Source organism: Mus musculus, chromosome 1 (genome assembly GCF_000001635.26).
Source record: "Mus musculus strain C57BL/6J chromosome 1, GRCm38.p6 C57BL/6J".
Taxonomy (NCBI): Eukaryota; Metazoa; Chordata; class Mammalia; order Rodentia; family Muridae; genus Mus; species Mus musculus.
This window is the reverse complement of record NC_000067.6, coordinates 171,909,078-171,980,515: the sequence shown is the minus strand read 5'-3', so window position 1 is coordinate 171,980,515 and position 71,438 is coordinate 171,909,078. Positions and strand designations below refer to the sequence as shown.

General features: G+C 43.2%; 1 protein-coding gene and 1 long non-coding RNA gene across 10 annotated transcripts; one reads left to right on the top strand and one right to left on the bottom strand.

The window, feature by feature from the left end:
• Positions 1-31,557: 31,557 nt before the first annotated feature.
• On the bottom strand, positions 31,558-63,058 carry Slamf6 (SLAM family member 6). 8 transcript variants are annotated; one of them, NM_001347186.1, is made up of 9 exons: positions 62,724-63,054; positions 46,076-46,417; positions 43,784-44,047; positions 42,401-42,514; positions 42,035-42,064; positions 41,047-41,120; positions 38,820-38,891; positions 32,441-32,517; positions 31,558-31,823 (listed from the first exon to the last, which is right to left on the bottom strand). In NM_001347186.1, the coding sequence occupies exons 1-8, from the start codon at positions 62,806-62,808 to the stop codon at positions 32,443-32,445; spliced, it is 1,056 nt and encodes a 351-aa protein (NP_001334115.1). In that variant the 5' UTR covers positions 62,809-63,054; the 3' UTR covers positions 31,558-31,823; positions 32,441-32,442. The 8 variants fall into 8 exon arrangements, 7 of the variants coding, with proteins under 7 accessions (NP_001334115.1, NP_001334116.1, XP_011237126.1 ...); XR_373611.4 differs by lacking the exon at positions 31,558-31,823 and adding an exon at positions 37,253-37,952 and having other exon boundaries at positions 32,440-32,517; positions 62,724-63,058; XM_011238824.1 differs by lacking the exons at positions 31,558-31,823; positions 32,441-32,517 and adding exons at positions 36,606-37,952; positions 59,365-59,570 and having other exon boundaries at positions 62,724-62,805.
• Gm37065 (predicted gene, 37065) lies at positions 61,160-66,984 on the top strand. Of its 2 annotated transcripts, none has more exons than NR_151536.1 (3): positions 61,160-61,264; positions 65,474-65,716; positions 66,893-66,984. It is a non-coding gene; the product is annotated as a predicted gene, 37065 (long non-coding RNA). The 2 variants fall into 2 exon arrangements; NR_151535.1 differs by having other exon boundaries at positions 65,474-65,806.
• Positions 66,985-71,438: the final 4,454 nt, after the last annotated feature.

Here is a 71,438-nt window from a genome sequence, read left to right as displayed (position 1 = left end):
TGGAACGTGGAACTAAGACCCTGCCTAAATGAATAGAATAAGCAAGACACAGATGACTGACATCAGACCCCCGTGGGATAGGTTACAAACCTATGATTTCAGACCTAACAATTTTGTTTCCAGATGACAGTCTCCCGACATCCAGTGTGTCCGCTCTCCTCGAAGCCTTTGGTGGCTTATAGAATTAATGAACTTACCCTGGCCTTTTCACGCATCTAAGGCAGCACACAAGAGCCAGCCATGCAAGTTATTAGCCACTCAGTACAAAGGGTGGCATCCATCCAATGGGATTATGTAAGCAATCCCAGTTTTAGATTCCTTTTTAATTACACAGCAGTAGCTTTGGTTTGTTGAGGTTTGGTCTGTTGCTATGTATTGTAATGCTAAAGCTATGCAACCTTGCTTCTTAATTTAAAACTATTGGTTGAATGAAGATGCCTACAGCCTATAGCTGGGCAGAAGAGAGGTAGGCGGGGCTTCAGTTCCCAGGGCTTGGGGTCTGGGGGCAGGGACCACAAGGAGGAGGACAGGGAGAGAAGAGAGAGGAAGGTGCATGGGATAAGAGAACTGGCCATGAGGGCCAGCCAGTCAGAGTAAGAGTGGCCCAGGCAGAACATGGCAAGTGATATTGTGGGGTTAGTGACAGGGAAGTAGATGAAATAGCACAATGTGTTGATATCTGCCCAGCTCTAGTGCTAGTAAGGCTTATTATAAATATAAAAGTTTTGTGTCTTTTATCTGGGAACTGAATGATCAAAGTGGGGTAGAAAGCCCCCAATCAATATTAAGCATTTACTCCAACATTGGTTTGCTTTACTGAGCTGATACAAAAAGTTCTGCCTCAAGTGGCTCTAAGCAGTCTCCTGGACATTTCCATCAATGTCATCTAACTTCTTATTCTGTTGTCCTTTGTTTTCTACCCAGACATGTTCTTGGCTGTACTCCAGCTGCTCAACCCCCTCTCCCTCCCCCTATGTCTTGAAGGTGAGTCTCCGTTCCTTGGCCTCTCTGCTCTCTCTGCTACTTTACAGCTTGTAGCTTTCTCAAACATTCTGTTTTCTTTGCTTGCAAATGTAATCTTCAGTCATAGAAATTGTCATCTGCACCCCGACTTCCCCCAGAACAAAGCCACTTTTGAGTTTTACAAAATCTTAACAATGCTGGAGTTGGGAGTTTTTGCAGTTTGCGCATAGGGAGGGCCCATGAAACCGTCAGTGTTTCCAGGTGAAGAATAATTAATTGTGTGATGTGTAGACCTGGACAAGGATGAAATGAGCTGTTAAGTAAGATAGTCGTTCACTTCTCACTGACTATAGATTAGCCACGTTTGGTAATGACTCATCAGATATGGTGCAGGAGCATGAATCTGGCTGTCTAGGGTCTTCTGGGCCTAGAACTTCTCTGATAGTAAGCTGGCCATTGGGTTACCTGCTTGCCTTTCCCCCACTTTTTTGAAAATCTCTTAAAATGGGCATGAGGATCTTATGGGGTGATGAAGGGATCAAAGATTTAACTGAAATGACGATAACACAACTCTAACTTTTCTAATAAACCATCCAATTCTGTCTGATGAATGACATGGTATGTGAATTATATCTCAATAGGTGTTTTTAATAATAATTTTAAAGGCATTTATTTTTATTTCCTGTGTACACATGCTTGCCTTATGTGTATGTCTGTGTACTTCATGTGTGCATAGAGGCTACAGAGACCAGAAGAGGGCATTGAATCCCCTGGAAGTGGATTGACAGGTGGTTGTAAGCTCTCATGTAGGTGCTGGGAAGCAAACCTGGGTCCTCTGGAAGAGCATTGAGTGCTAACCAATGCCAACCCATCTCTCCAGCCCCAGAATGCTTCTTAAAACCATCACAATCATATTTTTAAAAAAGTAGTCTGTTTATTTTACAGTATACATTTTTATGTTTAAAGTAATGAGATTCTCTTAAGAGACTAAATGTTCAGAGCAGGACTTAAACTTACTTGTGGAAACTTACCTGGAAAGTGATCTAGGGTGTATTAAAATGATGTAAACCTAACAACAACAACAACAACATGAAATACCACTGACACCTTTGCTCTATTCATTTAGAAATAATTTTGGTTTTACATTTCAACACATTAAGATCCATGCTTAAATTTGTAGTTTTATAGGTTTTCAGAAAGGAATACAGACATAAAACCACTCTTTTTTTTTAATTAGGTATTTTCCTCGTTTACATTTTCAATGCTATCCCAAAGGTCCCCCATACCCACCCCCCCAATCCCCTACCCACCCACTCCCCCTTTTTGGCCCTGGCGTTCCCCTGTACTGGGGCATATAAAGATAAAACCACTCTTACAGTCAAGATACAGAACAACCCTGCCACACTAAAAAGTTCCCATGTGGTCCTGGTGTGATGGTGCACACCTGGAAACCCAGCCCTCAGGGCGGAGGTAGGAGGCCAGTGAGTGTGAGGTCAGCACAGGCTACACAGTGAGTGAGAAATTGTCTTTAGAAAAATAAAGGTCTCTCCATGCCACCAATTTGTAGTTAACACTTTTCCTCATCTCTAAACCCTAACCAATTCTCAGAGTATGATTTTGAATGTTCTAGGATAATGTATCATATGTACATTCTCCCCTCCCCTCCCCTCCCCTCCCCTCCCCTCCCCTCCCCTCCCCTCCCCTCCCCTCCCCTCCCCTCCCCTCCCCTCTCCTCCTCTCCTCTCCTCTTCTCTTCTCTTCTCTTCTCTTCTCTTCTCTTCTCTTCTCTTCTCTTCTCTTCTCTTCTCTTCTCTTCTTTTCTCTTTTTTCTTTTTGTGAGACAGGGTAGTCCTGGCTGTCCTGGAACTCACTCTGTAGACCAGGCTGGCCTTGAACTCAGAAATCCGCCTGCCTCTGCCTCTGCCTCCCGAGTGCTGGGATTAAAGGCGTGCGCCACCACGCCCGGCTATGATTCACTTTTCTACTGTGCGTTCCAGACATCAAACTCAGGTTGTCAGATTTGTATGACAAGTGCCTTGACCCACTGAGCCACTTTGCTGGCTACTGCCTCCTGGGTGGCTTAGGCCCCTGGCTAGTGATGGTGAGGGAATGAATACAGGACAGACACATACAGAAAAGCTGGGGTCAGGTGGGACAGGCACACGCGGATGGAGTGGCACCAATCATCAACCTGTAACCGGCTTCAGCACTTTTATCATGTACAGCAGCACAGAGGGAGGAGTTAGCTAGCCTGGGGAGGAGGTTTCTGTAAGGCAGCAGTTTCAGGTTATAATATAAACAACTGGCGTGAGGAACCTGCTAGCTGCTACTTGTGTACACACTGGTCAATCATCTGTAAATACTCATACTCGCACACACTGTCAACACTCACACTTGGACCAGAGTGTGGCTCTGCCATACCTCAGAGACTGGAGACTCACACTTGCGGGCAAGGCTTTGCTATTCCCTTGAGTCTGAGGCTTCAAGTCCTTCACATGACTGTGCTCCTGTCAACAACACACACTCACTCAAGGCTTCCTTGGTTTCACATTTCTGGAAAAGACTTTCTTTCCTTCTGTCGGAAGAAATATTTTAAAATAGGACCAGCAGGCTTCCCATACTACTGCTGGCAACGAGCGGACCACAGGCCTCCAGCCAGGGGAATCTCAACTTGGCCGTCTTTCTGTGCTGGAGCTCCCGGCTGACGGTAAGCCCGCGCAATGACCATCCACCCCATGGTCATCCATCACATCACCCAATTACCCAGAAGAATCAAAACACTTAAAGCTTATAATTAACCAATCAGATTTATGCATCAATAAAATTTCAATTTACAAGTTGCCAATACAATAATTTCAGAACCAATTGATAACGATAAAAACTTTATCTCAATTATTCTAACCTTATGATATCATAACTAACTGTGGCTGGTTCATGTCTGCCTCCATCTTGGCCTTCCCCTTTTCTACTTGAGCCACTCTCTGACTCTCCAACTCTTAACTCCGCCTCTCTTTTCCCTGTCCAATCACAGGCCTCCTGCTGCTCTAATGTAATTGGACAGGGAAAATCCTTCGACACTCTTTTCTTCTCCTTTTCCTCCTCTTCTTCCTCTTCCTCCTCCTCTTCCTCCTCTTCCTTCTCTTCTTCTTTCTTCTTTTTAGACAGGGTCTCTCCGTTTAGTCCTAGTTGTTATATAGACCACGTTGGCCTCCAACTCATAAAGATTTTCCTGCCTCTGCCTCCCAAATGCTGTGATTAAAGGCACGCACCACTATGCCTGGTCTTGAAAAGGTTTTCAAATGCAAGATACGAATTTTAATTTTTGAATTACACAAATGGGCTATTTGGGGGATTTTTGTTGTTGTTGTTGTTACCTAGTCAGACTGAGAAGGGTATGGAAGACAGCATTAGTTTAACTTCATCAGGTTCATAGAATCACAGGCTCTCAGAGTCAGCCATCACCCTAGCTATACATAATAAAGAAACTGAGATTCAGAAGAGAAGAATGAGCCCCAAATTTACATAACTGGCAACGAAGGGGAATAACCTCATACTCTTTCCAAAAGGCCCGCTTCATTGTGTTTTTGACTACTAATGCTGAGATTTTTATCATCTTTTTTCTTCACCCGAGTTCTAGCAAAGAACTGAGAACTGCCAGCTTCTGCTTCCGTCATCAGATCCCTGAATTGCTAATGATTTTAACAATACTTGGCATACACCATGAGTACTAGAAAAAAGATAGTTTTGCATTATTATCTCACTAAGTTATTGTTACCATTTGCATCATAAAACCATAACTAATTATTGCTCTAGCTACTTTTCGATTGCTGTGATATGAAGCCACGGCCAGAGGCATAGGAATCTGTCACGGAGGGGAGGCATGGCAGCTGTAGCAGGAAGCTGAGCACTCACAACTTGAATTGCGCTAAAACGGTATGAGTCTTGACATTCTCAAAGTTCATCTCTAGTGACACACTTCCGCCAACAAGCCTGCAGCTCCTAAACATCCCCAAACAGCGCCACCATCTGGGGACCAAGTATTCAAATACATTATTAGCCTATGGGGACATCTCATTTAAACCCCCAGGGACTACCTGAGGCACTTCAGGAGAAAGGCAGAAGGCTGAGAGCTGTCCGCACCACCCCTTGATTACTGTTTTTATTCCGAAGTTTGCAGTAACGTTCCTTGTAGTGCGGATATGCTAATGATGAGTTCTTTCTGGTTTTGTGTGTATGAAAAAGTTATATTTGAAAGGTATTTTCAGAGTCTAGACTTCTAGGTCAATAGCTGTTGCAGATTGCTGTTGCTTCACCTACTTCCACTGGGGAGTCAACTGTCATGCTTGTCTTTGTCACGCTTCCTTTGAACATCCTATGTTTTTTCCCCACTCTGGTCACTAGACATTTTTCTTTTTAGAACAGGTTTATTTTACTTTTAATTATATGTATATGTGTGTGTGGTGGGTTGAGTTGGGGGTGCATGAGTATATTCACAAGTGGGTGCCGTGCCTGTGGAATCCAGAAGAGGGCTCTAGATCCCCTAGATCTGCCTAATGTGGGTGTTGGGAAATGAACTAGAGACCACTGGGAGAGCAGTATGTGCTCCTAACCACTGAGCCACCTCTCTAGCCCCTCATACTTGATAATTCTTTATTGGGTGTCAGATATTATGACAATATCAAATTTCAGACTTGAATTTTTTGCGGTCCTTTAAATAATTTTGTGTGCTGTGTGTTCATCGAATTTACATGGAAATTGTTTACCACTTTGAGATTTGCTTTTAAGCCGTGTAGGGTGGGATTAGGCTCAGAGCTCTTTTTTTTTTTCTTAGATATTATCTTCATTTTCATTTTAAATGTTTTCCCGAAAGTCCCCTATACCCTTTTCCCCGACCTACTCCCCAACCCACCAAATCCCACTTTCTGGCCCTGGCATTCCTCTGTACTGGGGCATATAATCTTCACAAGACCCAGGGCCTCTCCTCCCATTGATGCCTGACTAGGCCACCCTCTGCTACATATGCAACTAGAGACACAAGCTTTGGGGTGTGTGTGGGGGGGGGAATGGTTAGTTCATATTGTTGTTTCTTCTATAGGGTTGCAGACCCCTTTAGCTCCTTGGGTACTTTCTCTAGCTTCTTCATTGGGGGCCCTGTGTTCCATCCAATAATAACTGTGAGCATCCACTTCTGTATTTGACAGGCACTGGCATAGCCTCACAAGAGATAGCTATATCAGGCTCCTGTCAGCAAAATCTTGCTGGCGTATGCAATAGTGTCTGGGTTTGGTGGTTGTTTATGGGATGGAACCCCGGGTGAGGCAGCCACTGGATGGTACATCCTTCAGTCTTAGCTCCAAACTTTGTCTCTGTAACTCCTTCTATGGGTATTTTGTTCCCCATTCTAAGAAGGAATGAAGTATCCACACTTTGGTCTTCCTTCTTTTGAGTTTCATGTGTTTTGCAAATTGTGTCTGTTAAATCCATTTGTTTCATAACTTCTGTTATGTTTCACTAGGTCTCTGTTTAGTTTCTGTTTCCAGGATCTGTCCATTGATGAGAGTGGTGTGTTGAAGTCTCCCACTATTATTGTGTGTGGTGCAATGTGTGCTTTGAGCTTTACTACAGTTTCTTTAATAAATGTGGATGCCCTTGCATTTGGAGCATAGATATTCAGAATTGAGAGTTCATCTTGGAAGATTTTACCTTTGATGAGTATGAAGTGGCTCTCCTTGTCTTTTTTTGATAACTTTGGGTTAGAAGTTGATTTTATTCGATATTAGAATGGCTACTCCAGCTTGTTTCTTGGGACCATTTGCTTGGACAATTGTTTTCCAACCTTTTACTCTGAGGCAGTTTCTGTCTTTTTCCCTGAGGTGGGTTTCCTGTAAGCAACAAAATGTTGGGTCCTGATTATGTAGCCAGTCTGTTAGTTTATGTCTTTTTATTTGGGAATTGAGTCTATTGATATTAAGAGATATTAAGGAAAAGTAATTGTTGCCCCCTGTTATTTTTGTTGTTAGAGTTGGGATTCTGCTCTTGTGGCTATCTTTGTTGAAAGATTACTTTCTTGCTTTTTCTAGGGTGTAATTTCCCTCCTTGTGTTGGAGTTTTTCCTTTATTATTCTTTGAAGGGCTGGATTCGTGGAAAGATATTGTGTGAATTTGGTTTTGTCATGGAATACTTTGGTTTCTCCATCTATGGTAATTGAGAGTTTTGCTGGGTATAGTAGCCTGGGCTGGCATTTGTGTTCTCTTAGGTAGACTCAGAGCTCTTAATTCTTTTGTATATGTCTGAAGTTATGCCCAGAATCCTTTAATTTTGGCCTTAAGAACTTCCTTTAACATTTCATGTACTGCATGTCGTCTTCTAGCCATGAGTTCTTTTGATTTCTATGCAAAAGTTTTACTGGCTTTCCTGAGATATTTTCTTCGCACAGAACTTTAGACTTAGTGTTTTTACTTTTCCCTTCTTTTCAAAACTTTAAAGATGACACTTTCTATATGGCCATGATGTTTTACTAGAATTTTGCAGCAATGCCCTGTGCCCCACTTCCTTGGGTTTTCCCTCTTTTCTTTCTCCTTGGGTCACTTTTTTTTTCTTTTTTCTTTTTCTTTTTTATTGGATATTTTCTTTATTTACATTTCAAATGTTTCCCCTTTCCAGGTCTCTCCTTCTGGAAACCCCCTATCCCATCTCCCCTCCCCCTGCCTCTATGAGGGTGCTCCCCGACCCACCCACTCCTGTCTTCTTGCCCTGGCATTCCCCTACACTGGGGCATTGAACCCCTTCAGGCCCAAGGGGAGCTCCTCCCACTGATGTCCAACATTGCCATCCTCTGCCACATATGAGTCTCCCAGCACCATGGGTCCCTCCATGTGTACTCTTTGGTTGGTAGTCCAGTCCCTGGGAGCTCTGGGGGGTCTGACCTGTTGACACTGTTGCTCCCTCCATGGGGCTGCAAACCCCCTCAGCTCCTTCAGTTCCTTCTCCAACTCCTCCATCTGGGACCCCCAAGCTCAGTTCAATGGTTGGCTGCGAGCATCTGCCTCTGTATTTGTCAGATTCTGGCAGAGCCTCTCAGGAGACAGTCACATCAGGCTTCTATCAGTAAGCACTTCCCTGCATCCACAATAGCTCCTGGGTTTGGTGGCTGTATATGGGCTGGATCCCCAAGTGGGGCAGTGTCTGGATGGCCTTTCCTTCAATCTCTGCTCCACACTTTGTCTCTGCTCCATATTTCCTCCTGTGAGTATTTAGTTCACCCTTCTAAGAAACACTGAAACGTCCACATTTTGGTTTTCCTTCTACTTAGGTTTCATATGGTCTGTGAATTGAATCTTTCATTGGGTCACTTTTAAGACTTTCTTTTTAAAGCCATTCTTTTTGATGTGATCTCATTACTTGGTGCAGTTTGCCTTACGTATCTCTTGTCTGAGGTTCATTGGGCACCCTAGATCTCTGTGTTTGGCATTTTATCAAATTTGAAATTAAATATTTTAATATTTAATACTTACAATTTTTTTGTACCCCCTCTTTTTGAGGGGGTTGATTTCATTTATAGTATATTGCTTAATAGTGCTTCATTTCACTGGTGGGCTTTTTATTTTCCTCTTTATTTTATTTGCAATTTAGAAGGTTTGGATTGAATGCCGTTGAGTTTATTGTCATCTTCAAAATCAGTTAACCCTAGTTGGTGAATCTTATTTTGGATATTGTATTTTTCAGCTTTACAGCTTAGTTTGAACACAGTGAGGAGAGATGTAGGCAATGTGTGTGTGTGTGTGTGTGTGTGTGTATATATATATATATATATGTATATATATATATATATATGTATGTGTGTGAGAGAGAGAGAGAGAGAGAGAGAGAGAGAGAGAGAGAGAGAGAGAGGTGGCTTGGCTCATTCCATGACAGGGTTCAAATTGGTAGTTAAGGAGACTAGGTATAAGAACTGGGCAATTCCAGGCAAGTCCATGCCTCAGAAGCTGCCGGGCCACCTGGCCTAAGGCAAGGACAATGGGTCAGCAGCAGTTTCCTGACTTCCTCAGCAACAGTTTCTAGCCCTACGCCCTGGTTATGGAATGTCCCTGGCAATGGAGTAAGATGAGGGTCACCTATCCCATAATGCCCTAATGTGTTTCAAATCAGGCCTTTGAGCTCACTTGGATGTCTCTCTATCTTAGTAATGGGAGACCATGCTGGACTTCTGCAGAATCAAACACTCTTTGCATTTACATGCTACTTGAGTCTGGGGTATCCTTCTTCTGTGAGTCACGGACCCTTATAGTATATCTCCAAAAGTGACTTCTGCTTTTAAAAATCTTTTTATTGAGGCGGCCAGAACGACACTACTCAAATTCTCCTTTGTTTTGAGAAAGTCTAAGTGATGGATGACTGAACAGCTGCTCTCTGGATTCTCCATTGTATTAGCATTTTTAATGGGCTTTCCTAGCCGGTGATTGAGTGTGGCATGAATATTAACGCAGGCCTTTGCCTGCAAGATGCAGGCCCCTTTGATGGGTGACTTTGCCTCAATGACTCCCCGGTGGCCTGGCAAAAACTTTCATAGAATGGCAGGCAGTATGGGGCCCAGCTAATCTAATCCTTCTCTCTCGGACTCCCAGGAGTCAGCTCGACCCTATGGCCTCCCTGCTTTCTCCAGTCTTTGCTCTTTTTATCTCTCTCTCTCTCACAGGCAGCTTCATGATACTGTCTTTGGTGTCTTGATGCTTCCTGGAGGACTTGAGTTAGCCTACTTATTATTGTTATTATTTTAGTTACAGTCAGAGGAAGGGTTTCCAGGTTGGTGTTTGCGGACTGGCGGCTTATTTTTGCCATTGCTTTAAGGTTGAGGGACTAAAGAGCAGAGGTCCTTTTACATTAATATTTATGCTTTGACAATCTCACTCATATTGTAATACATTCTGGTCACACTCATCTCGGCCCTCTCTTACCATGCTTTCTCACCATTTCCCAGCATGTACTAAGTTCCCACCTCATTTCATGTCTTTTTGTTTTGCCTTTTCCCATGGTCTGTGGAAAGTGGCATCATCACCAAGCATGCCATCTCTACTCCGAGTCTTTTTTAAGAGTTACGTTTTACTACTAGCTTATAAAGCAGTCCATTCCCGTGAGACTCCTTCTGACACTCTGAGTCTTGGTTAACCTTCTTCCTGCACCCGATTTTCTCTCCCATTTCCTCTACTTGTATCCCTGTTTAAACTTTCATGTTGCTACTATCTCCTGACTATATTTTCATAGTAATTCTTCTACCATCTCCATCTCCCCTCAGGCCAGGGGTCCCATTTGAACTAAATTTTCAAACCTAAAACAACCTATATTTTGTCAAGAGACAAGTCATAAAGGCTTGTTTGTTTGTTTCAGGGAAACCTAAGGGTCTCCATAAAAATTCAGAATCCTAATTTATATCATTACCAACTTCTTTCTAAAGTTAGGCAACCACTTGGCTTCTCTAAGCTAAGAGGCCAGGCTAGCTTCTACAGAACTCTATGGATGAAGAAATTTAATTTACCTGACCAATTATCCAGAAATATATTATGGGAAAGCCCACTGGTTTAAATTATTTCTTGAAGTAGCAACAAATGTCTCAAATCCCCCAAATCCCTCTTTACAGCATTGATACCTGAACCTAAAATATGCTGGATAAGGTCTCTACCACTCAGCTATATTCTAGCCTTCCCCCTCTTCTTCTTCTTCTTCTTCTTTTTTTTTTTTTTTCCAAACAGGGTTTCTATGTGAGGCCCTGGCTGTCCTGGAACTCGTTGGGTAGACCAGGCTGGCCTTGGACTCAGAGATGCCCCTGCCTCAGTCTCTTGAGTACTAGGAGTGGGCCATCACTGCTCTGCCGTCCGCCTTTGTGGTACAGCGTTCTGCCTTTCCTCTGGTGCCCTGAGTAGACTGTACACTGGCTCAGAGAAGGCTGAGAAAAGTCCAGAACACCGAGTCCGAAGCTTGTGTTTCCTCTGGGGTGTCAAAAGTCAAGGTACACCAAACTGAGGAGGATAAAGCCTCTGGGACGGTGGTTCCACAGGTCTCTGGTCCAGCTAGGAATGCTGGGAGTGTTACAGCTCTTAAAGGGGAAATAAAGAAACTTGGGCAGCCTTTGAAGGGCAGGAAGCTGGGGTCAGGGTCCTACAGTGTTGTAATGGTGTCAGCAGCTATATCAACAGCCTGCACTCCGAGGAGAGCCTGGCCGGGCAGGTAGGTCCAAGATCCAACGACAAGTGCTTCAGAGTACAGGGCCTTCCCCCAAGAGTTACAGCTCACTAATGACAGGCACTCTCAGATGATCCTTGGTGAAATAACTTGTATGCTTTATTACATGTGGATAGCAATTATATGAACCTTGGGGAGTGGGATGGGATTGGGGGGGGGGTAAATGTTTTCTCTTGGTTGAGGTGAAAATGTTGGTGATGATCTGTTTGCATGGGGAAGGGCTCCAGGCGTTGCATTAAGTGACTTTCTGTGGTCCTCTCAGTTGGAGGTAGTGGTTCCATGATCCAGCGCAGGCGCAGAGACAGGTAGAGAGTGGCTCCACTCTTGCGGTTCTCAAATCTCTGAGATTCCTGGGGTTTGAGCATCCTCCACTTCAACAGTTCTTATGCCTGTCTGGTGGCACAGTACACTTACCTACACTCCTTCTATTAATAAGAGCTCACATAGCCCAGACTGTCCTCTGACTTGCTATGTTAGCCTCTCTCTCTATGTACAGGCTGCTGACCCTGAACCCCTAATCCTGTTTTTTTCTACTTCCCAAATGCTATGACTGTAGGTGTGTACAACCACACAATGTGAGACATTTTTCTGGTATTGAACTATTGATCTGTCTTCAAGAAAATATTTCAGTAAAACACTCACAATGAAAGACGTAACCTGAAGACAAAGATTTTTAGGAACCACATAGTCAGAGGAAAATTTTCTTGAAAAAAGTTTTATTTTGTTTGCATGGGTGTTTTGTCTGTATATATGTCTGTGCACCATGTGTGTGCAGTGCCTGTAGAGACCAGGAGAGGGCATCTGATCCCCTGCAACTGGATTTACATAGTTGTGTGAGTGGTGGGAATCAAACTCCAGTCTTCTGGAAGAGTAGCCAGTGCCCTGCTGAGTCACCTCTCTAGCCCCTCCCCTGGTTTCTCCTCCTCCAACTAAGTTACTCCAAACCCTCCAGTAATTGACTGTAGCCAATTTTATTTAACCAATAGTTTTAAATCAAGGAACAAGGTTTGTACAACAAAAACTTGTAAACATGAAAAGTCTCACATAGGCCTAGACCTTCGGGGATAGAATTTAGCATTATAATACATAGCAACAGACCAAACCTCAGCAAGAGAGGTCAAGTGGTTGGTTTGAGATCACACAGAGAGATGGCTCAGTGGTTAAGAACGCTGACTGCTCTTCCAGGGGTCCTGAGTTCAATTCCCAGCAACCACATGGTGGCTCACAACCATCTGTAATGGGGTCTGATTCCCTCTTCTGGTGTGTCTGAAGAGAGCAATGGTGTACTCACATACATAAAATAAATAAATAAATCTCTGAGAGGGAGAGAGAGAGGGAGAGGGAGAGGGAGAGGGAGAGGGAGAGGGAGAGGGAGAGGGAGAGGGAGGAGAGGGAGAGGGAGAGAGAGGGAGGCGAGGGAGAGGGAGGAGAGGGAGAGGGAGAGCACATGGATAGTAACTGGCAGGAACAGAGCCTGAATCCAGGTCCCCCTGATTTCAAAGTTTGATCTCTTTTTCTCTTGATAACCATAGATAAATTCTTATGGAGTCCTGGATCTGGGGTTTTGGATTCATATCCTGCATTGGCATGAACAATCTTATACTGGAGCTCCCGACTCAGTGTTATGTCTTACCCATTCACCACTGTGTTTAAGTTTTCCATTTTGTAAGCTGTGGAACATTAGACCAATACTTAAAAAAAAAATCCACTCTACAGAGAATTGCATTGGTGAGGAGGTTCGTGAATGGGTGGGTAGGAAAAAAAAACATTAGAAGAAGAACTAACCTTTATTGAGCATCTTGCATTATGTGTCAGGTAAGCTCTGTGATAGGTTATTTACATATAATACTTAATTTATTCAGAGTTAATCATTTATGCAGCTCATAGAGCATAGTAATGGGCCAATTAGGATGACACTAGCCACTAAGTGTCCTAACAGTAGAGCTATGCTGATCAGGATTGCTGGGATAGGCCAAGTGCCTTACCCAAGGCTGGTCAGTGGGGAAGGCCAGCATTTACTCTTAGAACCATCACACAACTGACTCTGCCCTCTTCTGATTACTTGACCACGTTAGACAGGGTAGCCACACAAAGGCCAGCTGCCATTGCCAGAGGCAAATGTGCTGATATCACCTGGATAAGGAGAAACAAGGCTAAGAAGTTTCATCTCTATGGTTACTCTCCCTCCCTCCCATTCCCTCTCTCTCCCCTCCTTCCCTCCATCATTCCCTCCCTCCCTCCCTTCCTTCCTCCCTTTCTTTTTATTTTAAGGTCTAAGTGTTTTGTCTGAATGTATGTCTGTGTACCATGTGTGCCTGGTGCCCTTGAAAGTCAGAAGAAGACATTGGATCCGCTAGAACTGGAACTAGAGGTGCTTATGAGCCAACATGTGGACGCTGGGAATTGAACCCAGGTCCCCTGGAAGAGGAGCCAGCGTTCTTCACCACTGAGCTGGTTGCTCCATTTCTCCACAGTTACCCTTTCAAAAGACTTCTGGTTTTTCTCTTTGGAAAAAAAAAATCTTTATTTCTCATGCTTCTAGTAAACCAACTTGGAGTCCAATTAGAAGCCTCAACATCTTTTGTTCAAAGCTCTAATTCCTGCCAGAGGTGTTGACAAACACCTTTAATCTCAGCATTTGAGAGGCAGAGGCAGAGGTAGTTCTAGGAAGGCCAGGACTTAGAAAGAGACCCTGTCTCAAAGCAAAACAAACGGAAAAACCCTTTGCTTCCTGTTTTTGAGATAGCGTCCCTCATCCTTGTCTTAGCGCCTTTAAATCTACAAAACAACACACAAGTAAGAAAGAGGGGTAAAAGAAAGAAGGCCAAGAAGAGGGTAGGAGAGATGGAAAGAAGGAATCAGAGAAAGGAATGGGGAGAGAGTTGCGGTGGGGAGGAGAGCATGCACACATGAGCTGGGGTGGGTCTGGAGCTTGTATCTACCTGTTTAATCTAGACAGTGACTGGAAAGTTTGCAAATTCAGAAGTCATTTCTGGCTTCCTAACAGTTTTCAACATCAAAGGTTTTAGGAGGCCTGGACAGATTCACTCAACACTTGAGCTGTGAAAATCATGAGGGGACGGACGGAGGTGAGGGTGAGAGGTAGGTGTGATAATTGCTTCAGGAACAACCAAGGGCACACAGGAAGGAAGCTGTCACAAAGGAGGGAAAGGGATGGCTCACTCACTTTCCTTAACCCCCTCACCTAGAAGATTGTTTCCATTAGCTTCCCTTTCATAAGTCCCTCTGTGATGGAGCATCCTCACCTTTTCCAAGGACACCATCCACTTCCTGACTTCCGTTTCATTTTGACTCCTCGTGAGCCATCTTCCTTCTGGGTGCTATGTTTGGTACTTATTGTTATTGATGAAAACTGTGGGCGAGCCGATGATTTGTTCGCAGGTCATTTAGAAACTGATCCTACTTGCTGAACTCTGAGAACAAAAAGGCTCTTGGTCTTAGGAAAGTCTCAGTGCGGCTGCTTTTGTTCTGAAATGGAAACAGTTGTTTAGTAAAGCGTTGAAAATCCTTGTGAATTACAGAGTAATGAGTATGTTTTAGTTTTCCAAGGTGGGTAAGGTGCTAGTTTAAAAGAGAAAAAAAGGATAAAGACTTTGGTTCATAGCAGTGGCCAATTTCTGTGGAAGCGTTTGTACCATGTCCACCAGATATAGTATTTCATTGTAAGGCAAGCAGATATAAAGAACTTCAAGACCAACAGTAGGCTTCAAGGAAGAATGATTTTAGGGGCCTGGGAGGGTGATACTTGGTAAGAATAACCCTGTGTAGGAATGACTAAGGAACTCTGAATATAGTGACTCAAAGCATGTAATATTAATGTTTTCTATTATTTTGAAAATATATTAATTTTTATATGTGTATGAAGGCCCATACATTGATGGTGAGGGTCTTCCTTTCTCAGTTATCTCTCTCTTTTTTGTTTTATGTTTTTGTTTATTTTTGAGATGGGGTTTCTCCCTGGGTCTGGGGCTCATTAATTGACTAGACAGACTAGCCAGCAAGCACTGGGTATTTGTCACTCCTCCGATCACAGCACTAGAGTCACAGATGCAGGTGTGTTCTATCATGCCTGGATGCCGGGGCTGTGAGCTCACGTCCTCATGCTTGTCGACAAGCATTCTCCACACCCTGGTGCATCCTATTCTGTATGGTGCCTTAGAGTCCTGCCTTGTCCTGAAGTCTTCAAGAGAAAGTGAGACAGACTCGCAGACTTGTATTGGTGGTCCTGGGGGGGGGGGACAGAGCCCATGTTTGAGATGGAGCAGCATGGTGAGAACACCCGGAGGAGGTGAGATGACCACAGGGATGGGAAAGTCTGTAGGCACTGAAACATGGAGAGCACACAAGGTGAACGTAAGCTCTGTCTCCTCTGCAAAGCTTCAGAAATGCAGAGTCTCAGTGGAGTACTCAAGGCCTGAGGATATTTTATTTAGATGTTACATGAAATGGATGACCTTAAAAGGAAAAGGACATGGAAGCATTTGGTTGATATATTTAAGAAATATTTTTATCAATGTGGCTTATCCAGACAAGTGTAACACAAGAGAGATCTGGGTCATTATTGTCCTTGGGTACTAGGGGTTGGTCCTCTCCTTCCACCACATGGGTTCTAGGGATGGAACTCAGGCCATCTAGCTTGATGGAAGGTGGCTTTATCTTTTGAGCCACCTTACCTGTCCTGTCATTATTAGATAAATGAAACCTTATGCTAATTTGGAAGTGTATATATATATATATATACACTTGCCACCTTCCCATTCTGATTCCCTTCTGGACTGTAAGGATGGCATGGGGTGCGTATGGAAAGTATGACCCAAAAGCTATGGCAAGACAGTTATTGCATAGACATCTTCAGACTTCGAGAAATGGTAAGAAGAGTTTAGCTACTGAAAAGGCTACCATTATCTGGAAGCTCTGTAGGAGAGGTTCTTGGACTCTCTCGGCTTCCTGTTCACAGAGAATCAGTGGTAATAGTGTTCTTAGAACATAGCAAAAATAAAATGGCTGGTTAGAAGGCACTGGGTTATGAGAGGTTCTTATAAAGTAAGTAATTAGTATTCTCTTGATAGGGGAGGATCTTCTAGAGAAACCCGATAAAGTAGTGTAATTAATAGCCTTGGTGACAAACATGATTCACCAGGACATGGTGAAATGGTGGTCCATTGAAGGTTTTTATGAAATGTTTACTACAGAAAGAAATTGCTTGAAGAGGTTCTGAGTAACAATGGATGAATCAGTCATGTTGTTCCTTAAGGGCACTGTCTAAAAGCACTTTTCTATTTGAGTCCTAAAACATCCCTGTAACCACTCTCCTAATTTCCCATGTTTGTATATGTGATTATATTTGGTATAAACTAAAAATGTCTCTGTGTTACATCTCTAGCTATAGTTTCCGTTTCATGCTCTGTTCTCACCTCAGTCTCAATTTATTTACAACCAAAACACCGTTTCTCTGAAGTCTGCTTCCTGTTCATAATTCTGAGCCTCCGTTGTTTTAATCACAGCTCTCAAGCGAGATGCCATATATTAATCTTCAAAAGCTTTCCTCTTCTCATGCAGGCTTTAAAGTCACGCTGACAGTTCGTTGGTTGCTCTGCCTTTGTGTTTTCTTCTCTTGTTCCACTCCCAAACCTTGGTGACTGCCTAATCTTACTTTTTGGGTTTTGAGTCCTATAGACATCTAATTTAAACATGATCTCTCTCTCTCTCTCTCTCTCTCTCTCTCTCTCTTTCTCTCTCTCTCCACACACATACACACACATATATGTATGTACACACACACACACACACACACACACACACACACATATATGTATGTATACACACACACACACACACATTAAAACAATGTACCAGTATGTAGCCTCAGATGGCATGGAAGTCATGGAGCCCAGTTTCATGATTCACATGACTTTAAATTCACAACCCTTTTGCCTCAGTGTAAGTGAGGCAATCGCAGGTGTACATGAACACAGCTAGCTATTTGTATTTTTGTGCCTGTGATAGCCCACTCGACTCAAAATATCATCTGTACTGTGGCATGTGAACAAAATCCCTTTTATTAGGGCTGAGTATACACCGACTTTCTAATTTCAGTGACCACATGTTCATTGATGGATATACATTTGTAAAGTGTTGCTTTTTGTTTTATTTTTATTTAAAAATTTTATTACTTGTGTGTGTGTGTGTGTGTGTGTGTGTGTATGTGTGTGTGTGTATGTGTGTGTAGGTCAGAGGACAACTTGCAGGAGTCTTTCCTACTGTGTAGGTTCTGGGAATTGAGCCCAGGTTATTATATGGTAGCGAGCACCTTAATCTATTGTGCCATCTTGCTGTGCTGTGGAGTCTGAGACCCCCTAGGAAAGACCACAGACTCAATTTGAATTATAATTAGTTAAATTTGTTAAAGCTGCCAGCAGGACAACAACCTCTGAGCCACACTTGAGATTACAGCATGAAGGGGAGCATAGGAAAGATTCTTAAAGACAAAAAAAGCAAATGGATCTTGAGTGTCTGCACAAGCAAGCCAAGAGCTGCTCTACACTGCCAAGATTAGGTAGTCAGAGCAGCTTCAAAATAGTCTTTGAATGTCTGCATAAGCAGGTCACAGAAACAAAACAAAACAAAACAAAACAAAACTCCAAAAAAACAAAAACCAAAAAACCAAGAACAAAACAAAAACCAATTAGTCATATCCTAACAAAACAGATGGTCACCACTGTCATTTTTGGGTGGGGGTCACCGAGTTAGGACTACTGGGAACTTAGTACTGGGAACTCCAGGAACTGGAGTCAGAGACAAATGGCTAGTGGGGACCAAGATGGATGCCTGGCATTAGTTGGGACTTCTTTAACCATTAGAGCTACTCTCTGTCTCTGTCTCTCTGTCTGCCCCTCCCTCCTTTCCCCCCTCCCTCCCTCTGTCTCTCTCTTTTACATAGAGCCTTCCTATGTACCCTAGATTGGCTTTGAACTTATGATCCTCTCTTGTCAGCCTTCTAAGTGCTGGGATTATAGATGTGTACCACCATACCCAGCATATTTAAAACGATTTTAACATAACTATTTTATATGTAAGTCAAATATAAAATTTTCACTTCTTAAATATTTCAACAATATTTTCTATTCCAGTGCCATATAAATACATGAAATAAAACTAGTTGGTTGCCTCTTACCCGAGCTGGGGGGCTTAGTCTTCATTTTGTTGGTATGCTTTTGCACATGAACTCTTTATTTGTGTGCTTTGGGTCTTGCTCTGGTTTGTTTTCTTGTGAGACTCTTAGGGGTCTCAGTTTGGAGACTCTCTTTTCTAAGCGCGTGGAACATATGTGAGCGAGTGATACAGGGTGGATATAGCAAAACAAGGCCAACTTTGATGTCGGTCCCTTGAACTGAGGGGGGCCCCAGGGTTGAGTGCTACGAATTTGAACCCTAAACCTAACAGAAGATAGAGACATCTGGTTTTTGACTTCTCAGGTTCTCAGACAAGAGTTTGTTTCCTCTACCCAGAGTGCAGACCTCAGAGCCATTCAGGTGGATGGCTTTCCCTTTAATCTACCAAACCATGCAGGGGACGATGCTAACTTTATTGGGTGGTTTTCTGTTTCATCTCTGGACTTTGAAAGGTTTCGACACTTCATTTCCTTTTTGTAAATGTACATTAAGTCTCAAAACCTGGGTGTGGGCTCCTGACCCAGACTGGCCAAGCAATCATTATTGAGGTTAGATGTTTACACTGTGAGAGAAAACTTCTAAGTCAGCCCAAGGGTCATGAGCTCTAAGGAACATGCAAGAATAGAATTGCTGGAGGTGCCTTGACAGAATCAGAGAGGTTTGGAGCCTGGAGTCAAGCAGAGACAAGTAGAACCTGAGAGATGAAGTGAGACAAGATTCTTATTATATCATTTCAACTGTGGATCCTGCTGGGCTGGAAGCCACTTCTATCTTAGATTTTTCTAGCTATATAAGCCAATAAATCCTCCACACACACACCCTTTTCATTATACTGTTGTACTGGCTGGTTTTGTGTGTCAACTTGATACAAGCTGGAGTTATCACAGAGAAAAGAGCCTCCCTTGAGGAAATGTCTCCATGAGATCCAGCTGTAAGGCATTTTCTCAATTAGTGATCAAGGGTGGGAGGGCCCATGATGGGTGACGGTGCCATCCCTGGGCTGGTGGTCCTGAGTTCTATAAGAGAGCAAGCTGAGAAAGTCAGGGGAAGCAAGCCATTAAGCAGCACCCCTCTGTTGCTTTTGCATCAGCTCCTGCTTCAAGGTTCCTGCCCAGTGTGAGGTTCTGTCCTGACTTCCTTTGGTGCTGAACAGCAATGTGGAAGTGTAAGCTGAATAAACCCCTCCCCCACTCAACCTCCCAATCTGCTTCTTGGTCTTGATGTTTTGTTCAGGAATAGAAACCCTAAGACAACTGTTGTTATGTATATAAACCCAATGTTTTCTGGACTCAGAGTCGCTTACCAGCATTCACGCAGTGAGTGCTAGGTGGGTGAACCCGAGTTCAAGCTTGAAAATAAAAGACTCTTGTGAGTTGCAGCGGACTTCGAAATTCTTGGGCTTGTCTGGGTTTCCCGTGAACTCAGGGTACAACACAGGTAGTTGTGTGTTACTATTTTGAAGGAGATTTCAAAGAACTATAGAACAGCACTTGTTGCCAAAGGACAGGGGAATAGCAGGTAAGGTGCTATGGAAAGATACCATGACAGAAAATGTTCTGTTCCATCTCTTATGCAAATGTGGGGATGAATGTATATTCCCTGAAGGTGTAAGATTGCCACTTTGGATACCTTCAAAATTGATGATGATCTATTGATTCAGTAAAGAGCTTGATTTCAGGTGTGAAGGACTCTGGCTGAGCCCAGAGTCTACAGGGAGACTGAAATGGTGGCCCTTGAAGCTGATCAAGAGGTCTCAGGTTGATACCTTTTGTACAAACTACACTGAAAATGCCACCAGCAACACGGGGTCAGATAATAAGGCTGATATAAATGATGGAAGAGAGAGTTGAGGCCTGGGTTTGGGAAATAACCGGGAAGTTGTATTTTAAATATGTCTGATAATTATATTAATGCAGATACATCTAGTCAGGGGAGAAATTACTGGATCTATATTTCTCATTCAGTGGCTTGGTTACATCTTTCTAGACTTGTTTATACAAATGACTACCTCCATTTTAGGGGCCATTTCTTTGACTACCTGATGCTTTGGTGGGCTCCCTTCATATCTGGGGCTAGCAAGCTTATAACAAATTAATGACAAGGACAGAATTGCCATCCAAAGGGGAATAAAAACCTTGTCACTAACTGAGATCTGCCAAGGCGTAGAAGAATTGTACCAGACTTGGTGGCCCAGGTCTTACAAACAGCCCAAAAGAGTCTTGTTGCAGGGGAAGGACCTTACCAGTTTTTAAGTTTTTCTAGCTTTTTGTTTTTAGCAGGATGAGCTAAATAACCCAGGCCTGAGGCCACATCTCTTCTCAGTTGGGACCATGTAGATTTTTGCAGGACTAGAAGTCAAGATGCATCAGGAACACTGACGAAATAAACAGGAGATGTGTGAAATGGGTGGAATCCTGAGTGAATGTGTATTGTTGACTAGGCTCAGCCAAGCCAAGAACCCCAGTGCCTCAGACCCATGGAAATGGCAAGGCCTTCTCCTTGTCTGGGTTTGCATGTTGAAGTAGCCTGCAGAAAGCATTCACCACAGCTCCCTCTTCCCAGATAACTACAGCCCATGACAGCTCATCCCTCTACAGAGATGGGCTAACCCACCTCCTCATCAACCATATATAATAAACCCACCTCCTTGTTTCAGCCATACATAAAGAATGTGCTGAGTTCCAGGTTGCTGCTGGTCGGTCTCCAGCAGAGAGTGCCTGGCTCATGCAATCCTAGCATCCCTATATGTGTCTGTCTGTTCTTCCTCATGCCCTTAGCATGCCAGTCAGGCCAAATCCAAAGCTATGCAGGTCACAGCGAGTTTCAGACCTATGGTATGTCTTATTGGCCAGAAGCACATCATGTGGCTTCTTCCAGCTGCAGAGAAGCTGGGGGTGGAATATTTCAATTTGTACAGTCCCCTTGTTAGATAGAGGTTGGCAAAGGGGAAAAGAGGGAGAAATGTTAGAACCCAAGTAAGCAACTTGGATTATATCTCTTCCCTTCACTTACAAGCCATCAGGTACTAGGACTTGTACAGATCGTTCCATATTGTAATGAAGAGCATTAGCTAAAGGACACAAACTTGGGGACAATGGAGCTTCTACAAATTAGTGGCAGTTAATATCATTCAGGCACATAGGACTATTCTTGGTTTTATTGTTTCCCTCTCTTACTTACTGTAAATCTTTTAAAATCATTTTAAATTTTGTTTATTATGTATGTATGTGTATATGTATGTATATATGTATGTATTTATTTATTTGTGTGTGATGCCCATATCATACATATGTTCATAACACACATATGGAGGTCAGAAGACAACTTTCAAGAGTCAGTTCTCTCCTACCATGTGTGTTCTGGGGATGGATGGAGCTCAGGATATTGGGCTTTGCAGCAAGTGTCTTTGCTAAGAGCCATCTGGACAGTCCTATTGTGAATATTTAACTTCAACTATTTTCTGTAAGTCTGTTCCTTAGAGCCTCTCCACTCTCAGCTGACTGCAGTCTGCTGAGAAAATTGAGGCCATCATATATGAAATTCCTCAACTTCCCATCTTATTCCCAAGACCCATAGTTGTAGTATTTACCTCATCCACATCCATTATGCCACACACTACTTTATGTTGATTTTACTTTTTGTACCCTAACATTTGATATCATGTGGTAGCAAGCATACCATTAGTATTAGCTGGACATTTATTGAAACCTCTTTGCAGGACTTAGCCACATCAATTATTCCTTCTTCTAAATATGTTTTTTCCTGTACCTTCAACTCTTAGTTTATACTTACTCAAATATGTATTTAAAATGTTTATTTGTTTACTTATTTGTATGTATGTATTTATCTACTACGTATGTATGTGCATGTATGCAAGCCATAGCATGCTTGTAGAGTTCAGAGGACAACTTGCAGAAGTTGGTACTCTCTTTCCACTGTGAGAGGTCCTGGGGATCAAACATAGGTGTTCAGGCTTGGCAACAAACGACTTTATCTGTTGAGCTATCTTGCCCACCTTCTAAATTTGTATTTTAAGATTTATTTTTATTTGCGTATGTGTGGGTGAGAGAGAGAGAAGAGGGAAGGGAGGGAGGGAGAGAAAAAGAGAGAGACAGAGACAGACAGACAGACACAGAGAGAGAGAGAGAGAGAGAGAGAGAGAGAGAGAGAGAGAGAGAGAGAATGCTATGTGTGCGGTACCTGCAGAATCCAGAAGATGGTGTTGGATTCCCCTGGATCTGAAGTTGCAGGTGGATTTGAACTGCCCAACGTGCTAGAATCGTACTTGGGTCCACCAAACTGTTTATCAAGACCCTCAAATTTGTATTTTGAGTCTGATATCACAAAAGATAGCAATCCCCCAACAACCCCCTTCTTCACGTGTGTTTGCAGCCCCTCATTGCTAACATGTGCTCTCTCCTAGAGAAAGACAGGTGTGTGTTCTCTGCTGAGCTCAGCTTCTGAGAAAATGGTCTCCAGTTTCAGTTTCCACTTCACTTCCACCTCTTCCTGTCATTTCTCAAGTCCTTGCTTTCCAGCTACAGTGAGAGTAGATGCTCCCTGCCGACTTCCTCCTTTCTCTCCAGACTCATATATTACTTTTCTGGAGAATTTGCTGACACATCTTTTATTTCTTGCAACTCTCCCCTTCCTTGAATTCTGTGAGGCTAGGTTCTTCCAGTTCTCCTAACTTCTATCAATTCCTGTTTCTCTTCCTGTTGGGTTCCCTGCCACTAATGCTCTTACCTAGGGCTCTTGTTATGTGATCAGCTTTCCCCACACCACACGGTATTTGCACAGTCTCAGCAGTACCCTGGCTCCAGCTTCCACTCAAATGAAAATGCTTCCCAAATGTGTAAGTCTCCAACCATATGATTTTGTTCATCTCTAAAAGATGTGAGGGGAAAAGCAGATGATGTGTATATCTGGAAGACCATCTAGGGAGGGGAACTGGAGACTTCAGAGATAAGAGTGTACTTATCGTATATGAAGAATGACAAGGGAGTCGGTGAGGATGAAGCTGAAGTCTAGGAGGAAAGTAGCAGGTGAGGACAGACAAGCAATCAGGAGGGGTCAAGTCTTAGGCTTACGGACCATTACAGACCATGAAGTGTTAGGCTTAGGGACCGTTTTAATGACTCTAGCTTTTATTGAGCTAAGAAGCACCAGGAGGGATGGAGTAGAGAGTTAGGTTCTATTGAGGGGAACTTGTGAAGAATAACACAAGAACCAGAGTGACCCAGCAGGACGCTAGCACAGTCTGTTGATGTTGGTTCTGGTGTTGGGTTCTGGACCAGGGAACCAGCAGGGGAGAGGCAGGGGAGCAGCTGATTGCAGGTCTACTTTGAAGGGAGAAGCAATAGTGTGTGAGCACAGATTGGGTGGGAAGAGCAAGAGGTAAAGGAGGATTCCAGTGTTTTTGTCGAAGCAGCTGGAAAGACAGGTTGCAATTTGATGGGTTATTTCGCTGCCAGTGAAATGAGCCAATTCAATTCAGGTTAGATTATATTAAAGGCAGGTTTATTGGGAAACTTCTCGTGGGCCAGTTCAGTAGCACCAAGGGCTGAGACTAGGGAAGTCGTCATGGGAAGAGGTTGGGGAGAGGCTGGGGAGAGGAGAAAGAAAGGGTGTACACACACACACACACACACACACACACACACACACACACACACACACAAAGAAGTGAAGGAGAGACAGAGACAGCAAATGGAGAGGTGGGGGAGGGGAGGGAGGAAGAGGAGGGGAGATTGGAAGGGAGAAGAGAGAGAGCTTGAGTTTGAGCAGGAAGAGCAAAGTGCCTGGAATATATGGGGAGGAGCCTCTGGGGAAGGGCAGTTCAGCCCCTGGGGTGGAAAATTCAAGTCTGGGGGCAGGGTGTGCCAGGTAGGGACTGAAGGATGCTTGGAGAACCTGGAGGCCAGGTCAGCGTTGGTTTGTAAAATATGCACCTCAGTCCCTTGACCGGGGGTATAAAACCAAACACAGTTTACTGAGCTGGGGGGGACACTGTGGCAAAAGCAAATTATGGGAAGATTAGGAGGGTCTGATTAAATTAGTCAATATATTAAAGAGATTTAAGTCTAAGGGTCTTGAGGCAGTTGGATAAAGAAGAGTGTAAGAAAAAAATGATAACATGAGGGGCATAAGGAGAATAGAAAGTGATTGGATTTTTAAAAAAAAAGGAATTGTAGATTCTTAAGGAGGTTAAAGGACTGATGAGTTGGGGTGTATGATATCATAAAAATGATTGAGAAGGTATTGATTAGAGACAGTGGAATGCTGGAAATGAAGATGACAGAAGAGTGAATGTGTGAAAGGCTAAAGGACTGTGTTGGGGGGCTGGTTTTGGACGCTGTTACAGTAGAGGATGACATGGGTCAAGCATCTCTGGTCTCAAAGTTATGTAAAAATTGATTTCCATCATCTCTGATTAGTGAAGAGCTCATCAGCCAATTAGGTGGGCAGAAGGGAATAAGGCAGGGCTTCAGAACCCGGAGAAAAACCACTGTAGGGAGAACAGGAGGATTCACCATGAGGATGTGATGGGAGAGAGAGCCAAGGCAAGACTCAGATGGCAAACACAAGCCATTCTGCTGGATATTAACAGCCTAGCAGGGTTAGAATAGTTCAGAACCTCCCCAGTTTGAAAATAAAAATACCAGGTTTCTATGTCTTTATTCAGGAGCTAAAATAGGCTAGAGCAGGCATAGAAACACGTTGTTACCAGGAAGCAGAAGGGGAGAAGAACCCCGCCCCCCAAAAGATTACTTTTACAGAATGGAGGACAGGGTGATTGGAGGGGAGGCCAACAACCAATGAGAAAGGTGTGGTAAAGAATACTGAGGGTCGGCTAGGGGATAAACACTTCCCCCCGGAAGAGGAGTCCTGACTACGGCAGGAAGAATAGGGTGAGGCAGTCTAAAACCATTCACTTTACAGCCATGCATGATTTCCTTCTGACTAAAATTTTATCTGACGTCTTCTTCAGAATTCATCACTACTTCCTCTTTTCTCTCACTCTTTAGTTTTTCATTCCTTTTATTCTTTGCTTTCACCCTTCCTCCTTGTTAATTTCTTATTGAAAAATAAAAAACTGTAAAAATAAGATCTTGCTTGCTATGTATTCCAGGCTGGCCTCGAACTTAGAGGTCTACCTCAGTAAGTGCTGGGATTGTAGGTTGTATAGGAGTATGACTAATCCTGGATAGCACCTTCACCTTGAGTTATTTATATTTTCTTGAAATGTTACAATCCTGGGATCTGTTCATTTTCCTACCTTGTGGGTCAATTCCTTGTTTTTTTTTTTTTTTTTTTTTTTTCCATCTTGGGAACTTCTTTACTCAGTAGGGTTACCCAGTATTCCCTCCATGTTCTCTCTTCTCACTGTGTGCACTTCCTAGGTGATTTTTTTTTTACCCATCTCATGACTTCAGTTGCTGTCCAAATTCATATGACCCCCAAATCTTTATCTCAAGCATCAACTGAGCTCCATTGTTCCAGTATTGTATTTCTGAGTGTTCAAGGATTAGCCATAGGATGTCCACCTGGCATCTGAGTGACTGGGTCTGAGTTATGGTCTCCACTTTCTTTCTTTTCATTTTAAAATTCCAGTCAACCACAAAGATGTTTTGATTTACCATAGTCTATTCCTCTTCCTCATCTCCCATGTATACGTAGCCGGTGATTTACATGAATTCTATTTTTTCCCCTTTGTGTGTGAATGTGTTTATATGTATGAGTTTGGGTATGTGCTTGCCATGTTGTGTGTGTGTGGCTTAGAAGACAATGTAAGGGGTTGGTTCTTGTCTCCTACCTTGTTTTAGACAGAGTGCAGAGATGGCTCCCTGATTAAGAGTGTTTGTTGCTCTTCTAGAAGATCCAAGGTTCCTACATCAGGCAACTCACAACCACTGTGGTGGTTTGAATATATTTGGCCTAGGGAACTGCCCTATTAGTATGTGTGGCCTTGTTGGAGGAAGTGGGGGTGGGCTTGGAGACCCTCCTCTTACCTTCCTGGAAACAGTATGCTCCTGGCTTCCTTTGGATGAAGATGAAGTGAAGACTCTCACCTCCTCCCGTGCCATGCCTGCTTGGATGATAATGGACTGAACTTCTGAACCTGTAAGCCAGCCCCAATTTAATGTTGTCCTTTATAAGACCTTGGTCACAGTGTCTGTTCATAGCAGTAAAACCCTAACTAAGACAACCACCTATTACTCTAGCTCTAGGAAACCTTGTGCCCTCTTCTGGTCTGCATAGGCACTTCCATACATATGTGTACACACACACACACACACACACACACACACACACACACACACACACACACACACACACACAATCTAGATAGGGTCTTGCAAGCTGTTTCATTCATCAGGCTAGCTGGCCCACAAACTTCTCTTACTTTTTCTGCTTTTCCCTCTCATTCCTGGAGGATTCAGGGGGTGGCAGATGTGAATTCCTGATCCTGGCTTTGCCTAGAGTTCTGGGGATTTAAAGTCAGGTCTTTATGCTTATGCAGTAAATGCTTTACCAATTAAACAATTTCCCTAGCCTGGTGGATTCCACTTGAGAAATATGAAGTCTATTTCTGAAATGCCAACACTCATCAAATCTAACCCTTTCTCCTGTTAAGTCAAAAAAGGCAGGGAGGTCTTTATCTAGCTTCACTGAAAGCTAGGAGATATAGTTTATCCTACCTTAATCCAGCAGCACAATGAAATTGGGCATCGTGGCACACTTGGGAGGCTGAGACAGGAAGATGCTGAGTTGAGACTAGCTTGAGCTTTCTAATATGACCCTGTCTCTTAAGATGTAAGAAAAGATAAAGATAGGTACATAGAATATTAAATAGACCTTGAACATCAACCCACTATAATTTATGATTCAGATATGTGGCTCCCTAAAAAAGGGCATGTTACAGTTTAAAAATCACTCTATGAATCCAAATGAGATAAAAGGTTTTACTTATAGTTTATCATTGTAAATAAAGAATGGAAACAAGAAGTCACCACCTCAGAAGAGTAACTCCATCCCCATAGCCACCTCCATAGTGTTAATCATGCCTTTATTAGTTTATAGATGTTGAGATATCTGTGTTAAATCATATGGTCTATGTTCTCAGACTGCAGCAGCGACAAAGGCATGTTTTCCTTGAACTTAGAGGAAAATGGGTGCATCAGTTGCTTATCTTATTACTGAAACAAAATTTGATAAGAAGGGATTTAAGGAAAGAACAGTTTATCCTGGTTTACAATTTGAGGGAGGTCCTTCCATCCTGGTGGGAGGGCGTGATAGCAGGAATAGGAGGCTTGCTTCTCACTGCAGTCAGGAAACGGGCCACAAATGCTTGTGCTTGGTTTGCCTTCTCCTCTTCATCAGTCAGGAACCGCAGTCCTTGGAGTAATACCACACAAATTTTGAGGTTGTCCTCCACACTTCAATGATCCCCATCTAGATGAGCTCACAGTCATGCCCAGAGATTTGTTTCCATGGTGATTTTAGATTTCATCAAGTTGACAATCAAGATTAACCATCTCAGTGGGAGAAACAGGTAAGACACTGTGTAGAATGAACAGTGCGACTGGGGCTGTGGCTCAGTGGTAGGACACTTGCCCAGCAAGACAGAAGTCTGATCTGCATCCTCTAAACTGTGTCAACTGCATAAATACAACTCACATCCTAAGAGGGGAAAAGAAACAAAATGTCTTTTCCAGTACAAGTCAGTGCTGTGAAAGAACCCCATGAATGAATGAGGTGGGGAGGTAAGGAATCTTTTAAGTTGATATACCATGGCCTTTTTATGAGGATGAATTTTTTCACTGTGAAAACAGTGAAAGAAAGCTAGCGATAAAACAAGAGCAGCAAGCATGAATGCCTTGAAGTAATACAACCTACAAAGATGTTATTAGCATCACTGAAGTATTCAAAGGACTTATCATAGGGGCGATTATCTGTTTATTTTTGTTTACCTATTTAGAGGTATTGTGTACTAGTTGTCTTAGTGTTTCTATTGCTATGAAGAGACACTATGACTAAGGCAACTCTTACAAAGACAAACATTTAATTGGGGCTGGCTTACAATTTTCAGAGGTTTAGTCCATTATTATCATAGCAGGAAGCATAGCAGCATGCAGGCAGACATGGTGCTAGAGAAGGAGCTGAGAGTTCTACATCTTGATTCAAAGGCAACCAGCCAGAAGAGGCTGGTGTTCTCAGGCATCTAGGAGGAAGCTCTTTTCCACAAGGGGTAGAGCCTGAGCATAGGAGTCACACAGTGACGCATTTCCTCCAAAAAGTCCACACCTAATAGTCTCACTCCCTATGGGCCAAGCATATTCAAATCACCACATTCTATTCCCTGGTCCCCATAGGCTTGTTTAAACACACGAGTCTAAGGGAGTCATACCTAGCCATAGCACAATGTATAATACATTTAGTCCAACTTCATTTAGTCCATAGTCTATAATAATAGTCTCATCAATGTTTAAAAGCCCAAAGTTCAAAGTCTCTCCTGGAATTCATGCAATCTCTTAACTGTAATCCCTTATAAAATCAAAATAAAAAAGCAGATCCCATACTTCCAACACATCATGGCACAGGATATACATTCCCAATTCCAAAACATCTCAGAGAGGAATTACTGGACCAAAGCCAGACCAAAAACCAGCTGGTCAAACTCCAAACTCTATGTTTCCATGTTTAATGCCAAGGTGGTCTTCAGAACTCTAGCTCCTTTCATCCTTGTTGATTGCTGTTGGCAGATCTGGCATTCAGCAGTAACAAACTTCATTCTCTTGAGCTGGTTCCACTCCCTGTTAGCAACTTTCCTTGGCAGATATCCCATGGCTCTGATATCTCTAACATTGTGGTATCCAAGGCATCTTCTGTGTTACAGCTTCTTGTTCCAGTGTCTGAGATCTACACATGATTTTCTGGGCTCCTCCAAAGGACGTGTGCCACTTCTCCAGCTCTGCCCTCTGTAGCACTCTAGGTTCTGGTTGACTCCACTCCACTGCTGCTGATCATTCCACGGTTCTGGCATCTCCAATTCTCTGGAGTCTTCTACTGCAACTAGGTTTCACAAATAGTTTCTCATAGGTTCTCTTTATGGTGCCAAGGCTCAGCTTTTTTGCATTACCCCTTCAGTACTGGGCCATCAACTGCAACTGAGGCTATACTTTCATCAATGGCCTTCCCTGGCCTCTCACAGTGCCAAGCTTCAGCTACTCTTCATGACCCCTTCATGCCTTCAAAGCCAGTACCACCTGGGTGAGTCTTACACATCACCAGTCCTGTAATCTAGGCAAGGTTTGGACTTATTACATAACTAAGGTTGGCCTTGAGTTTCTGATCTTCTTGACTTTGTTTCCCAAGTGTTGAGATTACAGGTATATATTATTATACCTAGGTCATTTATGTTTTATAAAGATAAAAAAAAGATAAAAAGATAATACTCTTAAACGTAGTAGTAGAGGGACAATTTAGGGAGGGTAAGGAAAAGACCAGGGAAAGGGAATACTTGAATATGACCAAAACCTGATATATTTATACTGTTAGGATAGTGTGGTGAGTGTGAGGGTACCTTTGATGGCCATGTCAAGGTGAGCTGCTAAGAAAGTATGCCATGCAACATATGTAGTGTAAGAGGTTTATGGAGACAAACGGGCAGAGAGAGAGAAAGAACAAGACAGGGAATTAGATAGAATGAATGAGACAATGAGGGAATGGGAGGAAGAGAAAAATACAGATAAGGACCCAGAGAGAGATCTGGAGGGGAGGGTGCTTTCACACACCATATCTGTTGCACTTGTCAAACTTGGCTGTGGGTAATGATGTACGCTGCGCTACGATGTTCCCAAGGGCAGGCTGGTGGAAATGCCTGATCGCTAACACATTCATGGAACTGTCACAGTGAAATCCACTGATATGCACAAATCCTTTTGTCTATGTCCTATCAAATTGCACATTTTGCTTTATAATATAGGCAGAATTCTTTTTTTGTATCCTTTCTTTCCTGAAAATCTCTACCTCAAGAAATCACGTGTTCCAATTATTTTCTTTGAATTCACCTTGTGGTTTGGATTGTTGTAGGATCCCGGAATGGGTTTTGACACAGGCATTTGTCTTTGACTGTTTTATCAAGACTCTTAATCATTGGCCAGGTGTGGCAGCTCATGCCTTTAGTCTCAGCACACAGGAGGCAGAGACAGGCGTATTCTGTGAGTTTGAGACTAACCTGGTCTACATTGTGAGTTCTAAAAATCCAGAGCTACGTAGTGAGACCCCGTCTCAAAAACCAAGAGAGAGTCCTTCATATTTGTACATAGAAATGAACAGAGGAGAGAGAAAAACAGAATTTAGGGTGATAATGAACTAAGCAGAAAGGAGCTTGTCAGCTGAACCTAGGGAAACAAGTCTGGAATTGTAAAGGAAGACTAGCTGGGGAAAGGTAAGGAGAAGGCAGAAGGCCATAAAAAAATAGATGTGATTAAATGAAACCTAGGAGGAAAAGCTAATACTGTGGGGTTTTGTCATTTAAGAGCTGCAGAGATATCTGAAGAGTTCAACTTCAGAGGGGTCTGCAGGCTAGGAGTAAGGGACAAGAAAGCATTGGCCGTTGTCACTCATTCCAGTGATCTGTTAGTTAGAACATGTCAATGGCGTGTTAGTTAGAACATGACAATGGCGCACTCTCCTCCCTTTCCAGAGAGAGCATCTTCAGCTAGCCTCAGGGAAGAGGAAGGGCAGAGGTCACATTTACTTTATTCATATTAGAGAAAGCTCCTTTCAGCCCATTCCACTTTTTACCTTGAAACCCAAGATGAAAGGCCTATCCTGTGACCCTGGGGTGGGGCTTCCTGTGCTCTGTCCTGCATTCATCTGTAAGGACTTAGCAACTTACTCTAGCATAGAATTCCCTACACCCTTTCTCCTAAAAACAAACCAAAAAACCAAAACCAAACCAAAAAAAAAACCCACCACTTCTGCAAAAACACCTGCTGCTGTCTTTGTCCCGTTCAGAGGCATTTCCCCCAACCCCCAGCCAATCTGCTTGTTCCTTAATATATCTCTTTTGTGCTGAGAATTTGGTGTCTGGGTGTGTCCGTGCCAACTTGGAGGCCCCTTCAACCCTCAATCTAAAGAAATCACAGAACCACACAGCGTGACACAATTTTATTCCACTTCTCTTAGGTCCATTGTCCCTTTCAATGATATGATTCTAGGCTTTCTATCTTATGTATTCCTAGTCAAACTACCCTGCTATAATGGCCCTTAGCCCTCTGGCATCTCACCATACCACCTAGAAAGCGTTTGAACAATGCAAATGGCAGCGCTCAATCTCCAGAGATGCTGACTTCATTAATCTAAGCCAGAGCTGTGGTGACAGCATTGTTTAATTTCCTCAAGTCACTGCAGTGCTCTTCCTAGGGGGAAAAGAAAAAGAGCATTCACTTTTGCATACCGAGTAGACGAGGGTAATTTAAGAGTAAATTAATCTTCTCACTGAGGTGGCGTTTGTCCTTCACTGCCTTAAAAGAAGATGGATGGTGTATTTGTGGGTTTGGGAACCCGAACTACAGTGTGCACAGTCATCCTTTTGCTCACTAACAATTGCATAGCATCTGCCTACTTCTCTAGGAGCCAGGGAACAAGGAGGGAAGAGAAAGCAATGAGGAATAAGGAGGAAAGGAGAGGGTGCGGGATGTGAGTATTGTGGGGACAGGAGCTGGCACGTCCTGTATACTGGGGGCATAGCCAGTGTGTGTGTGTTTGTGTGTGTGTCTGTGCACGTGCCTATGTGTGTATTCGTGTGCAATTCACTATATTTAATTAAGGTTATCCGCATGAGCAGAGGTTGAGAATTTCTAAGGAGTTGGACTTCCCTTCCCCCCATGTGACCTTAACTGCCAATAGCTGTTCAAGAAGGGCTAAAAATATTATTTTTCATAGGCTCTTTGTGACCAACGAGATTTTCTTTGCTGTTTGCAATATGCATGCTTTGTGTTTTGAGAGTAGGGCACCTGGGTCTTAAAACATTTACCTTCAGGAGTTATAGTTGATTAAAGTGTTAACCTTCAGGGTAATGGGTTGGTTATAGCCGGTTAAAGCCACTGTTTCCTACAAGAAAAGAAAATGATGAATTATATTCCAAGTTCTGTGTGATCTTCAGGCCTAGAAAGGAGACCTAATCAGGTATCATTGACTGATCTGAAGATGAACAGAAGAAAAGAGTTGGAGACACAAAAATCAAGAGTTTTGATTAAGAAATACTTTGATGCCTATTACTAGATCTGTAAGTGGAGATGTCAAGAAGACAGTTGATCTAAGCTGGGAGGCCAGGGACGAAGACATGAGTTTGTGACCCATTAGCATATAAGGTGGTGCTAAGATGTTGGGAAAGGTCACATTAGAAAAGGACAGGAAGATGGAGATGAAGGGAACCTCTGAGTCTGAGACCCAGTCCAAATTGTCTTTGTGAGTCCTGCAACTGAAGAGGCAGAAGAGGCATCTCAGTGAGGAGGCTGAGAAAGAGCTGGAAAGGAAGGAGGAACGCCGGGGAAGTGCAGCATTGTGGAGTCTAGACTGTGGCATCGATAAGTGGGCAGAGGCTTGTAAGAAGGGAGGAAATGCTGGAATCAGGAAGTCTCGTTTTATTACGTGGTCCACTGGAAAACATAAAACTTGGTTTTTCTCACAGTTTTTTTTTTTTTTTTGTAACTAATTTTTGTTTCAGGTGTGATCCTTGCCAGAGTACAGTCTAGACATCGGTGCAGTCTAGGCTTGGGGTAGCGTTTGGTTAATTTCCTGTTCTAAATGGATAGAATGTCCTTTCCAAGACACAGGGCTATGTCTATTGCTGACTTGAACATTCTAACAGTGGAAAATATTTCTCTATCTTCCCTGACTTTATAGATTTTTTTCTATCTGGGATGTCTTTATTATTATTATTATTATTATTATTATTATTATTATTATTATTATTAATCTTGATAAATGAAGCCAGTTCAGGGGCTGGTGGGAAGGCTAGCAGGTTAAAGCACTTGCAGCCAATCCTGGCAACGTGAGTTCAATCCCTAGGATCCACATGGCAGAAGGAAGAGAGAAGCAACTCCTAGAGCTGTCCTTTGTTCTGGACAGTTGTATGTCGACCTGACACAAGCTGAAGTCATCTGAGAGAAAGGAACCTCAGTTAAAAAAAAAATAGGGTTTTAGGCCAGCCTGTAAGGCGTTTTCTCACCAGAGATTGATGGGGGCGTATTGTGTTAATCTGGTAAATCCCTGCCACCCAGCTTTGTCTGGGTCAGCCTGGGTGTGTCTCATCCTTAAGCTACAAAACCCAAAATTATGCGCTCCAATTAGCATTCCCTTTGTTCTAGTTCCAAACCCAATTTTGGGCTTGGGGAAGAACCAGCAGCTGTGCTAAGAAGCCAATTCTTCCACCTCCTAATCTCATGCCATGGTGTGTGTTCTCCCTTTGAGCATCTCCAATTAGTTTTTTTAGTGAGTGCGAGCCTACAGGTTGGACACCATCTGCTGTATTAATTGTGAACACTACTCAAATTGGTGCTCAATGCTTGCCACCTGACAAGATGCTCTGGATTTTTTAATGAAAGACAAACACACACAGCCTTATTTTTAATATGCTCTACGTAAATCAGTGGTTGGGCCACTCCCTAATTTTCATGTTACTAACTCCTCCCCTCTGATACTCATGAATGATTACTTACTAAAATCTATACTCCATCTTTGTTACCCCAGACCCAGTGGGGGAGGCACCGCTGGGGCTGCTCTTCCCCAACTCTTCCATGGCTGTATGCTTCCTGTCCCACAGCTCTCACTCTTCCATGGCTGTATGCTTCCTCTCCCGCAGCTCTCAAGCTTGATCAGCATGGCGATTCTAAATCCTTTTTCTTCCCTGGGTTCCCTTGCCCAGGAAATCTAAAGTCCCACCTCTGTCTCCCTGCCCAACCATTGACCACTGGCACCTTTATTTAACTATTAGAACCAACTGGGGGCAGGGACCCTGGGTGTCTTACATGCAGATGGCAAATTTCCGTATAATTTGGGGACCCAATTAACATAATATAAGCAATAAACCAAATCCACAACAGGGTAGGACTATTGTGGGTTGTGCATCCCTGGGCTGGTGGTCCTGGGTTCTATTAGAAAGCAGGCTGAGCAGGCCATAAAGAACAAGCCAGTAAGCAGCACCCCTCCATGGCCCGACCTCTACAACAGCTCCTGCTTCAAGGTTCCTGCCCCTTTGAGTTCCTGTCCTGACTCCCTTCAGTCATGAACAATGATATGAAAGTGTAAGCCAAATAAACCCTTTTCTCCCCAACTTGCTTTTTGGTCATGTTGTTTTGTCACAGAAATAGAAACTCTAAGAGATCCTCTGACTCCACGTGTCCCATAAGTACACATGCACACACATAAATGTCAAAAATAAAGGAGGGTACCTTCCTATCTGTCCAATGAGTCTTCCTCTAAGCTTTAGGGCACCTTGTAAGGCCTTATAGGAATTCTTCCTTTTCCCTTCTTTGAAGACTCCACGACTATTTCTTAAGCCCCCCTTTCTTCCTGATGAACTTTTCTCTATTTATCCTAGTTTGTTAGCTGACAATGTCATTAGTAGCCAGGATTCAACATGAATTTATAATGTTAGCACTGGGCAGGTGGAGGCAGGAGGATCAGGAGTCCATATACAGTGAGCTTAAGGCTTTTCCGGGCCTCAGAAGATTCGGTCTCCAATGATCTAACAACCAAAATAAAAAAGACCTAACTAACTTTGGTGAATTTTGTTTTCTCCTTCTGTTGTTCACAGCCATTGCTTTAGATCTTTTCTATTGCGATGCCACTATCCTTGCTTCTTGGCATCTTGGGTTCTGTTTTTTGATATGGGCTGCCTCTGATATACACACATTTCAAAGTGTTGCTTGATTTTCAACTATTCGTATAGATAAAATTGAAACCCAAAAGGAGCAAAGATGATCAGTAGGATTATACATCCAAACTTCAGAAAGTTATTTAAGGGATATTGTTAAGCAAAAACAAAACAAGTTAAAACAAATGAAAATAAAAACAAAAACAAATTAAAGCCAAGAAAAAGTTATGAAAAGATTTTATATTGGTAAAAACCAGTGCTATTTTCATATAGGATTATTAATGGTAGTTATCTTGGCTATTGTAGAGGTGTTTTGTTTTGGAGTGTGTGAATTATTCTAAATAAGCACATGTGCTATTTTTTGAGAAGAATAAAACATACTAAAAGAAATAGCAGCAATCCTTCTTCTCCCTCCAAAAATGTTCCTTAGGACAGGGGAGCATGCATTTCACATGGGGTAAACTAATCGGATTTGAAACTTGAGACAAGGCAAGAAATGGCATGAATGTGGTCAAGTAGTGGACGTTCTCTCTTCTCATTTATTTTATCTTACTTAAAAAAATTATTTATTTTATGTATGTGAGCACACTGTTGCTCTCTTCAGAGACCAGAAGAGGCCATCAGATTCCATTGCAGATGGTTGTAAGCCACCATGTGATTGTTGGGAATTGAACTCAGGACCTCTGGAAGAGCAGTCAGTGCTTTTAACCACTAAGCCATCTCTCCAGCCTTTTATCTTACTTTTTGTGACAGTCTTCTTGTGTAGCTAAGACTATCACAGAACTTCCTATGTAACCCAGGCTAGCCTTGAACTTAGGACTCTTAGCTGTTAAAGGAATTTATGAAGATTCTGTGATTCAGGAGAATAAATTTTAATAATGATAATAACAACGTTGGCAATAAGATTTTTTTTTGAGACAAGGTTTTATGCAACCTAGGTTGGCCTTGAACTTTCTGTATAACTGAGGACAACATTGACTCTTCCTGACTCTATCTCCCAAGCGTTAGGATTCTAAGAGTGCCTTGACACAAAGCACCAGGCAAAACTAGTAGTTATGCATGCATGTCTTTGGCTCTCTTAATGTGTTAGGCACTAGGCTAAAGGGTTCAGGTTTATAGTCATCCCTTGGTGTTCCTGGAAGATGGTTCTAGGCTATCCCTAGATGCCAATTCCTCATATAAAATGGAGGTGGGTACTATAGAACCTATGTCTATCTCAGGGGAATAATAAGAAAAAAGTATGTATATACTTAGTATAGATACAATTCTTTGTCAAATATTTCAGTTTGCAGTTATAGAATACACAGAAGTAGACCTACAGTTGCAGAGCCAATCATATTGTTTCATTTAATTCCCACACCAATCCATCTTGTATACATTTATTTACTAAAGGTATTGTTTGAACACTTACAATGTTCTACATATTAATGATTACAGCAATAAAATAGTTATTGTCTCTGATCCCACAGATTTATCCTCTAATAAGGGAAACAGATATTAAAAATAAATATTCAATATCATGTGATAAACAACATGGAAGTTAAAGAGACTAATAAGGAATCCCTCTTTAGGTAGACTGCACTGGGAAGGTCTTTTATAGAAGATGATGTATTTAAGTTGAGGTCTAAAGTACAGGAGGAACCCAACAGGCAGAAGAAGAGCTTTGGGGCAGATGTAAGTGACTATACTATGGAGAAATTTCTTCTCTGATAGAGGAGCTAAAAGGTCACAGAGGTCAAACAGAGAATGGGGAGAGTGAAACTAGCAGAGTCTGGGGATGTGGCAGACCATCCTGAGCCAGGAACTCTGGCTTTCACACTGGCTGTGATGAGGAGTCTGCAAGGGTACAGGCAGACAATAGGAAGAGTGGGACTATACTAAGGACATTGTGCTGGTTGTCTTTTAGACCATGGGTAATGCAGAGACAAGAGCAAAATTAGAAGAGATGTTTAGAGATAATTGGAGTACCTCAGGTTCCAGATGGGAGAAATGGAGATAGGATGATGGTCTACAAGTTGAAAAGAGAGAGATCTGTTTAATATATATTGGAGGTAGAGTCTGAAGTGTTTGGGGATAAACTGTAGTCATGGATGGCTTAGATTCCTGGTGTGAGCAATGGAAGCAATGCATCGCTATCCTCCTCTTATTGGCTGTGAGATTAAAGGTCCAAGAACATAGAAAATATCCCAGAGGGCCTGTCTAAGTAAATGATTTGTCAGGGCATGAGTGTGGTCCATCCAATGCCAGATACTACACATTTAACCAAAACACCGTGCTCTCTCTACAGCCAATCACATCCTGCTGCCTTCTAGAAGGAGAAGTGATTACTTGCGGAATCAATCTGTCCATCAGAACTCTGACTGTTTAGTTGTCAGAGAGAAAGCAGCATGTGGATGAGTTACCCAAAGCAGGATTTGTCCTGGATCTGACTGGAATGTAGTTTTGGGGTTATGTACTACAGATCTTGCTACCCCTGAAGAGTCTGACACTTGTAGGAAGGATCCAGGCTGAAGTGATAACCCTGGGCATCCGGATCCCATTGCCAGTTGGAAAGCACGCTTCTTTTCTGTTCTCTTCCAAGGGATCAGTAGATGTGTTCTCCCTGGATTTCTTTAAAGTCTTTCGCCAATTTGATGTCTTTAAGAGTATTCGGCCTAGGAGAAATGGGCTTATTTTATGAGGAGAGAAATGAGGTAGATTAATAGAGGTCAGAGCCATACCCTTCCCTCCATGGCTGCAGAGAGGACATGAAAGCCATGATGGTTAGATGGTAGGGCTAGCTATTGATGGCGTGAGGCAGGGCTACATTAAAAAATAAGTAGGTAATTTTATAACAGGTGACCTCAATACAAGGTAAGTTAAAATGTTCTCTATTTATTTATTTATGTATCTATTTAGTGTGTGTGAGTGTGTGTGTGTGTGTTTGTGTGTTTGCATGCTTCTGCCACAGGGAACAACTTGTGGGAGCTTGTTTTCTCCTACACTGTGGGTCCTGGGGATTGAACTCAGGTCATCAGGCTTGTTGAAAGCTGCCGTTTACCCACTGAGTCATCTCACCAGCCTCAAGATATCTTTTTATAGTTTGGTAATGTTCTAAGACTTTCTTTTTTCTAGTGGTATTTAGATATCTGTAAAATGGACCTTTTATTTTATTTGCAAGATAATAAGTTTGGGAGAGGAACAAAAATACAAGAAGATAGTGGCTGGCAAGATGGTTCAGTAGATAAGAGTGCCTACTGAGAAAGCATGAGGATTCGAGTTCAAATCCCCAGTCCCCATGTAAAAAGCTTTCCTAGCTCTGTAATGCCAACACTCCAGGGGCCCAAAGCAGGAGGACTTTTTAGCTTTCTGGACACAGGCTTAGCTTTGGGTTCAGTGAGAGGCACTGTTTTGTGGGAGTCAACGGAATGGTGGAACAGGGCACTGGATGGGATTATTCCTATTCACACACACATGAGCACAAACCACACACATACATTACACACATATATGCAGGCATACACAATACAAGAAAACAAAGCAGTCATGGATTTACCTCTCTGGAATGATTAACTATGGAGTAAATTGTCATGGAGTCATTTTTGATAGGTTTTGGGATTTTCATTTCCTGTAAACAAACAAACAAACAAACAAACAAAAGAATAATACTCATTTGGCTCACACAGAAACAAAGAGGTCTGTGCATGCAAGTATTTTGGGGAAAGGTAGTATGACAAGGAAAAAAACAAGAAGAGAGAAAGAAAGACAGGAAGAAAGAAAGAAAGAAAGAGAGAGAGAGAAAGAAAGAAAGAAAGAAAGAAAAGAAAGAAAGAAAGAAAGAAAGAAAGGAAGAAAGAGAGAAAGAAAGAAAGAAAGAAAGGAAGAAAGAGAGAAAGAAAGGAAGAAAGAGAGAAAGAAAGGAAGAAGCAAGGAAGGAAGAAGCGTCATGCCAAGAGGAGCCTAGGACCAAGCTCTACCAGTTCAAACCTGTGATGTTTTAGCAACATTCTCCAAGAAACAGAAAAACAACCTAGATAGAATATCAATGTCCCAGCAATGTAAAGGCCCAGCCAGAGAACAACCGAAGGGCAGAGTCGTGTGGAGGGATAAAAGCATTCTTGTCTTGCATCTGATTCCAGGCTTGCTCCTTTAAACATACATAAAAGCTTACATGCTAGATGGTTATTGCATCAGATCTTTTGTCTTAGTCTTTACTAGTTATAACTGGAGCCACCTACTTTGCCTGCTCCCATTTATCCCTGTTATTCTAATGGTCTAGTCACCATGGTGTAGTGGGGAACCAGAAGTATAGGAACTACCGGTTTTAAGAACCACCAACCAGAGAGCATGCGTTTAGGACCTGGGCCCCAAACACATATGTAACAGATGTATAGGACCCCGAACAGCAGGAGCATTGGCTGGCTCTGTTGCCTGCCTTTGGATCCCTTTCCCCTAACTGGGCTGCCTTGTCTGGCCACAACAGGAAAAGATGTGCCTAGTCCTACTGCAACCTGATATGCCAAGGTGGGTCGATATCCATGGGAGGACCCCCTTTTCTGACAGAAGGGGAGGAGAATCCGGGGCGTGAGGGGGTGGGGCTAGGGGGAGAGGAGGAAGGGGAAGCTGTGACTGGGATGTAAAAGAAATGAAATGAATGCAAATAAGTAAATTAATGAACAAAAGGAAAGAAAACCCAAAGTGAATGGTTCTCTGATGCACAAAGCAGTAGTAACAACAGAAACCCTCAGGTCCTAGGTGGATCTCTACATACATTTAGATACTTAGCTGCCGTATGGGCTGATGATCCCTGCTTTGGGTTGTTGGTGAGCATGCTCCCAGCAGGAGTTGGGAACAGTAAATGGGCAAAAAGCGTGACTGCCCCTCACAGTCTTCTCCTTTAGGAGTTTACCCCACAAAGCCTGCGTCAGCTGGGGAGAGAGGTGTTTGCTTGGGGAATCCAAGCCTTTTAGCTGGGCCGTTGCTTCACTTCCATTATTTCAAGACTGCCAGGAGAGGCCCTTTGTCCTGTGAAGGCTCTATGTCCCAGTGTGGGGGAATGCCAGGGCCAGGAAGTGGGAGTGGGTGAGTTGGTGAGCAGGGGGAGGGTGGGAGGGTGTTTTTCGGAGGGGAAACCAAGAAAGGGAATAACACTTGAAATGTAAATAAAGAAAATATCCAATAAGGAAAAAAAAAAAAGAATGCCAAGTTCTTTAGGCTTTTTTTTTTTTTCTTTTAGAAGACTTGAGAATTGGCTCCCCAGTCTATCTACTTATTTTAGAAAAGTGCCCCCACAATGGTCTCATTCATGGGTAGTGGGGACCCTGGCGCGTGACCAAGGCCATCCTACTATGTGAGAGTTCTCTTCCATAGCTGTAGCTCGTTCCCTTTATTGTTTAAGGCTTGTGATACTTGGCCTCCTTCTCTCTTGAGACACTACTCTAAGTTCTCATGAACTCTACTTCCTGGATGACACCCCCTCCCAGCTTATGATCTCCTTTGATCTAGTCAAATGTGGCAAGGGAAAAGGAGAGTCTCTAACTTGTATTTTCAAGCAGGTTATAGTAACCCTGAAGCACAAAGACTGCCTGATGGGTTAAGCAGACAGAGAACACTGGGAAGCGAGCGAGGGGAAGCATTATCTTAAAGGCCATCAGGGCAGACACTGGGTGTCAGCTCTGCGGTTGCCTTCTCCAATAGAGAAGGCTGACGATTGTGGTGATGTGCTTGGGGGGGGGATCACGGTAACAACAGCAACAGTGGAGAACAGAGCTGAGAGGACTTACCTGCATTGGACGAGTGACTTGTGCATACACAGTGTTCCCTGGAGAGCCTGGGCCATCTGTGCTCTGGGAGGACTCTGTATGGTTAACACACACAAAAGGTACAGCTGTCAGTGGTAGGACTCTGGGGTGAGTCTGCACAGGATCTTGTGTCTTGCTGGCCTCTAGAACACCCCCTGCAAAGCAGTTGTTTCAAGACTGACCCCCCTTTAAGGACTCTCTCTCCACCTCCCAATCTTTTGAGTTCAGTGCTAAACAAGAACTATCGTATGGTCTATTTCTAACCTCACTTCTTGGGTGAGGGTGTGGGTGGTATTCTTATGATTCAGAGTCTCAGTGATTCCCTCATGTCAACACACTTGAAGGACTAAATACCACAGTCTGCGAGATCTCTGGAGACAGTTTTCACAGCCCCGTCTGACAGATTTGACAATTTTAGAGATGAGGAATTTCGGGCTCAAGGGTGCTTAGTGGACTTGTACAGAGTCGCTTAGGAAGAGAGGGACAGGAGTGAGAATGCAGGTCTTCTGATCCCTGACCTCATGCCCTCTCTTCAACAATGGTATCTTGAAACTATCACCCATGAGACGAGACTCAGAAAACGAGCCTGCATCTACATCTCTTTCTCACACATCTATCCAATGTCTCAACTTTGGTTGAGTCTCAGTGGCGGAGTCACAGAGCCTAGTTTTGAGTGTTTTATGCTCCAAGTGACAGTGCATGTGTGGTTCATGGACCCTTTTCGCCGGGACTTGTGTTCTCCATCAGAAAGGAAGTTAGTGATCTTGACCTTGCTCTAGAAGAGTGTGATGCCCCTCACATACTTGGGAGGAATGCTGTAGGTCTCGTGGTTACCAGCTAGTCTTTCTGACACCACAGGGTCCAGATGAATAGTAATGCTCACTCTTTATCCCTCTGGCCAGCCCCTCTTCTCTTTCATTTACCTCTTCCTGTCTGCTTTACGTTTTGTAGTTAGAGGCTGCATGCTCACCTGGATGTTGGCTAGTCAAAGGAAGAGAACCTGGGAAATGAAAGCAGGAAGGTGGAACACGTGAGTTCGGTGAGAGAATATTTCCTCCATCCTTCTCCACCAGGCATCTTTCCAAAGGATGCAGGCAACGGAACCCAAATGAAGGGCAAGTGAGCAAGTGGATCCCGAGGCCGGGTACTGCTCTTCTCAGTAGGACACCTCCCTTATGTATTAACAGAAACCTGGTCACATGCTGGGCATCATCCCAGTGGACTAATTCAGCCAGAAGTTGTGTCCATCCTCCCTTGACCCCTGGCAACCAGAGGCCCCAGACTCTAAACAGCTGCAATCTTACAGCAGATAGAAGAAAGCAGAAGGGAAACTTACCTCTTCTCTTCCAAACATGTATGCTCCAGCACACAAAGATGAGTATGACAGCACTGATTATTGAAATTGTAGTCATAAACCATACTGCATTCCAGGGTGGATTAGTTAGAACCCCTGAAAAGAAGAATTAAATAAAAAGGAAGTGGAACTTCCTAGGATACATAAAATGAGGGATCCTTTGAGTTTGTCTCAGAGGATTTCTTCAGTCCTTCTGGGCTGTCTATAGAGGCTGAGTATGGCCATTTCTACTCGCAGTCTGGGGATCTGTCAGGCTTTCTGAGATGCAGGAGAGGTATGGCCTGGCTGAGGTAGGAGAGAGCCATTTTGACTCCTGAGGTCTTGCTCTTGCACGAGGACTTGGGGAGGGAAAGAAGATTAATAGAGGCAGAGAGTTCTAGAGCCTCCCTGTTCGTTCCTCTCAGCAGCAGTCTGGCTGCTCCAACTGCCACTGTTCAGGCAGTCTTGTGAATCCACACTATAATACTACCCAGCTGCTTGAGGGTCCCAGGAAGACCCAAGGCAGATGTTACCTTGTGGGGCATTGGGCTATGCACAGGCAGGCTGGTCTCCAGTCGAGCTGAGGTCTGAACCCCGGAAGGGTGATAATTCACCTACATGACACGGTAGGCGTTCCCTCATGCTCCTGGAACTCTGGCTCCTGCCAAAGTTACCACCCCCCCCACAGCCCCCACAAGAGAAGCATGGCTAGAAGTCACGTTGGCAATGTCCCAAGCTTCTGACCTTCAGGCTAAACTCCTCCCCAGTTACCTAGCAACAGTAAAGACCATAAGAGAGGCTGCTTGGCCCCACCTAGATCTCTTACTCCTCACTCTCACCCTCTCACTCCTCTCTTTGTCTTCTCTTTGTCACCTCTCTCATTCCTCTCTTATTCCTTTGTTCTCTTACCTCTCACTTCTCTCACTCCTCTCTCCTCTTTGTCCTCTCTTCTCTCCTCTCTTCTCTCCCTCTTACTCTTACTCTCTTTCTCTCTAGATTTTGCTCTCTCTCTCTCTTTCTCTCTCTCTCTCTCTCTCCCTTCTCTCTTTCTCCCTGCCTTTCTAAAATAAAGCTCTAAAACCATAGAGAGTCTCTTCTCATCAAGATCCGCTCACTCTCACCGGTGTGGGAACCTCTCTTCCCTCATCCCTCTCTCCCATAACCCCAGGGCTTTAGGGAGTAGCCCCAGGGCTCCCAGGTTGGGCTGCCCCTTGTTCACCCCCTGTCGAGTGGGTCAGAGGCTTGGATGCCCACCTGGGGCTGAGTGGAAAGCATCTGGCAGCCCTCCCACATCTGCCTGTCCAGAGCATAGGTGGAACTCTGGCAGGATGTGGTTCTTTCCTCCCTCTCTTCCCCAGGGCCCCCCGTTTTTAGTTCCCACATTACCTTTGCAGAGACTCTGGGTCGAAACAGAGACTGACAAATTGCTGACAGCATTCTTGGCTCTGCAGACGTAAGTCTGGTCACCAGAATTCCTCGGGTCCCAAAAGATAGTGACATTTGGTCCTCCTAAAGAGATGTTTCCTGTGGCTTGCCACTCAACTGAGACAGTTTGACTTTGATTCTTCAAAACACAGGCCAGGTGTATCTGGCAGGTCCCATTCTCTAGCAGGAGAGTATAGTTGGTAGTTTCTAAGTTACCCAGTCGTTCTACATAAAAAGAAAAGACCTCAGTTAAGGACACATGGCTTTGCCGATCAACCTGTGAAAAAACATCCCTCACCATGCCGTCTTTCCGTTTGATGGGTTTATGTGTGTATATGGTAGTATGTGTGCATGAGGGTATAGGCACATGCTCACATGCATGTGAGGTCAGAGGTTGGTGCAGGGTGTCTTCCTCTATTACTCCTTACCTTATTCTTTGGGACAGGGTCTCTCACTGAACTTACCCATTGGTCAACAAGCTCCAGAGGGGGTTTCTGTCTCTTCTTCCCCACAGCTAGGATCACAGATGCTTGTCACCATTCGCAGATTTTTACATGAATCTGGAGAATTGATGTTCAGCCTTCTTGCAGGATGCTCTTTGAATGCAGACTTTGCTACCTGTTCTGAGTGGCTCTTCTCCCAGATATCTGCATGGTTTATTCTCTTAACACCAATAGAGCTTACCTCACATGTTATGTTTTCAATAGAGGCCTGTGCTGATCGCTTTCTCTATAAAACAATTCCTTGGGCTTGGTGTACATTCAGTGATAGAGCACTTGTGCAGCTTGCTCAGGGCCTAGTTTTGTTCTGTAGCACCAAGTTTCCTGCCCTGTCCCTTGTCACCCTGTTGCTCCATGCCTCTTCCTTAGCACTCACGGCATATTGTAAGTTTATTTATTTATTTATTTATTTATTTATTTATTTATTTATTTATTTATTTGAGACAGTGTCTCTATGCAAAACCCCAGCTCTCCCAGGACTCACTATGTAGATTATATCTGGTCTTGAACTTACAGAAATCCACCTGCCTCTGTTTTCAAAGTGCTGAGATTAAAGCTGTGAACCTTCATGACCAGCTAACATATAGTTAATTTAACCATTTACCTCTCTCTCTCTCTCTCTCTCTGGTATGGTATAATGTGTGTGTGTGTGTGTGTGTGTGTGTGTGTGTGTGTGTGTGTGTGTGTGTGTGTGTGCCTGCACGCGCACGTGCACGTGTGCATAAGTGCCATGGTATGCGTATGGAAGCAGAGGACAACTTGTGGAAGTCAGTTCTCTCCTTCCACCTGGGCCCTGGAAATCAAATTCAGCTCATCAGGCATGGTACCACGCACCTTTACCTACTGGGCCATCTCACTGCCCTTAGGTAGCCAATCTAATGCTTGGGTCTACTGTAAAATAGTCCATGGCATTGCTGAGCATCTCTGGTAGCTACATTTTTCATGGTTTAGATTAAGACAGTATCTCATTATTGTTTCTATACTTTTAAGTTGAAAACACTTTCATTCTTTAATATTAGGGAGGTAGACCAATGTATTTGAGACAGTCTGTCAATGTAGCCAAAGCTGGCCTCACACTCTTGATCCTCCTGCCTCAACTTCCCAAATATTAGGCTTATTATAGATGTGTACCATCCCTCCAGTTAGAAAGACAGTTTTTTTGATTAAGGCTCAACATAAAACATCTGGAGAAAATACCATTAGAAATTAAGTAACCTTGATAGAAAAGGTTTTATATTAAGTTTTCTATTAGTTTTTTTCTGTTAATTGGCTCACCTGTGCAGAGTACTTTCTAAGGCAACACCTCTGATAAGTCAGCTGGATGTCTGTGTAAAGTGAGATAGGTCAGTTACATGGGAGGTGCTACCATTTACCATCTCTGAGACCATGACTAAGGATATTCTCTGAGCATCGGATTCTGCATACCCACCTCGCAAGAGCAGAGTGTGTGACAGATACCTAATTGTGCATGTTAATGGTGTTATATTAAGCATTTTGCTTGCACTAACTGTACATTTCTTGTTGAAAGGGAAAGTGAGGTGATTGGTGTAGAGAGAGCCACAAGATTTAGTTTTTAACTCAGCTCTGTTGCTATTTAGCTGTGCAATGTTATGAAAATGCTTTACTTCTGGACTTCATTAATGATGCCAAATGCTATCATCTTTAGCACTAGGCTACTGTGCACTCTCGTAGGCACACACAGTTTTTTTTTTTTTAAAGTTTGTACATGATTAAATGACGTATTTGGACTCACCAAAGACCCTCAGAATATATTTGAAGGTGATCACTTCAGAGTCCTTTGTGGTTATCTGCGCAGTGTATGATCCTGTGTCTGCCATGGTAAGGTTGCTGATTTGCAGGGAGTAGGACTGGGTGATGTTCAGTCTCTTCTTTACATCAGTGTTCATGATTTGTGGACTTTCAGGATTACTTAGGTTGATAACGAGGGCAGTGACTTGTGACGCTTCCCATTCATAATTCCAGATGATGATATTGGCTATCTTCCCTGCAGGAAGCTTTAGAGGAAGAACTGCAGACTCTCCTAGAACGCCATTCATTAGCTGGGGGTCTGAGCTGCTCTGTGAAACTTCACTCCCTGTAAACACAGAAGGAGAGGGCTAAAGAGCTGTTTCTGATAACCCCCTTCTGTTCCTAGTTCCTTTCTCTTAATTCTGCCAGTCTGTTTAAGCTCTTTGGAAGAAGGCCAGAGATGTGATGAAGGAAGAAGTGGGGAGGAGTGTTCGGAAATGTTGCAGTAGACAATTACACTCCTAGTGGCTCTACCTCAAGCAAAGTATCTGGCAGACTTGGCTAATGGGCAGTTGATCTAGTTAGATGATCCTAACTTATGGTCTCCTTCTTCCCTGGCTGGTCATACTTTTGTGACCTCAGCCTTTGAAATCTTTTGGCAACAATCTGTGAGGGATAATGAACTATATTGACCCCTTTGGCACAAACTCCAACAATTGCAAGGCTTTGCTGATGGTAGTACTGTCACAGCTAGTCATTTACAATGAACTTAATGTCTGTCTATGTGCCATGCACCATGATTATGCAGCACAGAGAGCCAGTAACAGGGGTTTACTGCATATGCAGTTCTTCGCATGCGTTATTTCATTTGATGGGGATAACAGTCTGTGAGACAGATCAAAACAATATCAGTTTATGGATGAAGAGACTGAGATACAGAGAGATTAACCAACTTTCCTTGGTTGTACATTTTAAAACTAGCAGAGCCAGGATTCAAACTCAGGCTTTAAAAAGAAGTGTGTATAGGTGTTTTGCTTGCATGGATGTCATTGTACGACATGCTTGCTTGGTACCTCCATAGGCCAGAAAAGGGAGCTGGATTCCCTGGAACTGGAGTTAGAGTAAGACAGATGTGAGTTGCTGTGTTGGTGCTGGAATCAAACCTAAGTCCTGTGAGAGAGCAACCCAGGCTCTTAGCTGTTGAGGAATCTCTCCAGCCCCATTGTTACAACTCTTTTTTTATTTATTTTTATTTTTTATTTTTTATTTTGGAAAAGAGACCGCTTAGGTTTAGTGTTACCATAGCAGCCTTTGATTTATTTATTTATTTATTTATTTTTATAGCAGCCTTTTATAAGTGTACTAACAACTTTAGCCTAATCCCAGTAAAGCCTGATAACAATCATAAGAATTCATTAGGAAGTTTACTGGGGGTACCATCATTGTTACAACTCTTAAAGAGGACGCTCCTTTAACGTCAACGCTAAGCTCTTAGCACACATTACTCTGCTATCTAGGGCTCTGTTTGCTTGTTTAACTGACCACCCTGTGGTCATTCTTGTATACCCAGCACTTACCACTTAGTACTCTGCAGTGTTTCACACATGTTATGATCTGTGGAGATGTTTGACTATCAGTGAGCCATGATTGTGACTTCAGCTTTCTTGGAGTCTCTTGTTTTCCAAGGAAGAGTTGCAGCTGTGTGTGTGGTTATGGGGTGGCCCAGAGCTGGTGTCTCAGGCCTCCTGACACTCACTCAGCTCCTTCATGAGCCTGCACTTCTGCTCTCTTTCCTGAATTGCCATATGGCTACCAGGCACGTCAGTGTTGCCGTCAAACATCCCCTTTTCCCATCAGCCATTTGACACGTGGCTATTTGCCATTTTGCCCCCTCTTTCCTCTCAAAGTCATGTGAGTAAAATATAACTAGCAAAATCTTGAGTCCAAAAGGTGCCCCAAGTAGTTTTCCATTTACTTAAAATTAAAATCAAGCAAGACAAATCTGTACTGTCAGAAATCAGGAGGAAGGTTACCTTTGGGAAGGAAGAAGGGGCAGTGAGTAAGAGACGCTCTAAGGGGAATTTAAGGTGCTGAGAAGAGTGTTCTTTGCTTTCATCTTTCTGTGTGAATACACAGAATTCATTGAGCTAATAACTCAGAATTTATGGCTTCTCTTTGCATTTAATAAAAATAACAGCAAAATCAAACCTAAAAAATCATTATATTGACCTATAAAGGACAAAGATGATTTGGCCAGCTCCCTCTTCCAGCACAACTCCTGTGACTGACTTCCTATTCAGTTTGCTCCAACTCAGGGGTTTCTTGAGCTGTCTCTGCATTAATACATCCCTGGCATGTACTTCTTCCAGGCAATCATGTGACCAACACCTTTGCCTCCATAATGCCTTCAATGCAAATGTTTCTTTCAACGATGTCTTCTGAGACCACGCTTTCCTCACTACCAACCCTCCTACCCATTCTTGTGACCCACTCTCAGTTGGATTTATTTTCCTCTATGTCAATCACTATACTTTAAGAATGTGTGAGGGCTTGTTGTTGTTTTGTTCTGCTTTTGCTTTTTGTTTTGTCCTCTTTACTAGAAGTGTAAGCATCACATAGGGAAGGGACATCCTGGAACATCTTTGAGAAGTGCCTGGCACAAGATGAGCCTCAGATTATTTCATGGTGAGTGATTAGGCACATCCCTAGTCCCCCTCTCAGAAAGTCTCTATCCAGTATGTTAAAGTTCACCTTCTCTGAATAAAGACACTGGGCGTATTTTCTCAGTGGCCACAGGACTCACCAGGAATGCTTGCAACACCGGCTAGCATATTCCTTCCAATTCTCTTAATTTTATAGATCAAAATTATTATTGTGTGTATGGTTGTGGTCTTGAGACAAGGTCTTATATGTAGCCCAGGCTAGCCTCACATTGGCAATCTTCTGCATTAGACTCTTTATGTATTACTAGGCTTAAATTATTAGCTTATTCAAAAAGTTTAAATGTATCTTATTATTTACTTAGCTCTGTGCTAATTGAATGGGTGAAAACCTGCTTCTGGTGTGGCTCTGGGGAACACATACGTTGTATGTATGAACAGGATAGTTCTGACTTGCTGGTTCCCTATCTGATGGAGAAGCCTGACAGGTGAATGAGTAGCTATGGTGTGGTGGGTGGGGCACTGGCTTGGGATTAGGTCTGCCTCTGCATTTTCCTAGGACCACTATTGTACTGCCTATGTTTTGTGCTCTTCTCCTTGACTATCATTCTGACAGCATCTCCTCCTTTTCTTGCTAAACGAGAGCAGGCAGGATGCTTTTCCCATGTACTATTATGGCTCAGCACAGTTTCAAGTCAATAGATAATGAGTGGATGGAGGGATGTATGTGTTCTATGGAGGCATCTATAGTGAATGATGGGCCAGGGACAGTTATCCATGAGCAAGCCGCAAGATGCAATGTTATAGGAAGAGTCTGCATAGCAACAGGGACTTTCCCATTGCTCAGTGATTGGTAAATTTCCTAGATGATCCTGCTTCCTTTGCATTGCTGTCACTTCTGTCTGAAAAGCTCCTCCCCTTCATTTTCACATGGTAAGCTGTTACTTATCTTTGAAGGACCATTGAAATACTGATTTGCCTTTGCTTGTATTTGTGGAAATTTTCACTGGTGCAGGGGAAGGAGAAGGGAGCCTGTGTTAGGACAGAGAGGTACATGGACATAAAGAACATAAGGGAGTAGCAATTCTCTGCAGGTATAAAACAAAGTAATGACAAAACCAGATTTGAACCAACATGCTGATGGTGCATGAATATCAGAAGTTACTGCGCATGCTCAGGAAACCACCAGGTGATATATGGCTTGGCCCAGAGGAAACACGGAAATTTTTTCCTGGTTTGGGTACTGATGCTTTTAATCACACTGGGCCAACACCTTTGGCTTGGATACCGATGTTCTGGGACATCAAATTGCTCTGCTGGCAGTAAATGTGGAAGAGTAGAGCCAGCATAGAAGAGTAGGAGTTGGAAAGATGCTTTATGGTGGCTCTGGCTGTGGCAGGGTACTTGGTGTTGGGAAGGGGTATGTCCCATTTGGGACTCTATGGACCACTTGGACTATGGAGAAGGTGCTGATATTCTCTGGTGATATCAAATCAGGGAATATTGTACTTATACTTTTTATTTTCCACTCAATGGACGACATGTCTCTGAAAACATGAGTTCTGGTTTAGCTTTTTATTTCTGTAGAAGCTGCTTCAGGCTTCTCCATCAGATAGAGAATCAGCAAATCAGAACTATCCTGTTTATACATACAACGCATGTGTTCCCCAGATCCACACCAGAAGCAGGCATATGAAGGTGGACCGAGAATATGGCATGAGAGCTATGTTTTCTAGGTTTTTACCCATTCAATTAGCACAGAACTAAGTAAATTATAGGATAAAGTTAAACTTTTTGAATAAACCAATAATCCAAGCCTAGTAATACATAAAGAGTCTAATGCAGAAGATTGCCAATGTGAGGCTAGCCTGGGCTACATATAAGACCTTGTCTCAAAACCACAACCATACACACACTAATAATGAAAGCTATGCAGACTGAGATCAGAATGTAGAAAATCTTAAAGGGTCACTTGAGCAGTGTGGATTGACTTTGTAAGATATAAATGGCAAATGTACAGTACTGTGGAAAAGTAGAGAAGTATATGGAAACAGTGTTCTAGGAAGGATAAGGCATAGGTAGGCATAGGTTGGCTCTAAAAAAGAATGACAAGTCAGAAGAAACCAAAACCGGGATGTTTCTAACTTAGATGGCTGGCTTGTGTATGTTCATAGCCAAAGGGGACACAGTGGACTGTTTAACTTCCCAGACAATTAGTTCAGAAAGAAAGTGGGGGCTGATTTATCAAGCGATTTGACAGAGAAAGGAAGAGAAACCCAGAGAAGATCTTTTAGGGGGAGGTGGGATGGAGGAGAGGAGGTCATTAGGATGGCAAGGGATCTTAGTAAATTTACAGAAAGGGGGAGCAGTGCACGGAGAAGGGCTTTAAAGGTATGGTGGGAAAGGAATGTTAAAAACATAGAGCTGTTTCTGAGGAGGAAGCCAGAGTAGGGTTCAGGAGCACAAGTGAGGTCAGTTTTGAGTGGAGGTGGGTCTTTTCTGCTAGAGAGTTATAGGTGAAGGGAGAGATCTAGACACCTCATATGGCTTGATCTCAAAGTTACAAGATGAATTGGTCTGACAGGTCCGGAAGGAAGATATTCTTGGCTCTTCTCACAACTATTGAAAAACACGTATATCTGAAGGCCTTAGGAACTGAGACACTTCTCAGTAGCAAAATTAGAGTTAGGAAATAGCAATGAACATACATTTATGGTCTCAGGTTCTTAAGAGCATCAGAAATATGTAGTTTTCAATAGTCATGACCCATAGGTTCAGAACTTCTGCTAAACTGAGTGTTTGTGGGAAAATTCTTAACAAAGCGCCAACAAACAGAACCAAACTGCATACTATGAGGTTATACATCATGATTAAGTAAAACTTATCTCAGAAATGTCAGAGTAGTTAAACATGAAAAACAATTGATATTAACATGATAATACATGGATATTAACTAAATGAAGAAAAAAGACACATTATCTCATTTGATATAGAAAAGGCATTTGAGAAAACCCAACACTCTTTGAGACTCTAACAATGGAAGGTAACATCTTTAGCCTGACAGAAGGCATTTATGAAAACTTGCAGCTAACATTCTACTTAATATGTGTGGTGGATAATTTTATGTCAACTTAACATAAGCTGAAGTCATCTGAGAAAAAAAAAAGCCTCAATTGAGAAAACGCCTCTATAAGAGAGGGGTATAGGCAGACTTGTAGGGCATTTTCTTAATTAGTGATTGATGAGGGAAGGGCTAGCCTATTGTTGGTTGTGCCATTACTAGGCTGGTGGTCCTGGGTTCTATAAAAAAGCAAACTGAGCAAGCCAGTAGGCAGCACACCTCCATGGCCTCTGTATCAGCTCCTGCCTCTAGGTTCCAGTTGTGTTTGAGCTCCTGTCCTGACTTCCTTTGATGATTAACAGTGATATGGAAGTGTAAGCCCAATAAACTTTCCTCCCTGGCCTGTTTTTTAGTCATGGTGTTTCCTCACAGCAACAGAAACCCTAACTAAGACAATATGCAAGACTGACAGCTTTCAGTTAAAGTTGGGAGAAGATGATACCCATGCCCACCGCATCTACTCAGTGTTATTCTGGAAGTTTCAGCCAGAGCAACTAGGTAAGAAAAAGAAATGAAAGCCATATCAATTGTAATAAACAAGTAAATAAAGCAGTTCCTTCTCATAGATGCTATGGTCATATTAACAGAACTTCCTAAAGAAACCACCAAAGCTGACAGAATTAATAAGTGAATTCAACAAAGTTGCAGGTCACCCAGTTACACACATACGAAAAAAAAAAAAACCCAAACCAAAACAAAAAAAACTAGTTTGGCTGGGTGTGGTGGCTCATGCCTTCAACCCCAGCACTTGGGAGGCAAAGGCAAGTGCATCTCTGTGAGTTCAAGGCTAGCCTGGTCTACATAGTTCCAGGAGAGCCAGGGTTATGTAGAGAAACTCTGTCTCACCAAGTGTGATTGTTTGTATATCCTTGGACCAGGGAGTGGCACCATCTGGAGGTGTGACCTTGTTGGAATAGATGTGACCTGGTTGGAATGGGTGTGTCACTGTGGGTGTGTGCATAAGATCCTCACCCTAGTTGCCTGGAAGTCAGTCTTCCACTAGCAGCCTTTGGATGAAGACATAGAACCCTCAGCTCTACCTGCGCCATGCCTGCCTGGATACTGCCATGCACCCACCTTGATGATAATGGACTGAACCTCTGAACCTGTAAGCCAGCCCCAATTAAATGTTGTTTTTTATAAGACTTGCCTTGGTCATGGTGTCTGTTCACAGCAGTAAAACCCTAACTAAGACAGAAGTTGGTACCAGGAGTGGGGTATTGCTGTGTTAGGCCTGACCATGCTTTTATTTGAAAGAATGTGGCTTTTGGGACTTTGGATTTGGAACTCAGTGGAATGCTTTAAATGGGGCTTAATGGGCCATCCTAGTAGGAATATGGAAGATTTTGTTGCTGGGAGTAATTTGAACTGTATTTACCTGGCCCAAGAAATTTCAAAAGAGAAGAATTTCAGTATGTGGCATAAAGACTGTTTTTGTGGTATTTTGGTGAAGAATGTGGTTACTTTTTGCCCTTGTCTGAAAAGTCTGCCTGAGGCTAAGGTGAAGAGACTTGGATTAATTGAATTAACTGCATTGACAAAGGAAGTTTTAAAAAAGCCCAGCAGAGACTTTGTTCTCTGGTTAAGTCTCACAAAGAGAAGTTTGAACAAGCATAGCAAGCTTAGAAAGGCAAAATATAAAATATATGGTTCAAGTATTAAAGGCATACCAGGAAGTGAAATGAAGCAAAATCCTGTGTTCTAGGAGATAACAGATTAAGGGAGTGGGACTTTGGGGCAAGATCCTACCCAGTTAAAATTATATCCAGGCATGGTGGTACACACCTTTAATCCCATGAGACAGTCATGCTGATCTCTGAATTCAAGGTCAATCTACAGAGCAAGAACCAGGATAGCCAAGCTTAGGCAGTGAAGGATTTAGAAAACATAAAGCTAGTGATAATGTAATAGAACAAGGGGATCATGTTCTAGTTCCTGTAAGCAGCAGAACTCAGCAGCTTCAGCCATGTGGCTCTGGCTCTAGAGTTAAGAATGGAAGGAACTACTGGAAAAATTGATGCTGGTTAGCTGGAGCTAAGGAATTAGCAGTGATTAAGAAAAGACCAGCATCACTGAGGTGAAATCTTCTGGAAATTGTTTTCTGGGAGCACAAAGAAGCTGTGTTCCAGAGATACCCAAGGTTGTACCTCATGCTGTGGCTGGACTTGGTAATGTGTAAGAGTCACTCAGGTGGTATTGCTTGTGAAGAAATGAAGGGATCATGGAGAGAAGCTGAGGCTTAGCACTGTGAGAGGCCAGGGAAGGCCATTGGAGAAGATGAAGCCTCAGCTGTAGTTGATGGCCCAGGACTGAAGGGGTCATGCAAAGGATTTGAGGCTTGGCACCCTGAAGAGAGCCTATGAGAGGCTATTGGTGAAGCCTAGTTGGAGTGGAACACCCCAATGTATTGGAGATGTCAGTACAATGGGATGATCACCAAGAACAGCAGCCGTAGTGGAGTGGATCAACCTGAGCTTAGAGTGCTACAGAGGGTAGAGCTGGAAAAGTGATGTCAGCCCTTAGGAGGAATCCAAAAGATCAAGTGGAATCTCAGACACTGAAACAAGAAGCTGTAGCATTGAAATTGCCTTGGAGACTCAAAGATGTTAAAGATGCCAGCGCCATGGGATACATGCTGAGGAAAGCTGCTAACAGGGAGTGGAACCAGCCCAGGAGAAAGCAGTTTGATGCAGTCAACAAAAATGAAAAAGGAGTGGAGATCTGAAGACCGCTTTGACATCAGCCATGGAGATGCAGAGTTTGGAGTCTGCCCAGCTGGTTTCCTGCCTTGCTTTGGGGATTACAGTTAATTAAGTTGAATGAATCTCAGAAGAGACCTTGAACTTTGGACTTTTAACATTGTTGAGACTGCTATAGACTATGAGGACTTTGAAAGTTGGCCTAAAATGCATTTTGCATTATGCTATGTTTAAGTATGGCCCCCATAGACTCATGTTTTTGAACAAGTCTATGGGGACCAGGGAGTGGAATGTGATGGTTTGTATATCCTTGGACCAGGGAGTGGCACCATCTGGAGGTGTGGCTTTGTTGGAATAGATGTGACCTGGTTGGAATGGGTGTGTCACTGTGGGTGTGTGCATAAGATCCTCACCCTAGTTGCCTGGAAGTCAGTCTTCCACTAGCCGCCTTTGGATGAAGACATAGAACTCTCAGCTCTACCTGCACCATGCCTGCCTGGATACTGCCATGCACCTACCTTGATGATAATGGACTGAACCTCTGAACCTGTAAGCCAGCCCCAATTAAATGTTGTTTTTTATAAGACTTACCTTGGTCATGGTGTCTGTTCACAGCAGTAAAACCCTAACTAAGACAGCAAGCAAACAAAAAAACCAACCCCAACAAAAACTAACTTGTGTTTGTCTACACTAAAAATTGAAGAACAATCTAGAAGAGAAAGGAAGGAAACAAATTCCACTTACATAATATCCCAAAGAATAACATACCTAGAGGTACACAGATAGCACCAACATTAGTCAGAGAAGCTTCTTCAGTTGTGGGCAGGAGTTGATGCAATGACTCATAGTCAAAGGGTGAGAATGAATGATGCTCGAGTGCCTATCCCTAAATATGACATCTATTTCAGCTCCACAGGCTCAGGAAACATCAGGGAAGCTGATGTGGAAGGGATGTAAGAGATAGAGAATGGGGAGGGGCTCTATGAAAAGCTGTTTTTTTACAGATGACATCACAGCTTCACTCATGTGCTCACCACAGCTACGGACACTTGCAGAAGCTACGGATACTTGCAGAAGCAAGCTATGGACACTTAGAGAAGGCTAAGCCAACAAAATCCATCAACATTCCAGCAGGCAGCTGGATTACAGAAACACCATCACCCCACAAAAACAGCTCAGTGCCAGACATGGATACCCCATATGAGTTTTTGGTTAGGGAGGCCCTCTTGGAACCTCAAACACACAGGCTATTACAATTGCTCTTGGTAACCCATCATAACAACATGATTAGACCCTATTGCTGAAGGTACCACTCAGTTTGGATATCGGGCATAGAGAAACCGACCTCTAACTCACCAGGACACTCTCTTCCTGCTAGCTAACTTACATGGTGCCAGAAGGTGCTATGCAAGGAGAAAATATATCCATGGTCCCTCCCAGTGCTGGCCCCTAGATGCTAAAACACTGATATTTTGGTAAGATACACCTTCTGGTTCAATAGTGGCATGAAGGTTATGGGGGTAACCAACTTCTTTAATGAGATGGAGGGCCTTCTCCACAGGAAGGATTTTTGTACTGTAAACCTGTTCAGAAGCCTTTGATGGTTTAAATTATAGGTTCTGGGCTAGGAAGAGGGAACCTACCATTGATGTTTTGCTAAATGCTCATGCCGTCAAACTGTGTTCTAAACATTTGTGTTTAGAGACTTGTACTGCTCTCAGCTTTGGTCCTTTTGCAGCAGCTAGTTAATGTAGAGACTCATAACTGGCCAAAGTACTGGCTTTAAATAACTCTGGATACAGTGGGTAATTTATATCAGCTTCTTACCACCCAAGGTCCAGGGAACATCAAAGAAGAGGGAGAGAAAAGAATGCAAGAGCTGGTAGACAAGGAGGAGAGCTGTGACATACTGACTTGTAGACACAAAAGGAGTGTTGTATACATCAACTCACAATAACTATGGTTTCCTGCATAAGGGAAGTCAGTCAAAATTTTACCCATATCAGAGGGGCTGAAGGCAGCTGGTGGCTGCTGAGGGAGCGGAGTCACTCACTCATTTGCAGTGAACAGCATTAATTGGACTCAGGGGGTCATTAATGATAACCTAAATGGAAGAAGAAGGAGGAGGAAGAAGAGGAGAAAGAAGGAGGAGGAGAAAGAGGAAGGAGGAGGAAGTGAAAGAAGAAGGAGGAGGAGGAGAAAGAAGAAGGAGAAGGAGGAAGGAGGAGGAGGAGAAAGAAGAAGGAAGAGGAGGAGGAGGAAGAGAAAGAAGAAGGAAGAGGAGGAAGAAAGAGGAGGAGAAGGAAGGAAGGAAAGAAGGAAGGAAGGAAGGAAGGAGGAGGGAATGATGTAAAGCTGAGAGGGAGGTACATGGATGGGGTGGGAGTCATATGGGGAACTGAAGAAAGTGATGAGTGGATGTAATCAATGTTCATTGTACAAGATGTATGGAACTTTCAGAGAAAATAAAAGTTTCTGTATAACAGATGAGTCAATGGAAGAAAATGGAAGAAAATCTTTACCAGCTATATATCCTAAGAGAGGATTAATATCTAGAATATTTAAAGAAGCAAAATACCCCCCCCCCAATAAAGACCAAACAAACCTAAGCATCAAAAACCAAACAACTCAATCAAAAAATGGGCTGTTGAAGCAATCATAGACTTTCAAAAGAAATACAGAATATTAATAATTTTTTTAAAAAGTGTTCATATCCTCCCCTATGAGGGCAATGAAAATCAAAACTATTTTGAGATTCCATTGCAGATCAATCAGAATGGCCAACATGAAGAATACAAATGATTGCAAATTCTGATTTAGATATGGGGAACGAGGAAGCTGTGTCTACGGTTAGGAGGAGTGTAAGCTGGCATACTGTGGAGTGGAGGTTCCTCAAAAAAACTAAAACTAGAACTGCCATATGGCCCAGCAGTCCCATTCCTGAGCGTGTGCCCGAAGGATTCCACATCCTACCACAGAGAGCCTATCCATCTATACTCACGGATGCTCTGCTCACAGCAGCTATGAAATGGAGTCATGCTGGATGACCAAAAATATAGGAATGAATAATACAAATGTCATTCATATACCTGATGGATGTTAAAGAAAAATAAAATGAAAATTTCAGGAAAATGTGTGGAACTAAAACTTTCTGAGTGAAATCACCAAGACCTAGCAAGGCAAATGCCACATGCTCCCACTTATAGGTAAGATCCTGGCTTCAAATTTTAAATTTTTTAGTTTTAGCTTTTAAGTTGAAAAAAGTTGATGCTAAATAATTGTTCAAGTCCATTTACCAAACTCAAAATTTCAGTTATAAAACAGTAAACCTTAGGCAGCTAAATATTTCCAAATGTGAAATGTCAAAGAATTCATTGCTATCCTTATGTTAAATGAAAAAAATTATATAAATCAATAAAATTTAAAAGGGGGAAAAGATGCTGGGGCAAATGGATATGCAGATACAAAAGAATGAAACTAAGTTCCTACTTCTCACACCAGCTTAAACTATACCTGGGTGTGGTGGCTCGTGCCTTTGTTCCCAGCGCTCGGAGGAGGCAGAATCAGAATAATCTCTATAGGTTCCAGGTCAGCCTGGTCTATATAGCAAGTTCCAGGCCAGCCAAGACTACAAGTGAGTCTCAGTTTCAACAAAACAAGATAAAACAAAACAACCTCAAACTATGTCAAGTATATGTAAGAGTTAAATCTATAAAACTTGGAGAAGAAAACATAAATGATGGGCTGGGGATATAGCTCAGTGGCAGTGCACTTGCTTAGCATGCACAATGCTCTAGGCAAACAAACAACCATAGTGGTTGATACTAATGACCTTGAATTTGAGAACAAATCCTTAGATATGCTACAAAAACAAAAGTAATGAAAGAAAAAACATAGGTATATTCTATTACATCAAAGTATAAAACAATATATATCAAAGGATGTTAGGTTATGGTATCTTAGCAGCAGAACCTTAACATTTTGTTAGATGAGACACAACAGGTCAGCTACAGGTATGCTTTCATTCAGTTGATCCATGGGCACAGAAAGCAGATTGGGGTTGGCTAGGAGGTGGGGACAGGAAGAAGGTGGGAGTCCAATACAGCTTTCTCCCCTTCTTTCTGTTGGGCTTGATCCCCAGGCCTTGAATTCAGCACGAGCTCTACCACTGAGTTACACCCCCAGGCTGAGTTTCTTTTTGAGTGATGGGTATTTTAGCGCAATAGATGTGATGGCTGCAGAACACATGCTATGTGAATTTTGTCTTAAAAACAAACAAAGAAACAAAGGTCTTAGTGTTCATAAAGGAAGCTGCTGATATAGATCTGGAGTCCAGGACCCAAACTGAGAGGCTTGGAAGGCTAGAGGTCACAGTGGGGACAGAACAGAGTCTGTGGATGGAAAGACCTGTCTTTGAGCTTAACAACAAGATGTGAAACAGCACTCAGTCTTTTATGAGGTAAAATGACTTGATTGAACATGCAGTTGACAGTTGTTTGTTACAAAGAAGCTAACAGTTCTCAGGGGAAAGGGAAGTCAGTAGACCACAATCTGTTAGCCATAGAACAGCTCACACTTTTGACTCAAAAGATTTCAGGACCATGGCTGAAGAGGTCCTTCAGTGACAGAATGATAGAGTGCTTGAGGATCTAGTTTGGATCCTCAGCTGCAAAATAAACTAAAGAAGGAAGAGGAGAGCGCGGGAGGGAGGGAGATTTTAGAGCCAGCCCACAGACTTTTCCTTTATCTATACATACAGCCCCGGTTCTCCCCTGGGCCTCGGAGCACCTGTATCTGTTTCCTTCAAACTCACCCAGAGAATTAGTTCCTGTTTTTCTCTGGCACCAGTTTCAATGTGACTACATCTCAGAACCTTGCTACTCAGGTGTGGTCCACAGACGGGTAAGAGCAACATCATTCCGGGCTTCGTTAGAAATGCCGAGTCAGGGCTTCCTCTCTCAGCGTTGTAGTCTAATAAAATCCTCAAGCAATATGTACACACTAATGTTTGACAAATTCCTATGAAGAAAGAAGACATGGAGGAGCGGCTGAGACTCACCAGGGTGCTTGATTTCATGTATAGTCATTGTTTCGCTAGGTGGGATTTTCCCATTTTGGTTTGCTATGTAGCCCAGTTTGCCTCAGCATCCTAGACTGGAATTAAAAACATGCACCATCACACCTGGATGTCAAGCTAGTTTCAGAAAAATGTTTTCTTGATTACGATGTATTAATTATATGTAGTAATGGGCTTCATATATTTTTAGACACACATATATTTTGATTTTATTTACCCTCTTTATTTTCTCTTAACCCCTTCCCACACCTTTTGATTTCCTTCTTCTGAGTTAATTCAGTCTTACTCTTCCTTCCTTCCTTCCTTCCTTCCTTCCTTCCTTCCTTCCTTCCTTCCTTCCTTCCTTCCTTCCTTTCTCTCTCTCTCTCTCTCTCTCTCTCTCTCTCTCTCTCTCTCTCTCTCTCTCTCTTTCTTTCTTTTTCTGATAAGCCAATGAGTTTCTTCGGGTTACTTAGAGGAGCATAGATAAAGGGCTATGTACAGAGGCAAGGACACCTTACACGTGGCCACACTACCTAGGAAAATGTCTCATCCTCCCCAACCAGCCATTAATCACTTCAAAGTCCTGAGGGAGGGGTGGGCCTGACTGGTCTTGACACGAAGGATTGGTCATCCTACATGGCAGGATGGTGTTAGGCCTAGTCTTGTGCAAGGCAATAGAAGCGTACTTGCTGTGCATTGAAGAGTGCAACTGCCACATCACATGGTGGATGGGTTAGTTTTGCCTCCAAGGGAATGAGTTAAAGGGAATGAAGCGGGCTGGGGTAATGCATAGTTGGCAAAGTGCTTGCCACACAAGCAGGACCACCTGAGTTCAGATCCCAGTAGCCAAGTAAAAAGCTAAGTGAACTGATCTATTGCTCTAATCTCAGCACTGGGGAGGAGGTTCCCTGGGGCTGACTGGCCAGTCAACCCACCAAATGAACAAGCTTCAAGTTCACTGAGAGTCCGGTCTTAAAAACTAAAGGCAGAGAAAAAGTCATGAAAGACACACGGAACAAGTAAACCCCGGACATGCACACAAACGTTTTTCAATATGGCTTATTTTTGAGCTGAGACTCTCATATGGAATCAGGATGTGTCTCACCTACCTGAAAACTTGTAGTGAGTGAGACATCTCCTTCTTCTCAGAGAGCATCTCTTTGTCCTACAAACTTGCCCCAGTGGTCTTGTCTTTCCCCAATCCCTCCGAATTCTTCCCTCCCCCTTTTCCATCTCCCTCCCATGCTTCTTTATTAGAATCCTTCCCTATTTAACGTCTCAGATCATTTCACCTATTCCAGAAAGTTCTTCCTCAACACCCAGTCCAGAGAGGTTCTCCTATTTTTGGTGTCCCTGCTTACTTCTGCCCTGGAACCAGACTCTCCACTTTCCACCCTGGTAAGCACGGTTCCACTCCACTGAGGGGTTTTTGGCCACCTGCATCTCTCTCTGGCAGATGCAGTCAACTGTGTTCTTTTCTTCCAAGCCCTCCCCCCACAGCTGTGTGGCAGTAAACTGTTACTTAGGCTCTGTTTTCCTCTTCTGATCCACATCCGCACACGGGGACCGAGCCCGATATGTCACAGTCTTGTTAAAAGAAGAATCCTCAGAGATGTGGAGGAGGGACACCCAGAAATTATCCAGCTTTATAGAGGTAACAGAGTGAGGTTAAAAGCTCAAGTCACTGGCTGGAATCAGGCTAAGAAAAGGCAACGTGGATGGATGGGAGTAAAAGAATTCTCATCTTTTTCTGCATCTTTTATGCATTTTCCAAAATTCTGTCCACATTCCTAATCCTCCTAGTTTGACGTAGTCTCTATTCCCAGCTTTAGCCTTGTGCCTCAGTTTCCACCTGCTTCCAGGAAATTTCCTCTTGGCCATTGCATTGATAACATAAAACAAATAGATCAGAAAAGGAGCCGACCTTCCTCCTGTGTCAGCTCCTCCATCCTAATTCTATCCCTATCTTTGACTGTCCAGCCTACGACGCAACGTTAATGTTCTCCCTCCTCTCTCTTTGCTTTATTTTTTCAAGATTATTTGTCCTAAGCCAGTGCACATTTTACCTGTTTATAGTTTATCTTCCCTGCCAAGACGTTAATTCCGCAGAACAGAAATTGTGTTGACTTAGTTCCTGAAACGCCCACAGTGCCGTGCATTCAGTGGTCATTTAGTGAATGGTTTATCAAATGACTTAATGAACCTTGCTTTCTTTTTCTTTCTGTTGTCAATTTGTCTAGATAGCTCTATATCTGCAGTATGTCTTGGTTTGTGTGTGTGCATGCACACAGGTGTTTGTTACTGAAAGTTTTAGTCAAGTGATTTGTTTTTATTTTTATTGGTTTTTTTCAGCTACCTGATGACTAATAGAATTTTCAAAAGTTATTTAAATTGCCATAGTCTAAGTTACTTGTAGCTATTAATAGAATAAATTCACAAACACGTTATGGACATCTAAATGTAATGCATGTTTAATAATTAGCTCATTTTCTGGAATAAAATAAATGCTAGGCTACCTATTGGTTCTTTTTTTTTTTCTTCAATGAATTCTCTCGGGGCTAGGTCTGTGTTAGTAGCCATTGCTTGATCTCCTGTTTTAGAACACTACGCTTCAGTCCAGATAGGCACCCTCTGAGTTCTTAAAGACAGTGAGAGCTTTCCAGATAGCAGGGAGAAGAAGCAGGCTCAGTCAATCCCTTCCTAATTGCAGTGTGAAAGCGTTGGTGGGTTTTCAGTATCTGAGCGAAGAGTGAAGCTCGGGAAAGATAATGAAGCCCCCTGAAGTCGCACAGTATCACAGTAGTTAAATTGTAGATCTTTTTCCCGCTTAAACTTATTTTTGTACCACAATACGCTGGTCACGAACAGTCCTGACTTACAAAGACTCATTTTCCATATCTCAGAAAACACTTCCCTTCCCCTTGGCCCCCAGCCGAAGTGTTTGCTCTGAATCAGTCCCGTGGCAGTCTGCGGGAAGCAGTTCGCTAGGACCACGGTGAGCTTTCTAAGTCTCTGAATAGAGAACTGGGCAGTCAACCTGACCAAGAGGAGCAAGGCATTCCAAAGAAGGAACTCACTCAGTGACTCAATCAGTTTCCACAGACGTTTTTTACCTGAGCCGAGGCAGAAGACAAGTGGAAAGAGCCAGACCATCCTCTGACAGGCGGAGTCGGGTGCTGGAGCCCTTGAGACAGCCATTCTTTCATAAGCTTGTCGCTGAGACTTTCTGTTCCCCTATTGATGAGAGCTCTTCCTCTATGTTAGCAAACCTTTGGTTGTCGTGATTAACTTCACACTTGGCTTACAAGAATATCTTTTGTAAGCTAAGACTCTTAGCAGTAGGGAACGTGGAACTTGAACGGGCCATCTTCTGTAACCAGGCAAGACTTCTGGTGGAGGGACTGGGACACCAACCCAGCCACAAAAACCTTCTACTTATGATTTGTCTTGCCAGCAAGATGTGCTGGGGTAAAGGTGACACAGAAATTGTGGGAGTGGCCAATCAGTGACTGGTCCATCTTAAGACCTATGCCAGGACGGGGAGCCCACTCCTGATACTGTGTGGAGAGCCATGAAGCAGAGGCTGGATAGCCCAGAGACACAACAAACAAACAAACAAACAAACAAACAAACAAACCAACCATAGCAAAACAAATCTGCTATACTTGAGGCAGGAGCCTAGCCCAGTTGTCATCAGAGAGGCTTCACCCAGCAACTGATGGAAACAGATGCAGAGATCCAGAGTCAAACATCCTGTGGAGCTTGGGGAATCTTGCAGAAGAGGTGGAGGAAGGATTGTTGGAGACAAAGGGGTCAAGGACACCTCAAGAAAACCTACAGAATCAATTAGCCTGGGTTCATGGGGCGCTCACAGAGACTGAAGTGGCAACTAGGGACCCTGCATGGTTCTAACCTAGGTGCTATATATATATATATATATATATATATATATTATATATATAATGATTATGTAGCTTGGTCTTCTAGTAGGACTTCCAACAGTGGGATAGGGGGCTGTCTCTGACTCTTGCCTGATTTTGGGACTCTTCCTCCTATTGGGTTGCCTAGTCCTTATGAGGGGAGGTACCTAGTTTTATTGCAACTGGATATGCCTTGTTTGGTTGATATCCCTGAGAGACTTGCTCTTTTCTGGAGCGAAAAGGAAGAGAACTGGATGGAGGGGGCTGAGGGAGGTGTTGGGGGAAGTAAGGGGGGAGGGGAAAGACTGGGAGGGAGGAGAGAGGGAAACTGCTGTCAGGGATGTAATATATATGAGAGAAGAATACCTTGAAAAAGAAAGGAAATACCTTGAATGATTTTAACTTAGAAATTTTTAGAGAGACTTAAATCGTGTCCTCTCTACGCACTTGAGAAAATGTTCACCTTGTCTGTGCCATCTTCTGTAATGCTTGTCAGATCTTACTCGTTTATAATGTGGCTCAGTTGTTATTTTTTTTTGCCCCAATCCCTGTGGTTCTGACCTCGGAAGATTCGGATGCTGGAGGCTTGGTCTCCAGTATGTTGATGCAGATGTGGTGGCAACTTTGAGAAGGTCCAAGTAGAAAAGTATTAGGTCATTGATGGTGCTCTGAGAGTGGGCTGTCAGGTATGCAAATGCCTTTGAACCACCCCCACGCCTACAGATAACCCCTCATCCGTGCACCTGTCAGTAACCTCAAAGAACTAATCCGGACTTGTGAGGGCTGTTTCTTTGTTTTGTTCTCAGTCCTATATGAGGTGATTAGAGATACTTGCTCAAATCTCCCCAGGGGGGGGGGGGGAGTCACAATTGGTGCCTGAACCGGGAGAAACAAAACAAAGTTGTGTCTGAGAGGAGGGGTCACATGACCCTCTGCTATGTGTGAGACACAGGCTACAGTGCATGATCCAACCGAAGGTGGAACATCCATTCGGCAATCCGTATATGATTACTCTTCTCTGGTTATATGGGAACTTGTGCCTCCTTGCTGTAGTGCCAGTTGTGTGTCTGATATGAGTAAGACATGCAACTGAAGCCGATGGACATCTTGGAGGGGAAACCCAGGGTGGCTGTCTTCCTCTATGGTATATGGTTGCATATCCCCTTTATGAATGTGGCCTGTGATTCAAGTACAGGAAAGCCCCCAAGGAGGCTGATGGACTAGAGAATATGTTGTAATTTCTGAAAGTGGCAATATGGCATGTGATTATAAGCAGGTCACGGAAATGGTCTCTGCCGGATGCCATAAGAGATGTAACCGAGGCTGAGATTTCTGCCCAGAATGAATTGCCAGCAGGAGGGAGGAATTGTAATAGAATAGACACACAGATGCTATCCTCCATATTATCTTCTGATTTGGCAGAAAACGGAGGGAAAAGGAGGATGGTGACTTCCCTTCCCCCTCCCCCTCCCCCTCTTCCCCTTTTCTTTTAGTTGGTGAAAGAGTCCTCTGCTAGGGAGCCCTTCCTAGAACTCAAAAATCTTCGCCCTTGAGGAGAATCAGACAGGGAGGAGTGAGGAGACAGGAAAATGTTAGAAGATATGGAAATGTTGGAAGACAGCCTTCAGGTCTGACATTTAATACATAAAAAGAAAAAAAAAGTGATTCGGTATGGAGAGAAAAGCCTTAGTAATTTCTCAGTACAGGAAACTATGCTAGTCAGGGGATATTTTGCCCCTAAACTGCCTCAATTGGGAGAGACTTTTAAATAAGCAACAGAAGAACTTCTCAAAACCTGGCTTAGGAGGCCATGGGACCCGAGTGGAGGCAGATAAGATCAGTTTGACCTTGTGGAAGGGGAGAAATTGAGTGATATCACTGATTCTCTCTCTCTCTCTCTCTCTCTCTCTCTCTCTCTCTCTCTCTCTCTCTCTCTCTCTCAGACAGGCTGCATAGCTTGAGGCAATGTAAGGGCGACCATTCAAAATGAACTGGCTTCTATGAACGAACAATTAGAGATGCCTTACTACCACTGGCTGTAATCGATGACTTCTATGAACAATTAGCAATGCCTTACTATCACCATCTCCTTGACTAGAAGAGCCTCCGGGAACTAGAAGACAATAAAGGAATGGCAGACATTGTCAAGAGAACTGTGTGTGCAAGACTAGGCTTTTGATGCCCAGGTTAGCAGGCCAGATGGGACTCTGTTCACAGGAGAGATAAAAACATTGACTCGGCAGCCATTCTAGGATGGTACAGGGCAAGTGGTTTTGGTGAGTCTGACGTTGCATCATGATCTTCATAAAATTTGATATGCCATAATGGACCTGACTACAGATTGTGTCTATATGGTGCTAAGGAATTTAGGAAGAGGTTAGAAGAAGGGAAACCTGGGCTGGTGAGATGGTCCAGTGGGTAACGATGCAAGCCTGAGGACCTGAGTCCCATGCCTGGTCCCACACGGTAGAAGGGCAGAAATGACTGCTGGCTTACACATGGACACACTGTCACAGCATCCACCCACCCCCAAAGAAAGAAAGAAAGATAGAAACAAATAAATAAATATAAGTTAAAAACGAGAGAGAAGCTGGGCGGTGGTGGTGCACGCCTTTAATCCCAGCACTTGGGAGGCAGAGGCAGGCAGATTTCTGAGTTCGAGGCCAGCCTGGTCTACAGAGTGAGTTCCAGGACAGCCAGGGCTACAGAGAAACCCTGTCTCGAAAAACCAGAGATAGAGATAGAGAGAGATAGAGAGAGAGAGAGAGAGAGAGAGAGAGAGAGAGAGAGAGAGAGAGAGAGAGAGAGAGAGAACAGATAATGGGGCCTATTGTCCCAAAGCAAATTTGGACAAATTCTGTGCTTAAAACCTGAGTGACAGTTCACAGAAGGGGTGAAAGGAGGAGTGATTGACATGTCAGTAAAAGTGGAAAAGTTTGTGCTAAGACTGGGTAGTTATTCTCCAGTATCCTGTGTCCATTTCTCTCCTGCAGGAAAGGGTACTGGGACTAGAGATTGTTCAGGACACAGTTCTTTTAGAAATCAGGGGTGATTATAGAGGTGGTGGCCAAGGAAGCAGTCTGAAACCTGTCTGGTAGAGGGAGCTGGCTCAAGTCAGCTTGGGCCTGCTTTCCCTTGTCCAGGGCAGGGCATCACAGACCAGCCCCATGGAGCTATCCGGGTCGGGGAGATGTGGATGAGGATACTGAATGACATATGGATTATAATGATCATTGATTATAAAGAGCCCAATAAGGTGTTATCCCCATCCTCGTAGCTAAATTGCATTTTGAAAAAACAGTTGCCACAAGTGATGGGTTATTTTTCATGCTTTATCACTAACGTTAAAAATATCTCTTTAGGGCTGGTGAGATGGCTCAGTGGGTAAGAGCACCCGACTGTTCTTCCGAAGGTCCAGAGTTCAAATCCCAGCAACCACATGGTGGCTCACAACCATCCGTAACAAGATCTGGCTCCCTCTTCTGGTGTGTCTGAAGACAGCTACAGTGTAGTTACATATAATAATAAAATAAATCTTTAAAAAAAATATCTCTTTAGATTGAATTCCAAGACCAATTAGCATTTGCTTAGAGGAAACAGCAATGGACCTTCAGAGGCCCTGCCCTCTCTCTGTAAAAGGTTGTATTATGTAATGGTAAACTGTGTGTTGTACAGATTTGGAAAAGCGTCTGGAAGAACAGTAAAAATAGAAGTTGAAGAGCTTGAAGGAACGCATTCCGAGTGGGTGGGAAGAGGCACCTCGAGGAACACAAAGCTGTTGAGTTAAACAAGTACGAGTGTCAGGAGTAGATGGCCTCTCAAGCAATTCCTGGCCAGGGAGGCCCATGAAGACCCCATACAATCTAAGTGATTGCCACTGCTACATGTCAGAACTAAATGCCAAGTTTCTCCAACTGAAAACAGTATGCTTTGGTTGCAAGAGGCTAAGAAATCAAATTAGGATTAAGCGGAAAGCTCATTTCTTGTGGGCTAGCTTTTGCAGTGCTTGAAGGAATTAATGTAGGATTATGGAGGAGAATTGGGACCAATGATGCTGCTTGGCTATGGACCTTGTGTGGTATACTATTGACATGCCAGTCAAAAATGTGCCATCACTCAATAGTGGCATGGCTGTTGTAGGCACAACCAACTGCTTTCTGCTTGGATTTGAGGCCCACCTCACAGGATAGAACTCATATTTGGTACTATAAACCAGGGTAAAATCTGTGTCTGGGAGATTATAGGATTGAGGGGGTCTACTGTTTCTGTTTTTCCTTCTAAGTATGTGTATACCCACATATTACTGCAGATTTTTTCCTCCTGTAGATAGTGATTACTGCAGAAGTTGATGACCAGTCAAAATACTGAGAGTAAGTAACTTTTGCTGTGGAACAGTGCCACAGTACTGAGCCATAAGTAGAAGAGAATATTCAGAAATCATTATCACCCCCTCAAGAAACTCTGTAGAAGAGAGGATAGAAAGAGTGTAACAGCTGGAGGAAGGGGCAGAGTTGTTGCACAGCTGTTTCCAATAAATTGAAACATTCTTGGAGGATGGAGGGAGGCTCATGAGGTTAAGGAAACTCATCAAGATCACTTAACTTACAAGGGTTAGGAAGCCCATGAAACCTTGTAAGACCCAGGAAACTCATCACCATGTTGATAGAAGCAGCAAACACCTAAGGTAGGAGAGGAGACTTTTCAGAGGAGCTTCCTGCAACTTGTTCAGGGCACTTCAATGATGCAGCTTTCGTGAGTTATCGACCATGTCTGGGTGGGCTTTCCAGTGACACAGCCATCTGCCTCTGAGTCACCTACGTTACTGTAAGCAATCCACCACTTGTGTGAAGTAGAAACATAAGGGTTCTTTGGAAAATAATTGTGCCGGATGGTGTTTTGTTGGGGCAAACACATGAAGGAGTGTTTTCCTGAGGCAGATATACGTGAAAGGACTGTTTGCTAAAGCAGACACGTGAAGGAATGTTTCACTGAAGCAGACACAGGTGATAGGATATTCTGCTAAATCAAGCACATGAAAGGACACGTGATGAAGGATTCTTTGCTAATGATATGCATGTATTGGTCCGCCTTACATTGTGTAATTGAGTTCCGCTTGTCGGGACTCCACAGAGAGAAACGCACCAAAATAGTTCTGGTGGCAATGTGGCTTCTTGCCGCCCAGACCTGGGCTGATTGGCAGAGTGCTGACAGCTGAGGCAAGACGTGTGGCAAGACAAGACCCATGGAGCACCCATGATGAGAAAGTATAAATAGAACTCAACAGACAGTGATAGAAGCTGAGTTTGGCTTGTTTATAGAGCTAGCTGTGTAATACTTGTAGGTCTTGAGTCTTCTCTGATCTTCTCTTTGCTGAGAGAGGTATAGCTGAGAACTTTTCCTGGCTTCCCTCCTGGTCCCTCCTGCTGACTCATGACAATGTGGCTGAGGCCTGGCTGTCTCTGCTAGGCAGTGCAACCACTGCTGCTTCATGCTTGCTGTTCTGAATTTACAGAACTGGACTACTGGTGTATTCGTGAAGTGTCTGCAAGTGGATAGAGCTGCTGCTGCTAACCTGTGAACTGAACTGCTGATTTCCAGACAACACAGACATAAGTTGCTCCAAAGAACCTTTTAAAACAGATCCACTTCCCCCATATCCTTTCTTTTCCACTAGCTCTGGTGGGTGGTGGGCTAGAAGAGAGGTTAAAATGTTTAAGTATCATCATTGAAAATAGGCTTTGAAAAAAATTCAAGTTACAGCTGTACACCTGAAAGTAATTCCAAGAATTTATTGTCTCACCAAGATAAACTTGGATGAGGAGGTTTTTGTTGTTGTTTTTGGTGTGTGTGTGTGTGTGTGTGTGTGTGTGTGTGTGTTTGGCTCATTTATCAGTTCATTATCTGGTAGAAATGGATGTTTTTACATATCTCCTCAAGAAGTCACACTACCCTTGGATAGAGTATAAGTATACTCACTGAGTTGATCTATTTCAGTGAATGTATGTTGTAGCTGGCCTTTGCTACTTTGTGGGTTTTTCTTTTTCCCACCCTATATCCCCCTGGTTTCACCCCCTATCACTAGATAGGAGAGATAAAAGGATAGAGAAGAGAAGAGAAGAGAAGAGAAGAGAAGAGAAGAGAAGAGAAGAGAAGAGAGAGATATTTGTGAATCTAATTTCTTTCCTCTTGCTTCTTCTTTGCTTCTAGCTGGTCTTTGCTATTTTGCGTATTCTTTTTGTCCTACCCTGAATCTAACTTGTTTCTTCTTTGAGCATGACTGCTAGCAAACCACAACCTTCCCCCCTGAATGACCAATAATCACCAAATCTGCCTCTTGGGGTCCTAGTACTTAACATAACTTCTGAAAAGTTTTGCAGCTGGTAAAATCACACCTTAGCTAGAGCATGAGGCAAATCATAGTTAGATACTGCAAAGAAGCCCCATATCCCCACACTTGAGATTAAAATGAAGACATATTCTTATAATATTTCTGTGTTTTTTTAAAACAGAAATCAAAATTCCAGAATTGTCTCTACAGTATGTAGAGCAAAATCAGCCCATGCAAATAGATACAAGTGCTAAGTGCTGACAAGAGGGCTCATCGGGGAAAGGCATTTGCTATCAGCCTGAGGACTTAAGCTTGTTCCCTGGGGGCGCATAAGGTGAAGGGAGAGAACTGACCCCCCATGATTTCCATATGCACTGTGGCATTTGTGTGCCTCCCTTATTCAATAAATAAAATGTAATAAATACAAAAGCAAAAAGAGAGGGACAGGGACAAAGTCACTTCCTGCTCAGAGCTCACAACACATCCTCAGGTCCTGAAGATATTGTGGATATTACAGCGTCATTATCTTTGTCTAAAATCTTAGTACTTTAGTTTCTTTCTTTCAAGTGGTATTATGGATTGCAATTGCCCGGTTCCCTAGTCTCAGATTCTAAGTGTTTTGGGGATTCAGGCGGCACAGGGTTTGTACTATGTTGACTGTCTTTTGCTCTTTCAGCTAGTTCATTTCTTTTTTCCTTGGGTTAAAAAAAAAAAAAAGACAGACAAATGAAAAAACATGTAGCGTGTAGTTTCTTTTTTCTTATTTATTTATTTACATGTCAAGTGTTATCCCCCTACTTGGTTTCACACTCTCCTTGAAATTCCCTATCCTATCCCCCTCTACTTTTATGAGGGTGTTCCTCCACCAAACTACCCACTCCTGCCTTCCCACCCTTGATTCTCTTACACTGGAACATCTATGGAGCCTTCATAGGACCAAGGACCTCTCCTCCCATTGATAAGGCCATCCTCTGCTACATATGCAGCTGGAGCCATGGGTCCCTCCATGCGTACTCATTGGTTGGTGGCTTAGTCTCTGGGAGCTCTGGGAGGGTCTGGTTGATGATATTGTTGTTCTTCCTATAGGGCTGCAAACCCTTTCAACTCCTTCAGTCTTTTCTCTGACTCCTCCATTGGGGACCCCACACTCAGTGCAATGGTTGGCTGTGAGGATCTGACTCTGCATTTGTAAGTTTCTGGCAGGGCATCTCAGGAGACAGCCATATCAGGCTCCTTTCAGCAAGCATTTCTTAGCATCCACAATAATGTTGGAGTTTGGTGACTGTATATGGGATGAATCCCCAGGTGGGACAGTCTGGATGGCCTTTTCTTTAGTCTCTGCTCTGCACTTTTTCTCCTATCCCGTCCTGCAGGATTCAGTTATTCGTGGGTGCGAGGGGGACCGCAAACCTGGAAGGAGATGGGAGGAAGGAAAAGAAAGCAGGAGACCAAGCAGATTTGTCAAGGTCTCGTTTATTATGCTGAGGTGCCTTCTTTTTAAAGCATACATCTCCGGGAACAGGGGAGGGGTCGAGGGGGAATTTTACAAAGAACAAAGAAGTGGGCATCTGCTGACATGG

Excerpts from the sequence above, each read along its gene's own strand:
- Slamf6 (XM_006496884.4), bottom strand. The coding sequence starts at position 62,808 with ATGGCTGTCTCAAGGGCTCCAGCACCCGACTCCGCCTGTCAGAGGATG. Across the intron at positions 42,065-42,400 it reads ACATGTTTGGAAGAGAAGAG|GTTCTCTTCCTTTGACTAGC; the intron begins GTAAGTTTCCCT and ends TTCATTTCCCAG. Across the intron at positions 37,953-38,819 it reads TAGTTAATCATTCCAGAGAG|CCCATTTCTCCTAGGCCGAA; the intron begins GTAAATCCATGA and ends TCATAAAATAAG.